Source organism: Dermacentor silvarum, chromosome 5 (genome assembly GCF_013339745.2).
Source record: "Dermacentor silvarum isolate Dsil-2018 chromosome 5, BIME_Dsil_1.4, whole genome shotgun sequence".
Lineage (NCBI taxonomy): Eukaryota > Metazoa > Arthropoda > Arachnida > Ixodida > Ixodidae > Dermacentor > Dermacentor silvarum.
The window spans coordinates 172,715,230-172,787,318 of NC_051158.1; the positions used below are offsets into that span (position 1 = coordinate 172,715,230).

Here is a 72,089-nt window from a genome sequence, read left to right on the forward strand (position 1 = left end):
CTTCCTGGCAGAGTTTTGTTTGCTGCTTTTAAATGCAGGAGCCTTTACATCAAAACTTTAGTAGTGTTGGTTGAAACATTTGTTAACTGGTCGATGTACCATGTCATTTGCTTTCAGGTTGCTGAACACAGCTGTGCTGTCATGGAGACACCATGCACACTAAAGAGGAAACTAGACTGTTGTTCAGCATCTGCAGCCACTGTGAGAAAAAGGCTGAAACTCAGCCAGCAACGAGAGCGTCGTCTCAAAGATCAAGTCCAAACATTCAGCGAGATTATCAACGACCTCAGGAAAAAACATCTTGTTTCTGAGGATGCTTCAGCTATGCTTGAAAAGTGCTTTTCAGGTGTTCCCGTATAGGTCATGAAGCGTCTGCTCAAGAAAACGCCAGCTGAACCCAGTGAGTCTGAGAAGTTGAGCAGAGAGAAGTATTCCCCAATATTGCGCATGTTTGCAATGACACTACAATTCTACTCCAGCAAAGCCTACAACTACGTTAGAGCACAGCTGGACTGGAGAGGCGCACGAGGCGCGCGTGCTTTCCTTCTTACGGCTTTCGCTATCGCTTTGGGCACAATGGGAGCGCGTCTCCGTGGGTAACGTCACTGCTCGCCGCGTGAGGGCGCAGCGACCCTGCTGTAGTTGTAGTTCTGGGAGCTTCTTGCTACTGCCGTCCTGACATTCTCTTTTTATGTCGTGTGTTGCATCGTTCGACAGAGTGGATGCTGCTAGCCAGATACGTCGTGATTTGAGTACCTTTGACTCATAGCTTTTGCATTCTAAGGGATATGTCTTGCAATGAGAAGCAGTGAATCAGTTGCTGTGGACCGGCCAGCGAGACCATGGTGTACTGTTGCGTACCGCACTGTAAGTCGCAGTCAAGTAGGACTAAAGGCGTTTCCTTTCATCAATTCCCGAGTGATGCAGAACTGGTCGCTAAGTGCCTGAAAAACACTTCAAGGGAAAATTTGGTTGTCAACGACAAGACGGCATCAGCTGTCGTTTGTAGCCGGCATTTCCTCTCCACTGACTACGTGCCTGGGTACCAAATCAGGAAACTTATTCTACCTGGTGTTGTGCCAACAGTGTTCGATGAGTACCCAAGTTACCTTGTGCTGAGTGCCAAGAAGCCTCGTAAGGAGCCCGCATCTAGATGTTCTGTCCCTGCTCCAAAACCAAGTAAGCGAAAAGCGGAGCCAGAAGGTGCGGTCGACCTTCCTGAATCACAGGACGACTTCGCTCACAAGAAACATAGTGTCTGCACTCAAACGGCAAATAAAGACGCCCAGCGAGTAAGTGCGTATGTTTCGCTTATTGGCAGGCTTTGTAAACACGCTGCGTACCACCATTTGAAGTGTAGCAAACTCCAACAGCAGCTTGACACTGCAAGGAAAGCAAACGCTTTCTATCGGGAGAATAAGAGGCATGCTTCTGTCAAAGAAGTTGTTGCTGATTCTGCAAAGGGTGAAAAGAAGGCCATCTTTCTCTTCATTAACTAGACAGTGTGGGGATGCGCGACTCTCACGCATCTCCTGTGGTCCGGTTTCACCACGTGGCTAAGTGCTGGCGGTGGTTGCGGCGCGTTGCGAGAGATGGCGCGAGTGTCGCAATGCTAACGCCACCGAACGGCGGGGTGACTTGGGAGAAAAAGGTCGAAGGCGCTCTCCCTTAGGGTTGGAATCGGTGAGCGACGCGGACTTCCTGCGCGTGCGCCGATCCACGCTTCGCGAAACATCTCGCGTGGCTTGGAGCGGGGCACCGGTATGGACGAACACGGATCGTTCGAGCGCGCCACCGTTCGCGTGACCGTACACGTGAACGACTAGGCGATGGTATCATGGCAGGGGGTGAACATATTTGCTCACTATCCGGTCGCGGTGAGTCGGACTTCCTTGATTTGTCATGCGCCCATGTGAATGTTCTATTGGTTGTAATTCGGCTAGTGTGCATTCGTGTATGAAAGGTGCAATAAATGCCCTTTTGATTGTTTGCACTACTGTGTTGTCATTCCTTTGTCCCAAGAGCCCGAGTGAGACCCCACAACAGTTATTGGCAGAAGCGACCGTGTTACCCAGAGGAGATAATCAGAGAGTGTGTCGTGTGGCGCTTTCTTTCGCCTAAGGGGTACGATCACGCTCGGACATCCCTGCTACTGACACTGCCAGCAAAGTGTACGCTGCAGCGGTACATGGGAGCAAGCCCAACAACGACAGGGATGAGTCCTGCGATGAGAGAAAGACTGGTTTTTGAAGCTTCCTTACTCAGCTCTAAGCAGCATATGGCAACGCTAATCATTGACGAGGCTAGCATCAAGCCGAAGTGTATATACGATAGGAAATCGGACGCAGTCTTTGGCTTGAGAGACAAGCCTAGCAGTGACACACCAGGTGGCTCGAAGGAAACCCTTGCAAACAGGGTCCTGTGTTTTGTGCTTCACGGCATCGCTAGCTTCCACAGAATTCCCTGCTCATACTATTTCACTAAGCAACTTAGCGGGAGAGACCTGTTTGCATGGACTAAGGAAGTGATCAACGCTGTTGAGTCGTGCGGATTTTTGATTGTGCGCATTGTGACGAACAATTATTCCACCAATACTACAATGTTTAAGCTGACGGGAAATGGCTGCCTATCGACTGTAGTGGAGCATCCACATGATACCAATCGGGTGATCTTCCTAAGCTTTGACCCATGCCACGTACTAAAAACGTTCGGAGTCAATTTCTTAAACGAGAGCTGACAGAAGGCGTAGGGGACATCTCTGGCATATTTGTCCAAAATCTGCACGAGCACCAGAAGGACATGACAGTCAAACTGGCAAGAAACCTAACCAAGAAACATGTCTACCCTACAAACCTGGAGAAGATGAAGGTCCTTCGGGCAGTGCAAACATTCTCTCCACAAGTAATTGCAGCTATTGAGCACCTCCAAGAAAACACAGGCAGTGACTCTACCCTCTACGTGTTCAGCAAAGCAAGTTCAACCATTCACTTTATGAAGACAATCAAACGATGGTTCGGTATCCATGATACCACGTATGCCGGCAGCGGCCAAAAGAGCCCGATATCAAATACAGACGACCCTCGGCTGCTGTGGCTTGTAAACGAGTTGAACAGCTACATAGAAGGCATCCAGGAAAACTAGAAAGCACGAGGAAAGGATGGTTTCACTTGTGAGACATTTGAAGCCGTGCGCTTTACGACGAAGTCTACAGTCGAAACTGCCCGTTTTCTTCTGCGGAATGGTGTCAACTGCGTCCTTACACGGAAGCTGAACAGTGACCCTATTGAGGCCATCTTTGGAAGAATAAGATTCATGTGCGGAGGAAATGACATACTAGACGCAAGGGCAGTGACGACTGCGCTTGATCACATTATCAAGTCTGAGGCCTCAATTGGCAAGAAGCTCACAATACCTTGTGTTGATGCCGAAGAGCTGGCTGCAGCGCTACCACAGTCTCTGACTGAGGAGTTGAATGACCTTGCTGAATATCCAGACATCCCATTGCCCTCTGTCACGTACTCTGGTTCGGTTTATGTCGCTGGATACATCGCCAAGCTAATAAGTGACTTTGGGTGTGACGCTTGTTCAATTCACCTCGGAACGCACGAGAGAAGTGATCCTCTGTACACAATTCTACAAAGCCAAGATTTTAGCAGGCTGCACTATCCAAAAGCAGAGTTTGTGGCACTGTTGGACAAAATTGTGTGCTTTTTTGAGAAAGCTGTCGTGCACCTTCCACGCACAAATGTGCTGGAAGTACTACGAATCCTCATTCAGCCACATCTTGAAAACTCGCCACTGCTACGTTGTCCAGAAGGCGTCGACAACAGCCACGCGATAAGGTCTGCTGGCTTGATTTCCGAGAAGTTTGTCAGAATACTTCTGATCAACTACACCCAGAAGATAACTGACAAGAACGAGAATTCAATAACTTATGCGCACAAGCCGTCCAGGAAACACTTCAGGCTTTGAATTTGTGTCCCAGGTGGGAGTTATTTCAGCAAGAAGTGATGTGTTCGACATGAAAGTTTTCAAATAATGTGGTATTAGTGAAGGAAATGCTCAGTTTGTTTTTAGTTTCAACATCAATAAATACTTGTTTTCACCGAATATGCAGCACCATCCCTTAATTGTTTTTAATGCCAGTGGTGCTCAAACAAAATACCAGCACTTCGGCTTCAGAGCTATGACGCAAATCCAAGCCTGGCGTTTCGTTCTGTGCAAACACTGCATGTTGCGCGGAAATTTATTTGCCGACTCAGACCCATTACTAGGCAAGACAAAACTGCGCGGTGGTTGTATAGGAATAAGGGTGAGCAAATTTTTATCAGTGCATGGCACTTACAAATAATGCGAGCTTGCACGGCCGAGAGGGGAGCGAGCGCACGCTCGCCTTCAGTTCGCGCCGACGGCGGCGGCGGCAGCAGTATTGTCGCAGTGACCACGGGTGCGCGGCATGAGGGGGAAACAGCCGCAATGAGAAGGCCGTAAGAAGGAAAGCGCACGCGCCTCTCCAATCCGGCCGTGGTTAGAGAAACTTTTGGTTGCTCGTTGCCTCATCCATCAACATTAACGAAGTGGTACAGTGCCCTAAATGGGGAGCCTGGTTTTACAGGTGAAGCTATGAATGCTATTGAAGCAAAGGCTAAGGACCATATTGAACTCTTCTTTAGTGCTGTGCGTTCCAAAGGTGGGTTCAACAACAACCCCACGGCATCACAGTTTGTGGCAGCTTATAAGCGCCTGGTTGTACATAATCAAGTGAAGGGTGGTCGAGGGAATTGCACATGCCTTGATGACACTCGAATTTTATATATGAGCAGTCACATCGGTGCTCCAGATGAACTTGATGTCACAACAGCAAAAACAAATGGTACCAATGATTCCCTGGAAATTGTCGACTTTTTCGAAGAAAGTGAGCTGGAATGTCTTCCACTCCTATCTATTTATGTGGCCAATATTGCTGGCTATATTGCTGGCTTTGTGTGTCGAATGGTGCAGCGAAGAATAACTTGCTCTGCATGCCAGCTGGCAACAGTTTCATAAACGTGCTCAATAGCACTTTTGAACAGAAAGAACAATGGTGGTCTCATGAAGCCGTCGTTCTCCACTTCTTACATGTGTCAGCTCACAGAGAAGGTAATTCGACAAGAAGAAAAGCTACTTGGGGGAAAGCTCCCTAAAAATGGACACTTTGCTGAAGTCCTTACAGTGAAAGTAATGAGGCATCTTTCAGGACAGCTTGAGAAACTGTATCCAGAACTTCAGGAACACATGCTCGAGTCAGCAGCAGACTGAATCCACTTTGTGCGTCTTGTCAAGTGCGTTATTGGGTGCTATGTAAAGGTAAGGATGCACCACATGGCAAGGAAAGCGACTGAGAAACTATCTGGTCCCAACATTCGAAAATGGCTGACCAAGCTCATTCGTTTTAAGAACCAGTAGTCATCAGCATTGCTAAAGCGTGTGCACAAAGAAAGCTGCCAGCATTCTTTTTCTGTATAATAAACAAGATGTTTTGTGCATTAGCCTATATCCTTTGTACGATTCCCTTGCAGTGTTAATGGAGTTACCGCATGATGTGAAATAAATCCATGAATTTTCTTCATACTTGTTATTCACCACTCCGTGTTTGCTATATATATATATATATATATATATATATATATATATATGTGTGTGTGTGCAGTGGTAGGAAACCTGCGCCAATTGCGCCAACCTGCGATAACTCATTATTACTGCTCTATACTGCTCCAAAACGGTCTTTTTTGCCTAATTTGCGCCATTGCTGCGCCACAATGTGGTTTCGGAACCCCAACTAATGTTTCGCGGACAGCTCATGAGCGGAAGTACGTCATGGCCGCCATCTTGTACACAGAGCTGCCGTATTTGTTAATGGCGCCACTAGCGCCACAACCGTTGTGACAGCCGACACAATCCAATTCCTTATCAGATGCACGGAGCATGGCACGGAGTGATCAGTGGCAACGCCAGTGATGCCGTAACTGGCTACGTAACCCGTAGCCAATGCCTGCTTTACTAGATGCCTGCCACGTGGTCCGATAAACCCGGTTCCGTGCCCTCTCCCCTTTTTCATCTCCACGAAAAGGCAACAAGCGCCCCTTGCGGTGCACGCCTGCAACCTAGATCACGTGTTGCGGCCTCTGAGATTACTACAGCATCTCTTACCGTCTCGGAGGCGGCAGGCGCTATGAACGCGCCGGCGGAAGTATTTGGCCGCCGCCACCAGAAGTTGAAAAGGCAACAAGCGCCGCCTCACGGAACTTATGCAGAACTAAGGGAACCGCTGCCCCAATGGGAAAGCGAGCGATGCGGCGGGCATCTAGTAAAGGAGGCACTGCCGTAGCACGTGCAGTTAGCAATTCCTCGGGTGTACTCCGCGGCCGTTCCTTGCGGTGGCCGCATTCTGCGCCCAGACAGCTGCCGATGCGTCATGGTGCTCTCGAAAGGTAAGCAAGGTCTATTTGTTTTCTTGCTTGAAATTGTATTCGTTGCACTGCAAGACTAACTTGTGGAAAATTTTCGGTAGTGCTTATTATCAGGCTTTATAAACGCGCACACTGCCATTTGATAAAGGACGATTGTTCGTGCTCTTTATCACCTATGTTGCTGGTAATGCGTGTACCTTGGGTAAAACTAGTGAAGAAGCTAGTGCAGACGGCCGAGCCTTTTTAGGTATTCTTTGTTTTAAGCACGATAACGATAAATACTTGGTTGCGACGAATTTCTGAAGTGGATCCGGCGACCACGTTTCTGCCGCTGGGCTGCCGGTGTGGCTGGCGCCTCAATGTGCCACAATCAGAGACCGGCAGATGATGACAAATGAGCGCACAACATATATTCATGAAAATGTAGTTCAGGGGCTCATTTTGGGCAAGACATACGTTTAAACAAATACAGCATTGTGTATCGCAGCTCATATAATGACAATGCACTGCAATGGTGGTCGCTTGGCGCACTGTCAGAGCGAGTGTCCTGACCACAAGGTATTGCTCAGTTACTTCGTCAATTGCGCCTTATTTATGGGGACGCTGTTCTAATAATTACTGCATAATCGTTGTTTGGAAGTCTGTTTTGGTGTACAAGTTCAGATATTTAAAATTTTCTTTCACTGGGTGTGAACATAAACTGATGTTAGATTAAGCAGCCAAGTAACAAATGAAGTAATTTGTCTCCTGTTTCATCCAGGCCGTCGCAGCAAATTCAATCAAGATACACTAAGCCAAGAAGATAACAATGGTGACCGCACTGGGCTCTGGTGCAGGCCAGGTGACAAAGAAGATGCTGTTTGCATTGTGTGCAGCACAACCATACACTGCTTGCATCAAGGAGCAGCTGCTGTCAAACAACATTCTCAGAATAAGAAGCACATCGAGCTTTGCAAAGCTTTACGTGGTCCTGATGGCACATTGAAGCGACCGCCGACTGTGCAGGCTGTTCTGGACTTTACTGGAGCAAGAAACATCATGTCCCATGCTGACACAGTGACTGCCAGTGAAGCACGTTTTGCTTTGGCTGTAACATTGCGTCAACTGCCATACAGATGGGCGGACACAGCGACCCCATTATACCACGCTATGTTTCCAGACTCAAAGATTGCCCAAGATTTTCTATGCAGTCGAAAGAAAACATCCTACATTGTTTCAGATGGCCTTGGCCCTTACTTTGAAGGCCTTGTGTCAAAAGCACTGAATCAGTCTGCTGTTTTTTACAGTATAGTTGTGGATGAAACACCCCTGCCAGAGCTGCGTTGTCAGCAGCTTGACGTTCTTGTGCGTTATTTTTCTGATGTCCACAAGCAAGTCATCGTGGAACATTTGCGCTCGTTTCGCTTAGGCAGTGCTACTTCAAATATAATTTTTAAGTGTGTTAACAAGGCACTTGTGAACATTCCTCGTGCGGGCTTTCTTTCTTTCTTCAGTGACGGTCCTAACGTAATGAAGTCACTGAAGAAAAAACTTGCGGACGACAATCTTTCCCTCATTGATGTGGGAGAATGCTGGCTGCATAAGGTGCACAATGCCTTTTCGCATGCGCTAGATTCTTTGGCTGCTGAAGTAGAGAGTGCAGTAGTTGACACCTACTATTTCTTTAAGCACTCATCGGTGCAGAGCAGTTACTTGAAAGAACAACAGAACATTCTTGGACTGCCTGAAGCTGTGTTTTTGCGTCACATCAGCAGTCGCTGGCTGTCACTAATGCCAGCTCTGGAGAGACTGCTTGAACAGTTGCTTGCCCTGAAGAGTGTACTGGCTGCCGAAGCACCAGTGCGCAGTGGCGGGAGCATCAAGGAGCGCTTGAGGATGACCATTAATAACAAGGAATTTTGCACAAAGGCAGAAAAGTGAGCCACTCATTCACATTCTTTATTCAGAGTGTGCGACGCTTGTAAAGAAAGTCTTGGGAAGGTTCCTGAGGTTGAATGTCTTTCAAAACATGTCCGGGCATCAACTGGCCATGCTCGACGTAGAATCTTCTGAGAACTGGAAGGCAAACGTTGAGCTTGGCGCAGACACTGAGGCAGCCATGGTGTCATGGAGTGCAAGCGAAAAAGCAGCTTTCAGACTTGGGGCACGAACATTCTACATGAAATTTGCCAGGTACCTTCTGAAGCAGCTTCCTCTGAAGAACTCTGTTCTCATGCACCTCTCGTGCTTGGAGCCTAGTGCTTCTGTTTCTGAATCCTCAAGAGAGTCATTTAGGGAGCTTGCTAAATATGCACCGCAAGTTATCTCCTCAAGTGACGTGTCATCTCTCTTGGATGAAGTGACAGAATTCTGCTTGGAGCCATTGCCTGCGACAGTAGATGGGCAGCTGGATAGTTACTGGCAAAATATGTTCGAGCGAAAGAGTGCAGAAAATCAAGCAAAATACCCCTTGTTGACAAAGCTTGTGAAGGCTCTACTCAGCATACCACATGGAAATGCAGATTTTGAGCGTGGCTTCAGCCAAAACAACAGAGTGCTCCATGATAGGTCCAGTCTCTCTCTTGAAAGTATTAATGGCATCCGTCGCACACTGTCATTTGCACAACGATATGATGGCGACCCTTGCAAGTTTGAAATTGGAAGAGACATAAAAGCTGTGAGAAATGCTTCGAAGTGATACTCTGAAAGCATTGCACAGGAAAAGCAGGCTCTTAAACAGCTCCGAACTGATGCTGAACAATCAACACCAAATGAATCTGAAGCAGATGCACAAAATGAAGCTGTGGAAGCACAGCGCATGTTGAAAAATGCAGAAATACTAATTGAGCGTGGAATGAAACAGAAAAATTTTGGTGACATCCAAAGCGGACAAGCTCTGCTGATGAAAGCAAGAGAGAAAATGGCAGCTAGTATGAAACAGCTAGAGTCTATGAATAAGGCTAAGAAAAAACGAGCATAATTCAAATACATTCCTTTTTATTTTGTACTTGTCAGTCTTTGTTAGTGCATTATATTTCTGTTCGGGCTGTGCTGGTGTGAAAATCACAGTACCTAGTGATGTATTTTGTGCTCTGATATATGTATGTGTAATATTTATTTGTGTGTTTGTGACTATGAACAGTTTTCATGCTGCATCCAGCCTGCTGGTGCAATATCCTTCACTTTTGTCGTCTTTTCTCTACATAATCCTACTTGTATATTTTTGTGCTTTCTTTTGTGAACTTGCTGCCTGTGTAGAAATTATGTCAATTGATAGAATATTAAAGTACATTTTCTTCCCCTGCCTGTTTCGTAAAATGCTTGCACATTTTTTATGTTATGTGCAAACTTGCTGTACCCACCCTGTTACGGCCAAGATGGCCAACAGTATTTGAAAAAAAAAAAAGAAGCAGATTTTGCCTGCTCCAAAAGCTGCTCCAAAATGCTGGAGGGCATTCCCACCACTGATATGTGTTAACGGAAGGACGTCAGTGAAGAGTTATAACACCATCCACTGTAAACTGGCTATACCAGTCACGAGCCTACATAAACTACATCAGAAAACTGCAAAGCGGAATTAAGAGCACATATCCAATATAGAAAATCGGCGCATAAACAGCCAAGCACTTTCGATCACGTTCAAGCCCGATCGGGAATAATTTTCTAGAATGTGGTTGGCAGTTTTCCGCAAGCCCAATCGCGATCGATCCTGAGACGTCTCTACTGCGATCGAAAGTGCCTAATGCGATGCCATGTTTCACATTTCCAATACAACTGCTCTACAGAACAGGAATCCCTCAGCGATCGCGTCGCTATTGTAAATGATGGACACTCGAACGCTGGTGATCAAGATTATTGTTATAAGTAAATAAAGTTAGGAGAATACACATTCACACTGTCAAAAAGGCATGTTCCCGACGGAAAGAAAAACAATAATTTATATGGCGCGGAAAAGAACGGAAAAAAAAGCCATTCTAACACATCTTTAACCCCTTATAACGCGCACTGGTAAAGGCAGCAGACACCTCCTTCCGGGACAAGCCGCCGGGCCTCTCCTTAGTTCCGGTGACTTCACTTGCGCCCGCTGCGGTGAGCGGCGATGCGGCATCCAGCAAATTATAGTGGAGATCAGTGTGCTAACCGAGTCATTAGCAGTCTGAGCCGACCACTTGGGTACGGCATAATGGACGTAAACCGGGACGTGTACAAGCCTGGCTCCCACCCTTTTGCAAAGGATGGCATTCACTACAGTGGTGCCATGGGCAGGAGGGTAGGCAGTAGGATAAGGCACCAAGCTACGGCTTTTTTGGGGGGACCCAGAGCCCTGAGGCCACCAGTGTAGACGAAGACGGACCCGGAGAGGCCCCAAGATTCAAGAAATGTCGTGTCTGTAGGAGAAGAAATAGACGTAGGCACTAGTGGCAAGGTTATTCGGACATAGGGTATATTAACATGCAAGGTGGCAGGAATAGGCTGAAGTGGGAGGAGATAGACGAGCAACTAAGGCAGGAAAAGCTGATGGTATACGGGTTTGTGGAGACACATCTTAGGGACATGGAGCAACCACCCTGTAATCCTGACTACGCATGGGAATATTGCAATAGAAAAGGGGGCGGAATTGGGGCATTCATTCATGAATGTATAAATTGGCAAAGGGTCAAACAGGAATGCAAGGAGCATTTATGGCTAAAAGGGAAAGTGGCAGGAGAACAGACACTCCTTGGCTTTGTATACCTGTGGACAGCAGCAAATGCCAAAGAGGAAAACAAAAAAATGCTGGAATGCATATCAAGTGACATTAATGAGCTAGGAGAAGGGTGCGAAATTATTATACTAGGCGATATGAACGCACACATAGAAGACATAGATGGGTACACAGACTCAACAGGCAACATGATGCTGGGTATGTGTGAAATGCATGACGTAGCTGTATGCAACAGTACTGAGAAGTGTGAAGGGCACATAACATGGGAGGTAGAGAGCCTGCAGTCGACGAGAGATGGAGAATGGATTAAACAGTCATTGCCAGGGCTGATGTACGCGGATGACATTGTACTTATGGCTGACAACAAGGAAGACCTGAAGGGGTTAATGGACATCTGTGGTAAAGAGGGAGATAGCTTAGGTTTGAAGTTCAGTAAAGAAAAATCGGCAGTCATAATTTTTAATGATAATCAGGGCAGCGAGCATAGAATACAGGAGATAACGCTGGAGGTAGTGGATAAGTACAAATATCTTAGAGTGTGGATAAACAATGGGGCTGAGTACCTAACGGAACATGAAAAATATGTAACGACAAAAGGTAGCAGGAGTGCAGCTGTGATGAAAAATAGGGCACTGTGGAATTACAATATGTACGAAGTGGTGAGAGGGATTTGGAAAGGGGGTGGTGGTCCCTAGCTTTACTTTCGGCAATGCGGTCCTGTGCATGAGATCAGAGGTTCGAGCAAGGTTGGAAGTTAAGCAGCGAGGGGTAGGTAGACTGGCTCTGGGAGCACACGGAAATACACCAAATCAGGGGGTACAGGGTGACATGGGATGGACGTCATTCGAGGGCAGGGAAGCCAGCAGCAAGATAAATTTGAGGAGCGATTGAGAGAAATGGCAGAAAAGCGGTGGACAAGGAGAGTTTTCAGTTATTTGTACATGAGGAATGTTGACACAAAATGGAGGAAGCGGACCAGAAAATTGTCAATCAAATACTTGGACTGCAGGAGGGGTGCAAACCAGGAAACAGCGGTTAAGAAACAGGTTAAAGAAACAGCGAGGGGTCTGTGGATAACAAGGATGCAGACGAAATCAGCACTGGGAACATACAGAACTTTCAAGCAAGAAATTGCCAAAGAAAATATCTATGATAATTCTAGGGGAAGCTCTTTGTTGTTTGAAGCCAGGACGGGAGTATTGCGGACTAAGATGTACCGAGTCAAGTACCAAGGTATAGAAACGTTGTGCTGTGCATGTGGAGAGGAAGAGGAAACGGCTGAACACCTCATACTTTTCTGTAAAGGGCTTAACCCTACCCTTCATTTTTTCAAAGCATTTGGGTTTAGGAACAGTGGAGGCAAAATAGACTTTAAGTGGGTAGAAATAACCAAACGGAGGTTATCTGATTGGTGGCTATACAATCAAGGCAGAGATTAAATTTCACCCTCCACAAAGTACAAAATATGTTAATAGTCACGGCTAGGTGGCGTGTGCCACCGCCCGATTCAAAGGGTTAAGCCTCATCCATCCATCCATCGTGGAACCCGCCGTGCGGCCGCGCTCGCACGTTGGCAGTCTCGCCTTCCCATCTCCACGTTTGTATTGTGGTGTGTTTTGTGAGCGAGTTTGTTATTCCAAGTGCCATTTTTGTTTGTTTGTTGCGCTTTGTTTGGCAGGGCAACCTTCGCCGTGCTGATAACTCCCTGGAACTGACTAACTGAGCTACATTTTAAAAAAAAGTCCGTACTACGAGACTACATTCACGTCATTGATGGAAAGGAAGTGCAGATACTGCGTGTTTCACCTGATGCAGTACCGACCATTCTGCCAAATGTTCCAAAGTACCTGTCGAAGACTCGAAGGTGTTTTGTAACTGTAAATTTGCTTTCTTTTCACAAGTTAGCGAGGAGTATGGATGGAGCAAATGCAAGTCCTGATGTAGTGAGTACTCTTAGCAGTGTTGATAACCAAAAAATGTACTATCGACCAAAAAAATTTACATACCACGGGATCTCAGAAAACGCTAAATATCCGAGCAGCCTTTAAAAGTAGCCAGTGAAAGCGTACATTACAATGTTGTTCGCATATACCAGTAGAGGCTGGAAATGGGAATACCAGGCTGTGTTGTGAAGCTGCGGAGATATTCAGCTTTTTGTCAGATCCCTTGGCCCGTAAACTTTTTTGGTCGATAGTACATATAGTACATATAAAACCTAAAAGAATTGAGGAGATGCTTTCGGCAGATAGGCTGGATGAACCCGAAACATCTCTTGAGAAAACTTTTATAAAAGTAGCTGTCAGCATTTCTCTTTTGTTATTGAAAAGAGTGATTCGAGATTAATATATTATGTTGCCGGTCAGGTGGCTCGAAAATGTGCACTGCAGCTCAAATGCACATTGTGCGGAATTGGCCAAAGCGGCTGCTGAGCGTCGTCCTTCTAGCTTCACAGAGCATTGTGACTGGGGAGGGCTGTTGTACCTGTCCAGAGCACTGCACAACTTCATCTGTTGTCTAGAGAGTATATTTCTTAGCTTAAGGAAATTGCACACGAATAGTGTTTGTGATGTTCTGGCACAGGTGAAAACAAACTTTCTGCCTCAAAAGTATGTCGGCTGCACTGCGTGTGAAAATTGTTTCCTTTTATATATAGTTGTTGCTGATTCTGCAAAGGGTGAAAAGAAGGCCATCTTTTTCTTCATTAACTAGACAGTGTGGGGATGCGTGACTCTCACGCGTCTCCTGTAATCCGGCTTCACCGCGTGGCTAAGTGCTGGCGGTGGTCGTAGTGGTTGCGGCGCATTGCGAGAGATGGTGCGAGTGTCGCAATGCTAACGCCACCGAACGGCGGGGTGACTTGGGAGAAAAAGCTCAAAGGCGCTCTCTTTGGGTTGGGATCGGTGAGCGACGCGGACGTCCCGCGCGTGCGCCGATCCACGCTTCGCAAGACGTCTCGCGTGGCTCGGAGCGGGGCACCGGTATGGACGAACACGGATCGTTCGAACGCGCCAGCGTTCCCGTGACTGTACACGTGAACAACTAGAGGATGGTGTTATTGCATGGGGCGAACGTATTCGCTCGCTATCGGGTCGCGGTGAGTCGGACTTACTTGATTTGTCGCGCGCCCATGTGAATGTTCTACTGGTTGTAATTCGGCTAGGGTGCATTAGTGTATGAAAGGTGCAATAAATGCCCTTTTGATTGTTTGCACTACTGTGTTGTCGTTCCTTAGTCCCAAGAGCATGTGTGAGACCCCTTCATCTGGCTGCCCAACGTGAGGCTCTTGGGGCATCGGCCGATAAAGTTTTGCTCGGTTCGAGACAACCTTTGTTTCAACCTAAGCGTAGTCCTAGCGTGGATTTTGATCGCTAGTGCCGGCGGGATGCTTTCTTGAGCGAGGCGACGGTCGCTGTAGCGTGTTTGAACTTTTCAACATGCTAAGCCTTTTCGCGAGTGTTTTGTTGAAGTACACTCGTCGGTACGAGAGCAACGTGGTCTGCATCCTAGGAGAGCGAGGCCTAGTGCCCGCGGAGCATTGGCAAGCCTGAAGCGAGTGAGTACGGAAGCCTCGTGGGTGGTCCGAATTTCTTATGTAAATAGCTTCTTCTATCTCTGACTTCGGAAGTCGCGGCTCAGGGAGCCGGGTGGCCGCGGGCCACGGGTGCCGCTACGGGCTGACTGGTATTGCGGCCTGGAACCGGGCGCTCCGACACCGTCTGGGACGGTAGGCTCCGTCAACTCGGATGTTGTGTGCACCGAGCGGGGTAGGACCACCTCACAGAGCTAACGTCTCCTCGCGGCTGCCTGTTGTGCCCATTTTGGGTGATTTTTTTTTTGGATGCCGGTTGTTGTCAAAGTAGCGACGCATTAGGCCTAAGGCTTTACAAAGCCACCTGTCGCACGTTGAGGGACACAACCTGGTGGACCGTGGTGTTGAGGTATCGCACATTTCTTCCCTCATTAGTTCGCCTCGCACGAATTGAAATTACTCGTTTGACTCAAGAAAGTAAGTTTTTTCACGTGAACTTAGCATCTGAAATGCCGCCCGAAATTTTGCTAGCCGAATTGAATATCGTGCGACATGGGCGATGCGTATGCCGAATTCCTCTCCCTTGCACTACTTAGTGTTTATCGAGTGCGTTGAGTGTACGCAGCGTGAGCGGAGTCACCCCTGGTTTGCTGTCACCTGCACATCGTCTGCGCTGCTGCCTCGCCCTACGAACGAGCCACCCCTGGCAATGGAGATGCCTGTGGCCAGTTCAGCGCAGCGACTTCGGCGGCCACCTATGTCTGGCTTGCAATGCTCGGCGACTGGGAAAAGAGCCGGCAGTCACCAACGGCTACTGCGGCTCTCGTCAGCAGGGCGCGTCGGCGCGAGCAACACTTGCTCTTGCCGACTTCTGCGTCGTCGTTTCCGGTGTCCTCGGCTGGAGTCGTGCCATTGAATCTGTAGAGGTGGTGCCGTGACCAACGGACGCCAGCGGTGAACCCCAGAGACATGTCGGCTCGCATGTTGTGGATAACGTGTCGACATTTCATCGGCGCGGCCACTATCACATGTACTAACTTTTGTTTGCGACGTGCGCGTTGATAGACCGTGTGACATATTTTGCCGGAGTATGTGTAGTGATTTAAGGTTGGGGGGATGTGGGGATGCGCGACTCTCACGCGTCTCCTGTAATCTGGCTTCACCGCGTGGCTAAGTTCTGGCGGTGGTCGTAGTAGTTGCGGCGCATTGCGAGAGATGGCGCGAGTGTCGCGATGCTAACGCCACCGAACGGCGGGGTGACATGGGAGAAAAAGGTCAAAGGCGCTCTCTTTGGCTTGGGATCGGCGACCAACACGCACGAACGCTTCGCGTGTGCGCCGGCCCGCTTCGCAGGACTGTCTCGCGAGGCTAAGAGCAGGACACCGGTATGGACGAACACGGATCGTTCGAACGCGCCCCGGTTCACGTGACCGCACACGTGAACGACTAGGCGATGGTGACACAGCATGGGGCGAACATATTCGCTCGCTGTCGGGTCGCGGTGAGTCGGACTTCCTTGATTTGTCGCGCGCCCATCTGAATGTTCTATTGGTAGTGATTCAGCTAGCATGTTATTAGAGTATGAAAGGTGCAATAAATGCCCTTTTGATTGTTTGCACTACTGTGTTGTAGTTCCTTTGTCCCAAGAGCATGTGTGAGACCCCACAAACTCCACGAGCGTCGTCCATAAAGAGCTGCAGCCTTGCTGGAAAACCGTGTACAGCTCCTGAATGAGAGCATCGGTATGTACACTGAAGAAATGACTCGATTGTTCCGGCACGCCGATCGCGCTATGCCGGAAGACAACAAAGTTCGTTTGCTCATGCGGGGATTTAAGCAGGAGCTATTAGCCGGACTGGTGCAAAATCCACCATCGACAGTCCAAGACTTGAGGCTATGACAATCGAGAAAGCACTGGACATGCGCAACCGGCAATTCAACCGCCATTCGAAGCCACAGTACGCCGAAGTCCAAGGACTCTCCGACAACATACGAGACACCATCAGGGCGATATTACTCGAAGAGCTGCAGAAGTTGCTACCGTCATCACAGCCTCAAGTTGCTTCCATCGCCGATATCCTGCGGGAGGAAATCAAGCAATTGCTAGGACTTCCCGAATCGCCGCAACCCCTGCCGGAAGCGAAGACCTACGCCACCGCCGCCCGTCGTCAAGGCCTCCTTCAACGCTCGCGCCAGGGCCTCGTAATGCCGCAGTTCCGTCGTAAACTGCCGCCGCCGCCAGCACGCCCGCCCGTCGCCCAACGCAGCTACCAGAGAAAGACGGACATGTGGCGTGCCCCCGACCACCGCCCGCTCTGCTATCACTGTGGGGAAGCGGACCATGTCTACCGCCGATGTCCATACTGCGAGATGGGCCTACGAGGGTTCGCCGCCAATGCGCCACGTCCACAGCTTGGCAAGCGACCATGTGATATCGCCGACTACCTCACTGGAGCCCAGTGGCAACCACGACGACCCTCAGGCTCGCCGCCACCAGGCCGCTACATCTCACCGCATCGCCGGCTGTACGCCGGCCCAACCCAGGGCTGATCTCCCAGCCCTTACCCGGGAGACTAAAGGCAGCAACCGATGGAGGTGCGGTTGCCGTACGACGCAATGCCGAAGATCCTCCGCTGCCGACGAAGATTCGCGAATCATCACTACGAGGTATCAGCACACCGCCTGGCAAGAGCCTTGACGACAACACTTCACCGGCGAAAGACGACCTTCCAACGCGACGTAGAAGCAGCAGAGTAAGCCGACGCAGCCGTGATCAGACGCCACGACTTAGCCGTAATGCCAGACGACAATCCGCCGAGCTAAACATGCTAATTGATGGTCATAACGTCACCGCTCTTGTCTACACTGTAGCCGACTATTCCATCTTTAGTGGCCAGTTCGCCGCCAAGTTGAAGAAGGTGAAGACGGCCTGGCAAGGCCCTGATATCCGGACAGTGGGAGGCCACCTAATAACGCCGGCTGGAGTCTGCACAGCGCGAGTCACGGTAAACAACCGCACTTACCCAGCGAGCTTCGTAATCCTGCAGCAATGCTCCAGGGATGTCATCCTAGGCATGGACATTCTAAACCAACACGGTGCAGTCATCGACTTAAGGTCCAAGTCGATACACTTTCAACGCACAATGCGATACCACTGGATACAAACAACAGTTGCCATGCCTTGAATCTGCTAGAAGAACAAGTCACCGTTCTGCCTCACTCGAGCGTAATGATTTCCGTCGGTAATGAAGTGCCTGCAGACATGGAGGGCGTCATCGAGGGCACTCATCACTTACCGCTCGACTGTGAAATTTGCGTCGCTAGGGGCATAGCTGAGCTACGTGAAGGGAAAGCAAGAGTGATGCTCACGAGCTTCAGCCACGAATACAAGCACATTAACAAAGGCACCATGATCGCCTACATCGACGAAATAGTACAAGCCAGCAGTGCTTTCACTTTCAAGGATTCTAGCGCAGCTGAAACGACGACTGTAGTACCTAAACAAACTTTCGACATCAATCAGAACCTTCCCAGGCATAAAAAAGAACAGCTAAAAGCTCTGCTCCTGCAATACAAAGACTGCTTCTCGTCGTCGTCGTCAAAAGTTCGACAAACCCCTGTCGCCAAGCACCGCATCATAACCGACGAATATGTCCGCCCACTCCGTCAGAGCCCGTACCGAGTTTCGTCGCGCGAATGCGAGGCCATAAAGCAAGAAGTCGACGAAATGCTACGCGACGACATCATCCAGCCATCCAAGAGTCCATGGGCGTCCCTTGCGGTGTTAGTGAAGAAGGATGAAACCCTACGTTTCTGCCTCGATTATTGTCGCCGCAACGATATCACAAAGAAGGACGTATACCCCCTCCCACGGATTGACGACGCCTTGGATCGACTCTACAACGCAAAGTATTTTTCGTCGATTGACCTCAAAACCGGCTACCTGGAAATCAAAGTCGACGAGAGGGACCGGGAGAAGACTGCCTTTATAACACCAGACGGACTGTTCGAGCTCAAGGTCATGCCGTTTAGTCTTTGCTCGGCACCTGCGACTTTCCAACACATCATGGATACAGTACTGGCCGGCTTGAAGTGGCAGACTTGCCTCGTCTATTTGGACAGCATCGTTGTGTTTGCCTCAAGCTTTGAGGAAAACCTCCGGTGCCTTGAAACAGTTCTTCAAGCAATCAAGACCTCCGGACTCACGTTGAAGCCAGAAAAGTGCCCCTTCGCATACGAGGAGCTCTTGTTTTTGGGCCACGTCATTAGCAAGTCTGGACTGTGCCCTGACCCACAGAAAACAGCGGCCATCACTGACTTTCCTCCGCCCACCGACAAGAAAGCAGTGCGTAGATTTCTTGGACTGCACACCTATTACAGGCGCTTCGTCAAATACTTTTCACGGATCGCCGAGCCACTGACGTACCTCACGAAGGCCGACGTCGAGTTCAAGTGGGAGACGCCGCAAATCGAAGCATTTAAAGAACTGAAGCGACGCCTGCAATCGCCGCCAATACTTGCGCATTTCGATGAAAACGCCGATACCGAAGTCCACACCGACGCAAGCAGCGTAGGACTTGGTGCCGGACTAGAAAGCGAGGGACTAGAAAGGGTGTAAGTTACGCTAGCCGGTCGCTATCGAAGACGGAAGCAAATTATTCCACAACAGAAAAGGAGTGCCTCGCCATCATCTGGCTACATCAAAGTTTCGCCCCTACCTCTATGGCAGGCCCTTCAATGTTGTGAGCAACCACCACGCCTTGTGTTGGCAAGCTAACTTGAAAGATCCTTCAGGTCGCCTCGCACGATGGAGTCTGAAACTTCAAGCTATCGATATCACCGTTATTTACAAGTCTGGGCGAAAGCACTCTGATGCCGACTGCTTGTCTCGCGCCCTTGTCGAACCGCCGCCACAGGACGACCAGGATGACGACACTTTCTTGGGACCCATCAGTGCCGACGAATTCGCCAAACAGCGAGCCGACCCGGAACTAAGGAGCCTTGTAGACTACCTGGAAGGCAAGACCGTCATTGTGCCGAAGGTGTTCAGGCGAGGATTGGCATCGTTTTTCTTGCAAAACGACATTCCCCTAAAGAAGAACTTCTCGCCTCTCTGAGCCAACTATCTCCTCCTGGTACCCTCAGCATTGCGTCCAGAGGTTCTCCAAGCTCTCCATGGCGACCCAACGGCTGGACACCTAGGTTTTTCCCGCACGCTCGCGGGGATACAAGAAAAAATACTACTGGCCTCTCCTCTCTGCCGACGTCGCCCATTATGTAAGGACATGCCGAGACTGTCAGCGACGCAAAATACCGCCGACAAGGCCAGCTGGACTTCTACAGCCAATCAAACCACCTCGCCGACTGTTCCAGCAGATCGGGATGGCAGGGTTCGTACAGGTTTCCAAGGCAAAAATTCAAGGATATTCCAGGACTTTCCAGGACCTGTCACAGGTTTTTCAAGGACTCAAAGCGGCAACCAAAGTATGATTTCTTTACTCTAGCATTTCTAAAAATGACTAGTTTTATTGCAATTACAATAAATAACTGTATATCGCAATTATAATAAAAATGTCTAGCCTTGATAACTTCTCAAGATCACAACACAAAATGAACGCTTACAACAGCGGCTGAGATTTCTCCAGTACAGGCTGGGTAAAGTTCACCAAAAATATTCAGAACATGCAGCATAGGGTTATTGCACTAAAATAAAAAGTCTAGCAAAGAGAGATGCTATAGAGGGTCCAGTGTTTTTGCTCGGCAACGGCGCTCGTGCTTGAAAGCCGTGTCTCGTTTGACTGTTGCCGCTCTGAACTCTAATAAACCCTTTACAATTAGTGAAGGTGCTAGGAGCTCTAATGAACCCTGTACAAAAGAAATAACTGTATATCCCAATGATGTTAATAATGTCTAGCCTCGATCACATTGCAAGTTCACAACAATACCAAAAAAAAACACACATACACAATGAATGCTCCCAACAGCTACTCTGACTTCTATTAACTGGGCAAGTTTATCAAACATTTTCAAACCATTCAGTGTAGTCTTGCTACACATCCATTATATTATAACAAATAGATGTTTATCCCAATTTTGTAAAACATGTCTTGATCATTTCTTTTAAGTCCGCATTATAAAAGTTAACACAACGCTCAGGCTCAGGCTTCTGCAGTATTACCTGGGTTGGCTCATCAAATATTTCCAAAACATTCAGCATACCGTGTTTTCCGGTGTATAAGAGGCAGTTTTTTTTTCTGAATTTTTCGTCGGTGCGTCTTATAGAACGGTGCGACCTATGTATGTTTTTTCCGGAGAAACTGCCGTCAAAATCGGATCCGATATTATGGCCACGCGAAGCACGCTGGTTGACTTAATTGATACGTGTTCTGTGCGCACTATGGAGGTGCCGGGTTCTCGTGATCAAGTTCCCGAGCGCCGTGCGAGAACGATGGAGCAGTAACGCAAACGGCGGTAGGCCAACCACGAGTCGATCTATCCCGAAGTCGTCACATCTGTAGATAAGATACGACGCGCGCTGCTGCGCAAACTACGCAGTTGCTACCAGAGTACAGGCAGCCCCCCCCCTCCCTCCCAGGCTGCCTTCCCGCTTTCCTCCCTTCTGCGCGATTCGGCTCACCGTCACCCGTTTTCACTCGCACATACAACACATGGCGCGCGGGGACGATGTTATCGCCCTTGGACTTTATACGGAACATTGCAGCAACCACGACGGCAGTAATGCGCCTGGAGTGGAAATATATGGCACCCATACGCTTGCGTGTGACCCGCGTTCACGGAGCGAAACATCACAATCTTTTTCAAATCGATTACCGAAAGAACAGGTGCGTCTTATACACCGATGCGACTTATATACTCTTAAAAAACAGCCGTTTTGAGGGTGGTGCGTCTTATACAAAGGTGCGAATTATAGACCGGAAAGTACGGTAATGTTATTGCACTTATATTATCATAAATAATATTATAACAAACCTCCATCCAAAGGCACTGAGCATCAGTGGTTAAGTTGCTCCACTATGGCTCTCTTTAGCTTCATCTCGCGCGCAAGAGTGGAAGTGGGACAAGGCCGACCAATGGGCGAGGAGTGAAACGAACGATAGGGTGAGAAAAGCAGCGTAAACACTGCCAGCCGAGCAAGCACGGAAGCGCGGCACGGGTCTCTGGCTCCGTTCGCGGTTTGACGCAGCGAAGCCTTTTTTTTCCTCGCAGTTCTGCAAAACGGAACCATGTGTGCACGCGCCGGCGTATTGTTTCTGAAATGTGGAGTTTTTCAGATCGACGTCGATCTACCACAGAAAGGAGGTCGCAATGTCAAGTGCATTGCTCACGAAATTCAAGGATTTTCAAGGAAGGAAAAAAATTCCAGGACTTTCAAGGGCCTTGAAAACGCACTTTTCAATTTCAAGGGTTTTCAAGGATTTCAAGGACCTGTACGCACCCTGGGATGGACTTCCTGGGGCCTTTTCCGACGTCCGGGAATAAATTAATTGTTGTAGCTATGGACTACCTCACCTGCTACGCCGAAGCAAAAGCCTTGCCCAAAGGCAGTGCCACCGAGGTAGCCTGATTCTTCGTAGAGAACATCCTCTTGCGGCACGGAGCCCTAGAAGTCCTCATCACCGACATAGGTACGGCCTTTACGGCAGCACTAACTCAAGCCATCCTGCGATACAGCCAGACAAGCCATCGCCGGACCACCGCCTACCACCTGCAGATGAATGGCCTCACTGAGCGGCTGAACAAGACCCTCGCTGACATGCTGGCAATGTATGTCGACGTCGAACATAAGACGTGGGATGCCATCCTTCCATACGTGACCTTCGCATACAACACGGCCGTGCAAGAAACGACGCATATGGTGCCATTCAACCTGGTCTACGGAAGAAACCCGGCAAAAACGCTTGATGCCATGCTACCGGATGCCACCGATGAAGAAAATCTCGACGTTGCCACCTACTTGCAGCGTGCCGAAGAAGGTCGACAGCTCGCCCACCTGCGCATCAAGAACCAGCAGAGGACCGACAGCCGACACTACAATCTTCGACGACGCTATGTCAAGTACCAGCCCGGCGACCGTGTTTGGGTCTTGACTCCGATACGCCGATGAGGACTTAGCGGGAAACTGTTACGTCGCTATTTCGGACCCTATAAGATCATCTGACATATTGGCGCACTGGACTATGAGGTCGTGCCAGATGGTATTTTGCAGTCACAGCGGCGTCACGCACGACCTGAAGTCATCCACGTGGTGCGTCTTAAGCCTTTCTACGCCCGCTGACAAACTTAGGTACTTTGTTACTTTGTTATTGTTGTTTTGTTTTTGTCTCTAATACGCGTGGCTTTGTTTTCTCTTTCATATTTGTAGTATCAGCACGATGCTTTTTCAGTGGAGGGCATTGACACGTGTACATGTTTATCTTTCACCGGTGACCGCTTTTCACTGACTAACAAATGTTATACGTTATCGCTAGGCACAGGACGCGCCTGCATGTTTCCGAAGTTTCTCGAACGTTATCGATGCTTCTATCCATTGTCTGTTGTAACCGACGCTTACGTAATCTGATATAGTATGACCGACGCTAATGGTCTAGAACTTTCTGGAACAGGGAATAATCTGGAACCTTCGATGACTCATGCATAAAAGCCAATGCGTTTCGCCGCTGATCAGATTTTCGACGATCGCCAACCGTGTTCGCTGCTATCGTTGTGCTTCGAGTGTAACTTGCTTTTGTGGGAACAGGTTCGCCCGATAAAGAATCAGTTTCGTCATTCACAGTTTTACGACTGCTTGCTTAATCGTCACTACTACGTGACACTATTTCCATACTACCCGGATGCATCCGAATACCGCCCAGCCTCAGAACTCGCTCAATGTGCGAAGAGTGCCACCAACTCGCACGCTCATTTACATCCGCAACACAAGGTCTTCAAAAAGAGCGCCTTGACCCGGCTAAACCTGCCCCTACCTTCCCTGTTGGCTCGTTCGTGTGGCTTTCAATTCCATGCCCGACTCCTGGTCTCTCCCGCAAATTTGCAACGAAATATCACGGTCCCTACCGGATTGTTCAATGCACGTTGCCGGTGAACTACTTCGTCGAGCCTGTGACACCTCCCACCGACAGACGCTGCTGCGGGCATGAAATGGTCCACGTGAGCCGCTTAAAGCCCTACTACGACCCTCTTGTGCAAGCACAAGACGGTCGGGTGTCCTTGAGTCGCCAGGATTGCATTGCATTGTCTTGAGTCGCCTCTTTGCCACCGGGGCCAATGTAGTGTGGAAGAGAGTCCCGAATTATTGAGAGGACGACGAAGTCCGGCAGCCCGGAGAGCACGAGACAGCGACCGACACTTTTGAGCCAAGGCTGTTGCGTAGCCCTAGCTGTTTTGTAAATAAACCCTTTTATATTTACAAAATATTTAAAAATATGTGCCTAACGAATCGGGGTGGTAAACAGAATTTTATTTCGTTAGATAAGCATTTTATGAAGAGTAATGTCATATCTTAACCGCATGGTGTGGAAGGTATAGTTGTTGGGAAATTATTAGCCATGAAGGTATTGAGTTCTCTTTTCTCTTCACAATAATGTTGCCATTTCAGACACCTCAGGTGAACGCAGCAGCCACATGGACTGTGCACCATCTTCGAGCGAAACTTCGGCATCAGTGTGCCGTGCTGGAGAACCAGGTGAGCAAGGTTGCATGCATACTGGCGTACGTCTTTCACAAACGGTGATAACTGAAAGCCAATTGGACTGCTTCCTATGATACCTGCTGTCTCCGGCGAAGCTGCTGCCAAGGGGTACATCCACAGCCAGTTGTCCCAGTTGCTGCAACTCTTCCAAGAAGGTGAGTGTTATTTCGAATATGTTGGAACAGCCGAATAGGTATGGCACAGAAATATGCTACGATTCCTTGACTGTGCGCTGTGCAGATTCAGATGGTGCCAGTTCTACGGCGAACCAAGCTCGTTCCCACGCCAGTGGCTTGATGATGGTTCAGTGTTAAGTGTTAATTCAGCTTGTGAAGCTCAGTTATTTGTTGGGTTTCTGGCTTCACTTTTAGAACTGTGGTGTCACTGTATTTTGTTCTCTCTATCCTGTGGTCGCCACTGACCACACGTATGCACAACCAAGCTCTCAAGCAAGCACTTTATCTCTGAAACCTGACATGGCAGGAGAGGTCACAGCACTGTCAGCGAGCGCTGATCTGTTGCCAGGAGCTCCGCTCAGCACTTCGCCTCTTTCTTATGAAGTTTAGTGATCTTGAACCACTGTAAGGACTGTGTGGCGGAGACAACCACCGCAAGTCCGAGAGATGGCGCCACCGGACAGAGCAACATCATCATCACCAATACGGAGCTGAGAGATGGCGCCACTGGAGAGAGCGACATCATCATCACCGATACGCTTCCTTCCTGACAAGTGGGGGCTCGTCTTTGATTAGAAATGGATAGCGTGAATGTTCCGGAGGAAGTAGTGCAGTACCTCGTCAACTAGACAGACGGCTCGCCCATCCAGCGAAAACAGGTCGCCTCCCTGCTGCGGCACAAGTGATGACCGCCACCGTGACTACCGCGCTGGTAGGGGTGCCTGTGGGTGTGTGGCAGCCGGCTGCCGTGACTTGCACGCCATACATGACAACAGAGCCGCCGATGTTCTCGGGATTCAATGACCTACAGTTGCCGGAGGTGTTCCTCGAACGTTTAGAGAACTTTTGCCTCGTGTCTGGTATTGACTCTGCCAAAAGGTTCAGTAACGTGGTGCCGGCCGCCTTGGAGGGCAGTGCTAAACTGTGGTGGCACTTTGTCGGTGTTTTCACCACGTGCGAAGAGTTTACGCAAGCGTTCCGTGCGGAGTTCGCTTCAATCGATTCGAAGCGCCGCCTGCAGGAAAAGCTCCAACAATGCACCCAGCACCCTGAGGATAACCTGAAGGAGTTCATCTACGTGATACCGGCGTACTATACCGTCCTATCTTCGTGATCAAATTTATCCCGCCCACACCGTCCCTACGCTGACGCAGCCAATCGCCCACACCTCGCAACTGGCCGCTCGTTGGCAGCGGCCCAACACACGACAAGTCCACTGCCAGCGCTGTGGAGGGATCAGCCATGTTGCCCGCCAATGCGCCACGGGTAGGAAAAATGCGCCGCCCAGGTGTTTTCAGTGCCATCAACTGGGGCACGTGCGGGCCGAATGCCCAGAGAATCAGTACTCGGGAAACATGCATTGGTAGATGCTATGCCGGTGGGCATGTACAACAGCGCGCTCCAGGTTGCGGCCACTGCTGGCAGAAAGGAACCCCTTCTTGACATCCGCATCAGAGCAATGACATTCCAGGCGCTCGTGGACACGGGGTCCAGCGTCAGCCTTCTGGGACAATAAGCGACAGCGGCCGCTGAAGCCACAGGAGCCAGTCACATAAGAGAGGTATGCACGCTCCACCTGGCCACGGGCTGGTCCCCTCAATCTATTTCCTCGCGCCAATGCAAGATCCGCAGGGCAGCAGGCTCCTGCCGGCAGCATTTCCTGTGTGTGCCTGACCTCTGTAAAGAAATTGTACTCGGGAAGGACTTCCTGATGATGACTGGAATATCGCTCCATATTGCACTGGGAGGTTGGACAATTGGGACTGAACCGCAGTGCATGGTACCCTTTGTCAAATGAGAGCAGCAGGTTAAAGGGGAGCTAGGCAGCGAAGAATCATATGACCTGCAAGCAATCTTTGCCGAGCAACCTGAGCCTATGGTCAGCTCTGAAGTCCCAACCGCCAGTGACTCTGCTAGCTTTGCGGCTCAGGTGAATGTAGATCCCCGTCTGGCGCAGGTGCTTGAGACTTTCAGCCCAATTATTACAACTAACCCCAGGCGCCAACATTTGCTGAACATCGAATTGACACTGGGGACAGCCTACCTGTACGTTGCAAGCTTCGCCCTGTCAATGCTAAAAAACAGACCATTATGGATAACTGCATCCGTGACCTCCTAGAGCAAGAGCCCATACACCCGAGTACCAGTCAGTGGACCAGTGCTCCTGTTTTAATTGCAAAAAAGTCTGGTGGCTTCCGCCTCGCCATTGATTATCGGCCACTGAATAGCCAAACAAGGGTGCCTGTTTACGCCATGCCCAGGACTGACTGGCTCTTGGCACAGCTGGGTTAGGCACAATGGTTTTCAAGTTTTGATCTGTAAGAAGGCTTTTTCCAAATCCCAGTGTGCGAATAGGATATCCCCAAAACCACATTTATCAGCCACCAGGATACCTCCGAATTCACTAGGATGCCCTTTTGAGTGGCAGACGGGCCAGCAATCTTTCAAACATTGATGGACAGAGTTTTGGATTGTACAAATCATATATTTGCAACGTCATTCCTCCACGATGTCCTGGTGTATTCAGAACTCTCTGGACAACCACGTGGAACACATCCGATAAGTGCTTGAGCGCATCAGAGCCGCAGGCCTCACTATTAACCCAGACAAGATCTAACTCTGCCACCATTCGCTCAAGTTCCTTGGACATATTTCTCCTGGGCAGTGTAGACCTGACAAAGGCAAAGTGCTTGCTGTGTTGCACTACCCTCGACCAGCAATAGTAAAACAACTGCAAGCTTTCCTTGGCCTGGCGGGGTATTATCGAAGCTTTATACCTCAATTTTCTCTCACAGCCCACCCCCTCACCAGTCTTTTGAAGAAAGATGCACCCTGGCAGTGGACCAACCAGCAAGAGTGCGCATTCCAGAGTCTGAAGCAGTCCCTGTCCCATCATGGCATGGTGAACCTCCCTGACCTCAACCAGCCCTTTGTGGTGGAAACAAATGCCAGTGATATCGGAATAGCTGCTGTGCTACTCCAGGCAAGCCCTGAGGAACTCAGACCCGTGTCATTTATAAGCAGGTTCCTTACCGAGGCAGAAAAACAGTACACTGTTCAGGAATGGGAGTGCCTAGCCAGTGGTCTGGGCAGTCGATAAATTCAGGCCTTACCTCGAATTCATGAAACTTGAAATCCATTGTGACCATTCTTCTCTCATTGATGTTTCAGACAAATCAAGCCTCACCAAGAGTTGTAGCGCCCACCAACGCCGCAGCGTGGAGCTCTATGGTCGGCGCTGCAAAGAGAAAAAATAAAGATGCGCAGCACATGCTCGAGGCACAAGCTCAGCATGCGCAGTGTCGTTCTAGAAGCTAGCTACGCTGGTCGTCGCAGCCGCCACTCGGCTTGCCACCTCTGCCCTTCTGTAAAAGTAGGGACGACGGCACGGCTCCTCAGCCGCCGTCACGTCCTCCTACAGTGGTGACCGGGGAGAACGCGCCTTGCACCGAGCGACACGCTGCCATGGCCACCTGGCCGGAGCCGCAGTTCGACCCACCACTGCCGCCGTTCTTGACCACCTACGTCGGTGCATGGTTCGTCCAGTTCATGACTCTGGAGATGAACCACATATGGATCGAGGAGTTCACGAACGTGGTACTCCTCGACGTCCTGCCGTTTGCTCTCCAGCTCCACCTCGGTGTTCAATCGCCTGGCCCGCGCCCGTACGACGAACTGCGGCAGTCTGTCCTCAACTTCTACGGCGCAGCCTACTGCCCTCTTTCAGAGGTTGACGGCACGGTGCGCGACTCTGTGCCAACGCCTTCCCGGCCAGCACCAGACGCGTCTCTTTCAACGCCCGTAAGCCATCATCAGGCGAGCCTTCCTCCTTCGACTTGCCCCGACACAGTCTCGTCGACCACTCAATGCGCTACCGCACACTCCCCGGCCTCCGGCTCTCTCCAGGGGTCTCTTGCGTGTGAGTACACGCATAATGGTGTCACCAAGGGTATCGACATGACCATGATACCGGCCACGTCATCGCCTTGCTCGCCTCAATGATGACATGCGACAGTGGTGCCATCGCCGACCCTACGCCGGCTCCTGTGCCGCACGCTATCAGGTCTGGTGACAATGACGTCGCTCCTGCCATTCTGGCCCCCGACCAACGCTTCACCTGATTTGTCTATGCTGCCGGCTGAGCGAGCCTCCGAGTTAACGCACGAGCCATGCCCCGTGCCGAATCCACTGCCTCCGACCTTATCGAACTGTCGCTACACCGCGGCATCTACAAGCCAGCGAGAGCGACGTAGCAGCAGCAGCGACCTTCTTCCCTGCCCTGCGCTCCCCGTCCTCTACTTCGGCCAACTTGCCGTTGGGCCCTTTTGGCGACCACCCTGCCAAGTCAGACATTGGAGGCTGTCAACAATCGTCGCTCGACAAGGATAGGGCAGAAAGACTGACACCATCATCTTGCGACGCGAGCCGTGATGCTGTCTTGCGCCCACCATCTCATCCAGTCCTTCACGTCGCGCCCGCATTGGAGCTCGCCTGTCAACATGATTCGGCTGCTCCTGCTCCAGCTGTCCCACATTTTCCCCAACCCGCACTGGTGCAGTCATCGAGCGTCGTCCGACGACGCCTTCCTGGCTGTCTTGAGCACCACTCGTGCCCAAGGCCGTTGACTGTGGTACGACCGAGACTCCGGCCCGCCCGTTCTGGACCCTCTTCTTGTGACTCGGGCGGTGTCGCGTGCAGAGGTTTGCAGCTTGCGACCTCTACAATGGGTCGGGCAAGACCTGACAAGCGCATGCACAAGCTACATCCACCAGCGCTCACGCATCTGCAAGCGCGTGACGATCGAACTTGCGGCTTGTCTTGCCCACCAATGACTGCGCCAAGTTCCCGTTCGTTCCGCCTGGCCTGTGTGAACTGCGGCAAAGGCATCTGCTTTCACCCTCTCTGTGCTGGTGTACTGTGCACCGCTTGTCCGCAGCGCCACTCGCAGCCTCGTCCACCGGAGGGTTTGCCACTCCCCTTCGCCTCCAACGGACTCACTAGTTAGACTCACCCTGGATCCTTTTGAACCTCGCTCCTGTCATTTGCTCTATCGCCGTTCCGTCTGTGTGGGGGGCCCTGTAGCGCCCACCAATGCCGCAGCGCAGAGCGCTATGGTCGGTGTTGGTGGGCACTACAGACCCTGCCTGTGTTCGGCGCGTTGAACGTCACGACAGATAGCTGGGCGACAAATGCGAGCGCTAAGCTACTTTTACCACGTGACGTCTCCCACAGTGTATACTATCTGCCAGCACAATAAACAGGGGTTCTTTCCTTTCGTCACCTAAAGCGCAGCTCGTCGACTGTTTATTCCAACACGCATACGCATTGCACTCATATGCAGTGTCACCACATGGTGTCAGAAGTGGGTGTTGGTCAACTATCTTTTGCTGAGGCCGTGGGCGGCAGCATTTCCAGAAAATTGCAAACAAGCCCACAACGATAATCACGGGGCTCCAGCAGCCACCACCGCTGGACTTTGACAAAACGTCAGTGGCCGGCGTAGATCAACCACTTCGATGACTACTGCTTCGCCACAGCTCTCAACGAACGTTCAGGAGAGGCCCAGGTACGCACGCTACTTTACACAATGGGACGCCAAGCCCGCAAAGTCTTTGCTACATTTGGGCTGACCAATGAAGAAGCAAAAAGTTATGATGTCGTGAAGCAGAAGTTCGACAGTCATTTCGTCAAAGAGCGGAACATTGTGTATGAAAGTGCCTGCTTTCACAGACGCCAGCAACAGCCAGAAGAATCGGTGGATCAGTTCGCAACCACACTTCACGTGCTGGCAGACCGCTGCGACTTCGGGGATATGAAGAAGAGACTCGTCCATGACAGGTTTGTCGTCTGTCTCCAGGACGCGCAACTATCTGAGGCCTTGCAGATGGATCCGCAGCTGACACTGGCTACAGCGCTGGCCAAGGCTCGCCTCAAGGAAACCGTGCGACAGCAGCAGCAGAGCCTTCGACCGGAAGGTGTTCATATCGGGAGCCCACCAGAACTTCAGGGCCAAGGCGCCATTGTGGACGCCGTGGGTCACCAGAAACGCCCGCAGCACAATGGGGGACGGTGCACCTACTGCATCAGCGACGTGCACCCGAGGTCCACGAGCCCAGCCAAAGCTTCCAAGTGCCACTACTGTGGTAACGAAGGACATTTTGCGAAAGCCTGCCTCAAGAAAGTTGGGTCAGCGCAATGAAAGGTACGCGTCTCGGCTGTCGAACATGGTACCAGAGAAACTTTCATTGGCGCGATTCACGCGGCCGGGAAAGCGCGCTATGTGCATGTTCTGATAAACTCTGTGCCTATCCTTGCTAAAGCTGATTCGGGTACAGAAGTGTCGGTTCTACCTTCTACATTTCCAGGATTGCCCACCCACCTGGATAACGCAGACGAGGTACTACAGGGGGCTGGCAGCAACAAGATCAATGTTCTAGGCAAATTTGTCACAGAGATTGCGTGGAAAGGAAAGAACCCCTGTTTATTGTGGTGGCAGATAATATACACACTGGGAGATGTCACGTGGTAAAAGTAGCTTGGCGCACGCAGTTGTCGCCCAGCTAGCTATCGTGTCGTGGCTAGGCATGGAATCCCCGAGTGCGTGGCACGGTGTAAAAAATACCGTATTTTCGAGCATATAACCCGCCCTTGCATATAACCCGCACCCCTAACTTTGAACTCCACGAAAAAGAAAAAATAACCTCGCGTATAACCCGCACGCTTATCCGAAAAAATGAGGACTAGGAAGTTACAACTATGCGCAGCCATCATTTTGTTCTCAAAACAAATTTATTTCAAAACGACTGCTGCAACGTTGTCAGCGCTGTTGTCCGATTCATTGCTGCCATCCGAGGCTTCGTCGCCGCTCTCGAAGACGTAATCGTCTTCGGAACCATCTCGCAGCAGCTCTGTTGCCGATTTCTTCAACAGCAGCTAAGATCTTAAGTTTCTCTTTCACAGTCAACGACTGCCTCCGAGACACATTCATGATGCCTAAGGCTGGCCAACTGTGCAAACTGGGCGTGCGAAAAGCATGCAAAAAGCACAGAACACCCATACCGAAAAGCATTTTTCTTCCTCTATGCCGGAAAGCGTCTAACCAGACTATGAAAGTGGATCAGGCAATAACCTGTGTTGGCCTCTTATTGGCTTAACACACGTCAATGTCGATAGGCATGCGGACAATGCGGACTCTGCATGGCAGGCCGCGCGTTGCCATGAAGCCGACCCCCACCCCCTCCCTTTGCGAATATTCGCAGAACCCGCACCCCCACTTTTTAAGCCCTTTTTTTTTTTAATTTTTGGTGCGGGTTATATGTGAGAAAATACGGTACTTTAGGTGAGAGAATGACGTGGAGGGAGCGCTTTGTGGGGAGAGGCAGAATGAGTTCTCGTTCCGCCGCGCACTGAACTCAGGACCACAGGTATCGCCCGTATCACGCCACGTGCAGCGAAGGTCGCGCATCGCACGCTAGTTTCTTTTGTCGGCTTGTCGTTGTTGTTGTTTTTTGTGCGGTTTTTCGAAACTGTGTTCATGGCCAGGTGTCTGTGCGCGGAGGAAGAATGGGCAAGTGCTTTGTGCCGTTTTGCAATATTGGCTACAAATCTTGCAAGGAAATGTACGTGCTTTTCACGCCGCCAGCTAACGAAGAAAGGCTTCAGGCATGGAGGCAGGCGATACCATGAAAAGACCGCGTGCTGCAAAGAACGGATCATGTGTGCGAGAGACACTTTGCTCCCCATTTTATCCTAAAGACTTGGTCCGCAGAGATATTAACGGTCATGTTTTAATGTCGGGGAAAAGGAGAGCCGGGCTTGCCAAAGACGCTCTGCCGTCTATTTTCGATGGTGCGCCGGGCTACTTGTCAAAAAAGATTAAGAACCCTCGAAAAAATATGGCAGATGTGTGGCGAGCTGTCCTGCACATCTGTGCGCAGAAAACTTTGTGAAGAGTCCCAACCTCATTCGCTTGCAGAAAGTGCATTACCACAGCAAAGGGCTGCTGAAGCAAACAATGACGTTGGCGACGCTACTGAAGCCCAAGCTGGGTATTCTAATAAGTCAGCATTTGATGAACTCTTCACCTCGGCTTCAAGCATGTGCCTTCCATCTTCATCGTCGGCAGTCTATCGAATTGATACGGACGGGCTTAGGGATGTTTTGTTTGCCGATGCTTCTGTGCTTCACGCTAGCTGTGATGGACCCGATGTGCCGTTTAACCGAAAGTCTGTGCATGTCAAAAGCGACATGACTGTGCAAGTGTTTATTTTTGGTAAGCCTGTTGCATCTGGTGATGTAGGCATCAGTTCGCTTGCTACATCTGTGTGCGAAGTTGAAGATACAGTACGAGCAGTGGCCAATTTAGATGTTTGCTCTGGAGGGCCAAATTTGAAAGATTTTCCTAATGTCACACCTCAATGCGCTTACATCAACTGTCAAAGGAAATGGAGACACAACAAATGCTCACTGGTATTACCTGGTAGTGCCATTTGTCGGTCATGCAGAGCATTGGCTGACACTTTGAGGATACATAATGACCGACAGATTGCAAGAGCTCGACAGAAGCAACCACTTAAGTGCATCAGGCTTTCTGTGATGCCTTCTGCAAAAGAGAAGCTTGACGCCCTGCGGAAAGCGAAAGCCGCATTGCAGCAGTCACGTGCACGACTGATGAAGCGCAACCAACTGCTAGCAAAAGAACTTCAGAACAGCAGAAAAGAAATAATGAAGCTGTAGCATGAAGAAGTCAGAGATAAGCTTCAAAGGCTTGATATTCCCCCAATGCAGCTTGTTCTCCTGGAAGAATGTATCTCCGCTGCTAGAGCAACAAGTGCAAAGAGCAGAAGGTACTCCGACTAGTGGCTGCTGCTGTGCCTCTTGATGCATATTAGAAGCCCCGCTTCTGACCCCTTTCTGCGAAACAACGAGGTGTTACCTTTGCCATGTATTTCCACGATAAGGAAATACATTAGCATGGTGGGCCTGAAATGTGGCTTTGACGATGAGTTTTTCACAGCTCTCAAGGTTAAAATCTCCAGCAAGGCGGCCTTTCAGCACAGAGGAATGCTCATCCATGATGAAATTCAAGTCAGGAAACAAATGTCTGTAAACTCAAAAACGATGACTTATGCTGGTCTCGTTGATCATGGCGAGGTCACAAAAATGAGTTGGCTGATCACGGACTGGTTTTTGCATTCTCACCATTTGGTAAGAATTACTTGCAGCCAATAGCAGTGTTCGCTTCAAAAGGTCCGGCGAAAGGGACACTTTTAGCCCAGTTACTGCTTCAATGCATTGTGCGCTTAGAGCAGGCTGACGTTATCATTGATGGTGTTGTTTGCGACGGTGCATCCACTACTAATAGGGCGAAGTGGAAGACGTTAGGAGTCAGCGGTGCTAAAGGGCGTGTGGTTAATTCCTTTGAACATCCATCAGATCCATCAAGAAGAGTGTATGCGATAGCAGACGTGCCTCACCTTCTCAAGTGTATTCGAAATCGCTTGCATAACAAGAAAATCCTCCAGAGGAAGGGCAAGCTTATAAAATGGTCATGCTATGATGCCCTGTTTGTAGCAGACACGAAAAATGCTGGAGAGCTTCGACTGTGTCCAAAGCTCTCTTACAATCATGTTAACCCCTCAAACATGCTCCGCATGGGAGTTAAGCTGGCCACCCAAATTTTCAGCAGGACTGTCGCAAAGGGATTGCAGTTTTACACATGTCGAGGAGCACCGCGGCTGTATGATGTCGAGCCTACTGTGGAATGTACACTTCTGCTAAATGATCTATTTGATACCCTCAACCGACGCTTTCCGGCTGAGGGACTGACACCAGGATGCAAGGATTTCGACGTCTTTATCAAGGCATCTGAATGGCTTGATGACTGGGAGGAAGAAGTGCTGTGGGGTGACATACACAAGGACGTCTTTCTAACGCAGCCTACAGCTTATGCATTGCGGGTTACACTGAAGTCGGTAAGGGAATTGTCATGGTACCTTCTGGAGCACTGTGGCTTTAAGTATGTACTCACAGCAAAAATGAACCAGGACCCATTAGATTGCTTCTTCGGTATCATCAGACAAGCAGGCGGACACAATGAGCATCCTACTTTCCCAACTTTTTTACAACTTTACCGCATGCTGTCACTCTATTCCCTGCTCAAACCACCACGCTTCGGAAACTGTGTAGCGCCAGAAAAGGGGCAGTCTGCCTTTATTACTCTTGTCGACTTTAGGGAGATATTTAAGTCCTCAGCCGCACAGCGCACGGACAAACTCGAAGAGCTGAAAGAGAAGCTGGATGGCTTAGTAAGCATCGGAACGTGGGAGTGTGACGAGGTATCCGAACATGATTGTTCAAATGCCACTGTTGTTGAGTGCATCATCTATTATGTGACAGGATTTGTAGCGAGGAAGTTGAGCAAAGAAGCATCCTGTGCTTCTTGCAAGCAAGCTCTTGCAGGTAAAACGGGCATTGATAAAGCTCCCGAAGCAGACTTGGTGAACTGCAAGATGAGAGGTCATTTGACACACCCCCACATGCATCTCTATCTCCTCTTCAAGGCAGCTGAGGAACATTTCTCAAAGTTTGCAAGTGAGAGGGACGTTTATGACAAAACAACAGGTGCTGTTCTGGAACAATTTGATTTTACATTTCCTTGTGCTCTCCATAGAGAAAATATGCTAGCCAAGCTGCTGCAATACTACATATTTGTTCGTATGCGCCAGTATTGTCGACAGCTCCAGAATAATGAAACGAAGAAAAGCCAGGATTTGCGAAAAATGTCTAAGCTTGCGTGAAACTTTTTGACCCAACGAGCGCATGTCTTGTATTTTTGTCTTGTATTATTTATAATGTATAACTATGCTTTCTGTGAATCACTCTTTGTGTTCAAAAATGTCAGTGCCGTTTTGAATATTTTGTCATGTCAATAAATTTTCATGCGGTCACGCAGTAACCATGCTGCCACTCGTGCTTTATTTTATTATCTTGTGACAAGTTATCATGCAACGACGAATCACGCACCGTCCGCATGAGCTTGGATGCTAGTTCGCATACCCTTCTTCACAGCAATAGAAAAAAAAATATGTGAGATTTATTTTCTTTTTTCAGAAGCAAGGACCCGTAAGACCGAGATACTCCTGAAACCAGTACCTGCGCACTGTTGGTCAATTCAAGTTTAGGCATTCAATGCCATAAAGTTTCAAATGTGGACATCAGATGCCGCCCACTGCGGGTTTCTGAATTAATTTCGAGCGCTAGGGGTTTCTTAGATGTGTAAGAAATCAAAAGAAACAGGCTTTTCTTGCATTCCGCTCTTTTCGGAATGTAGTCGCCGCAGCCACGAAGGCGTGACAGTACTCTCGAGCGGTTGGCTTCAGCGGATGAATGAATTCACTGAACATGATAAGAGAGCGAGAAGTCTTGCACTAAATATTTCAGACACCGTTGCATTCGAGATATTAGCTATGTGCACGCTTATGAACGAGAAGAGCTGCAAGAGTAGCAAGCGGGCTCCCGGCCGCGAGGCTGCTGGCGACGTTGATCCCGGCTCACCGGGTCCGAAGTTGGTAGCACCATCTCCCGGGCTGCTTGCGAAGCAGAACATAGTCGCGGAGCGGGTAGCCGCGGCTTCTGCTCACCTAAAGTATTTCTTACACCGTGGTGCGTGGTGACCGACAACGGTCCTCAGTTCGTGGCTACTGAGTTTGAACAGTTTGCTGTGTCATACGGGTTTCGCCATGTCACCATGAGTCCGAGGCACCCGCAGGGCAACGGGGAAGTAGAGCAAATGGTTCAGACGGTTAAGCACCTCCTTCTAAAGTCTAAAGACCCTTACCTGGCATTGTTGCCTTACAAGTCGACGCCCGGCATTCTTGGGGTCAGTCCTGCGGAAATACTTATGGCTGGCGACTGAGAACAAGAGTCCTAATGCTACCACATCATCAAAATCCGGGAAAAAGCAGCCCGAAAGAAGTCGTGGCCAGCGACCAGAAGGTCAGGCGGCGGAAATGCTGCTACTCCAACTGACGTCATCGTGCCAGACGGCTTCCCAAGCTAGAAGCAGGTGACCTGGTCTGGGTGACAGACATGCAATCCAAGGCCACAGTCCTCGCACCAGCACCGAAACCGCAGTCATATGTAGTGCGAACAAACAACGGCGTTAACCTCCGCCGAAACAGGAGAATGCTTAACCGTCTCCCAGAAGAAAGGACGCACATGGAAACTACAGAAACTTACGAATTTCCAGAAAACAGAGAGCAGCTGAGCGTGGCACAATTGGCTCATAGCCCAGATGGCTCGACTGCAACAGATTCAGCGGTGCCTCCGACTTGCACTGTGGCCAATAGTGACCCCACTAGCACTGTAACGCGGTATGGTAGAGTGGTGAAGAAACCCAAGCCACTGGGCTTTGATGAGTAGTGGTTTGGTGTTTTGTTTCTTCTAGTACTACGTATATTCTCTACCATGTATCTGCGAATGTTCCTGTGTGATGAAAAAACCCATAAGATTGGGCTTTGATGAAAGGTTTGGTGTTTTTTTTTTCTAGTACTACAACATATATTCTCTACCATGTATGTGCGAATGTTCCTGTGCTTGAAAAAGAGGGATGTGCTGTTATCGCCTGCCTGTGTTCGGCGTGTGACGTCATGACAGATAGCTGGGCGACAACTGCATACGCCAAGCTACTTTTACCATGTGACGTCTCCCAGAGTGTATACTATCTGCCAGCACAACAAACAGGGGTTCTTTCCTTTCGTCACCTAGAGCGCAGCTCGTTGACTGTTTAATCCGACACGCATACACGTTGCACTCGTATGCAGTGTCACCACAGGGACGACGGCACGGCTCCTCAGCCGCCGTCACGTCCTCCTACAGAGTCAAGCGGTTGTACTTGTTCGAGACATGGTAAGCACGCTTCCTTCCTGACAACACTTTCACAATATTGCACCCTTTTGGTGCTGCAAGATTCCATGGAACTACGACTAAACCAGATGCAGCAACTTATCGCTCTTCTGTCGATTCTCTACCCTTCAGGATCTGTCACCAGCCTCATCCAACGAAAGGCAGCCTCTTCAGAAACTTCGAGCCAAGCTCAGGTGGCTCAGTGACCGCAACAAGAGGCTACAAGGACTGCTGCTTCAACGCCATTGCATGAAGACCACTGCCGAACTGGTAGAGAGCCTGCGTGAGTATTTACCTCCAGCTGTTGCTGCTTTTGTCGAAGCCCAGCTAAAGATGCGTAATGGCAGCTGGTTTGGCCGTCGATGGTGCAGCCAAAATAAAACCTTTGCTTTAGGTTTATACTTCCACAGTCCAAAAGGTTAGATATTGTAGGACACTCCAAAGACTTCCATCTGTTAGGTCTCTGCAGCTGTGGCTTGCACACCGACCACTGAGGGTTGGGTTTTACCTTGAAGATTTTGATTTGATCAGCAAACGAGCAGCGCCTTTTCCAAGGCAAGACAGGGCTTGCACTATAATTTTTGATGAGATGCATGTCAGAAAGGAGCTGTCATATAACCCAGTGTCCGACAGAGTTGAAGGCTTTGAAGAGTATGGTGCAGTACAAGGTCCAAATCTCGCAAACAAGGCCCTTGTGTTCATGTCTAAAGGAATATGCACACCGTGCAAGCAGCCTCTTGGTTATTTCATTGCAGATAAGGCAGAACCTGCAACTGCTCTGCATGACCTTTTCAAATGCCACAAAATGTTGGTTGGAGCTGGATTGCAGCCTGTGGCTGTGGTTTGTGATCAGGGGAACCAAAATGTTTCTTTGTTTTCAAACCTTGTAACCCCTGAAAAGCCGTACTTAAATGTCAATGGTGAACCGCGTTTCTTTATTTTTGATCCACCACATTTGCTCAAATGTTTACGTAATATGTTGTTCAAATACAACTTCAGGGTAGGCAGTGACACAATTAAAAGCTCGTGCATACGACAGGCTTATGATAGGGATCGAGAAATGCAAATTCGGTCCATTCCTAAGTTGAGTGCCCGGCGCTTTAATTTGACTTTTGCTTCCAAGATTTCGGTGAAACTTGCAGTACATGTATTCAGCAATCATTGCGCCGCTGCATTGTGCACGCAGGTAACATTCCAGCAATTGCCAGCAGAGGCTATCCACGCAGCCAGATTTATTGAGAGGATCGACAGGCTCTTTGATAGTCTAAATATTTCACAGAAGTAGGGAAAGTCTCCATATGCATCTGCAATGTGTGCAGGATCTGTGCATAAAGAGTTTTTGGAGGAGTGCATTGCAGTTTTCGAGAATATCAAAATTCCAGGCTGTGCACGGCAGCCTCTTTGCATCCATGGCTTCTGCCAAACTATGAGGGCTTTGCTGCTGTTATGGAACCACCTGGCGTCTAGCTATGGTTTGGCATACCTCCTTACCAGACACCATAACCAGGATGCGCTTGAAAACACCTTTGCAATAGTTAGGTCAAAATCTGGAACGAACTGCAACTCGTCTTGCTGGCAGTTTCAGGCGGCATTTAGACATCTTTTAGTTAGTAACCTTTTCAAACTCTTGGAAAGCAGCAACTGTGCTGAAGACATGTCTAGTGTTCTGGCCACTCTCCCAGCTTGTTTTTCTAAATTTGCTCCTTCTCTCTGTACACCTACACCTTTGCCAGCTGCAGCAGTTCTGCCTTATGATTCTCCATCTTTAATGGAAGAGGACAACATTGTCTATTTTGCAGTCTGGCTTGCCTTTAAGTTTATGAATGGCCACAGGTGTGCTACAGGGTTGTGTAAGTGTGAGTTGAGGCAAGAGAATGCAGCCTTTACCGATCAAAGCCAAGTTTTCTTGTACTTGAGTGTGAAAAAATCTGGAGAAGGTGACTTTGGGATCCTGTCAGTTCCTGCACCCTCCTTTGTAGCATTCATCAATGCTTGCGAGCAGCTTTTTATCGCATCTGCCTCCGATATTATGGGAAAAGAACATGTAGGGCATGATCTGTGCTTGTTACTTCGTGCCAACGTAGAAAAATTGCTAACTGTGTGTGGTGATGATGTTTATGATGGTTTGTTTGCCCTGTTCATCAGGGTGAGGCTGCATTGGCTTGCGCGCAGAAAAAATCTTGAACTCCACAGTGAAACCACTAAACGGAAAGCTACAAAGCAAGCATTGAGGCTACGCAGTTAAAAAAGGATGCAATTCCCCAGCTACTGGCTGAATGTTTTGTGAAGTTGCAAGCTATTTTCCAGTGTGTGCAACAGATCTGTTTGGGCTGGTTTAAGGGCTGGAAATGTTTTTTCTGGTTCACAGCCTGGCTATATATTCTAATTTTTTTTTCCTTGTGGATTTTGCTTTACTAGGATGTGACATGGTTGCTCACAGGGGCAATGGTTTAACAATGCAGCATCTTTCATCCTTCATTCCACTATTACGGTACTTTAAAGCAATGTACAACCTTTTCAAGTGTCCCCTATGTACTTGTGCACTATTGTCGTATAAAACTCCATTCCTATAAATCGAATGCCTCCCAAAGGAGACCCTCCTGGCAATGAATTCAACTGGTTTCCGTGATGTTGGGGTCAATCTTTCCACCTTCCTGCCCCCTGCAGTTTCGTGCTGACAGGTATAACTAAATGAACCGTGTCTTCATAACTACCACTCAGCACCATTGGCTACAAAGCCACCTTTAAACAGGCTTGCTGCATCTCCTTTGAGTTTTTAGCAGGATCTTTTGCAGCACAACGAGACGACAGAAAAAGAATGCAGAAAAGCGCTTAAGCTTTATCTGGCTATATTGTAACATACAGTACGGTGATATATGCTTTACTGCCATGTGAATGTCCTTGCATTTCACTGTAGGGTGTACTTCATGTATGCTTTAGTTTGATTAGAATTGGTTCAACATACTCTGGTTATCGACCAGAAGCAGGTGTGGAGGTTGTACGTGTCGTGTCATGGGAACTCTTGACACTTTCCAGAGAGGGCACCACATACCTGTTGGGACCCCCACCGCTAGGAAGGCTGGGACGGCTACAAGAGGACTCAGGGACAAAGACAACATGCCGTAACAATAAACGGGTCATTCATCCGTACTCGTAAAACCTGACGTCTCTCAATCTTCCTCCAACCCCTCGACAACGTGACATGGTGGCAGCGGTAAACAAGAAGTCGCCTAGCACCCGGTGAGAGCCACGAAACGACCAACATGCCAGACGGAAGGGAAAACGACGCTCAACAAGCAGCAGCAGCGGGCCGTCAAAATGGCACCAGCTTTTTCAACCCGTTCGCCGTCGAACTACCAGAGAAGTTGGATTTCCGAGACCCAAATGACTGGAAACGTTGGGTCGCAAGATGGGAACGCTATCGCATTGTGTCGGGACTTCACCTTCATGATGTAGAAACACAGGTGAACACGTTCGTGTAGGCGATGGGGAAGGAAGTCGAAGACGTATTGGTGTCACTAAGCCTAACAGACGCCGACCTCGCGGACTACGCAACAGTGAAAAACAAGTTCGAGGGACACTTCATACCGTGCACAAACGTCATTTTCGAGAGGGCCAAGTTCAATTGCCGTAAGCAGGAAGCAAACGAGTCGGTCGAATCGTTTATCACAGACCTGAACAACCTCGCTGAAACGTGTGAATACGGTTCACTGAAAGACGACCTCATTCGTGACCGGTTGGTTGTAGGACTTTTGGACCTCGGTCTAAGTGAAAAGCTGTAACTAGACTCGAAACTCACATTTAAGTCTGCAGGGAAAATTGCACGGAACTCCGAATTCGTCAAAAAGCAACAGAACGAGCTACGCGACGGAACGGAACGCGGTGCTGCAGTCGAGGAGCTGCGACGGTCAAAAGAACGCCGCAACCATGGAGGCGCGCAACGGAAACCAGCCAAACCTCCAGTGCTGCACTTCGAGGGACGAAATTTGTGCAAGTGGTGCGGCAGCACACAGCAGCATTCCAAGAAGCAGTGTCCAGCCTTCGGAAAGCAGTGCAACAACTGTGGGAAAATTGGTCACTATGCAACATTATGCTTGTCGGGACGCCAGCAACTGACAGGGCAAACGGCATTTGGATCAAAAACCAAGAAATTAGGGACAGCAAACACGGAGGAAGTGTTTCTTGGTGAGGTCAGCGAGACAGACACCCTTGAACCTTGGTTTATCATTGCACTTGTGAACAGTCGTCCTGTTTGCTTCAAAGTCGACACAGGAGCAGACGTGAGTGTAATCCCTACTTCGCAGCATGACAGCAGCCGCATGCAGACTGAAAACTCCTGACAAAAGACTTTTCGGACCGGGCAGAACACCCATCGAAACAAAGGAAATGTTCAGTGCAACAATCGCATGGCAAGGCAAGTCTGTTCAGCAACAGGTTTTTGTAGTTGAAGGCTTACAAACAGCTCTATTGGGACGACCAGCCATACGTGCTCTCGACATACTGTCACAGCTGGAGGCAGTTGAGGCCAACAAACAAACCGAAGCAAGAAGCATGGTGTCCCCCGAGGCAAGACCAGAGTTCTGCCAACTCTTCACAGGACTTGGTGAAATGAAAACTGTCTACAAGGTGACACTCAAAGCAAATGCTACGCCTTATGCAGTGACAATGCCTCGACGAGTAGCTGTTTCACTCCAGCCTAAAGTCGAACAAGAACTACAGAGAATGAAGGATCTTGGAGTGATCCAGCAGGTTTACCATGCGACACCATGGTGTGCACCTATGGTCATTGCATCGAAACAGAATGGAGAGATCAGAATCTGCATTGACTACACTGAATTGAACCGCCAGCTGATCCGGGAAAGGATCATCATGCCTACAGTTGAAGAAAACTTGGCGAAGCTGGCCAATGCAAAAGTTTTCAGCAAGCTCGATGCAAATTCTGGCTACTGGCAGACACCTCTCGCACCAGAGTCCCAGGACTTGTCCACATTTATCACGCCGTTTGGGAGATTTCAGTTCCTGCGATTACCTTTTGGCATTGCGACAGCGCCAGAGTTCTTTCAGCGAGAAATGCTTCGCATTCTTGAGGGACTCCCTGGAATAGCATGCCAGCAGGATGACGTCGTCGCTTTTGGGAAGAACCAGGTGGAGCACAATGCAAATCTCACAGCAGTGCTTCAGAGGCTCAAGGACGCAGGAATGGCCCTAAATCCACGCAAGTGTGAATTCACCAAAAGAAGAATCAAGTTTCTCGGGCACATATTGAATGAAGTGGGTATCGCTGCTGACTAGGAGAAAACTGAAGCCATCAGAAAGATGCCACCGCCAGAGAACACCACTGAGCTCAGGTCGTTCCTGGGCATGGTCAACAAGCTGGCAAAATTTCTCCCAGGACTGGCCGAGAAGACGAAACCTTTGCGAGACCTGCTGCTGGATGAAGCAGTATGGGTTTGGCACCAGACTCAACAAGAAGCCTTCGATCGGGTAAAGGATGACCTAACGACAACACCAGTGTTGTGCTACTACGATCCACAAAGGCCTCTGACTACATCAGCTGGTGCCTCTTCCTATGGCTTGGGAGCTGTTCTGCTCCAAACAAATGACGGCAAGCGGCAGCTAGTGGCATATGCTTCCAGGGCAATGACAGCGACAAAACAAAAGTATGCTCAGGTGGAGAAGGAGGCACTTGCCATAACATGGGCGTGTGAACGTTTCAGGATGTATGTGCTCGGTCTGCAGTTCAGCATAGAGACTGATCACAAACCCTTGATGCCTTTGTTCTCAACAAAACGCATTAACAAAATGACACCACGACTGCAGCGATTTCGCATGCGTGTGCTTGAGTATGAATTCACGATTTCACACATACCAGGAAATGACATGCACACAGCTGATGTCTTGTCGCGCAAACCGCTGCAGTGCTCCGGCAAACACCTTGCATCCGTCATAGAAGAGTATGAACTTCTGACCATTGAGCAGCTGCCAACATCAACTGAGATGTTGAACAGGACCAAGGTCGAGCTGCAAAAAGATGCAACGACATCACTGGTCATGCACTACTGCACTACCAAATGGCCCAAAACAGAAATGCTGGCACCTGAGGTGCGCAAGTATGCAAGTGTGGCCGATGAACTGTCTGTCGTACAGGGACTCCTACTTCGGGGCACAAGGATAGTCTTTCCCCCTTCATTACGCAAAGAAGTTCTGCAGCGACAACACACAGGACACCAAGGTGTTGCGAGATGCCGAGCAAGAGCACGGGAGTCTTCGTGGTGGCTAGCAATTAGCCATGACGTTGAAACGCATGTGAGGAGATGCCCAACCTGCACAATGCAACGTCCTGTGGCAAACGAAGAGTTGCTTCAGACACTGCTCCCAGAACGCCCGTGGCAAGTGGTAGGCAAAGACGTGTTCCACCACGAAGGGAGGAACTACATAGTAGCTGTTGACTATGTAGAGCTTTGTGGGACACAAACCAAACATTTTGTGCAGTTCCTTAGTAATTTGTTCGCTCGCTATGGCATTCCGGACATTTTGAGGTCCAACAATGGCCCGCAGTACAGCTCACTCTAGTTCCTGCAATTTATGAGCAGTTGGGGTGTAAGACATGTGACCTCCAGCCCACATTAGGCGCAAAGCAATGGCGAAGCTGAGAGAGCTGTCCAGACTGCCAAGAACATCATCCGTAAATCCACGAATGTTGCGGAAGGCCTTCTTGCCCAGAGAGCTACACCTGGACCCGAGGGTTATTCGCCAGCTGAGCTTCTCATGGGCCGCAAGCTCAAAACAAACGTCCCTACTCTGCCTGAAACACTTGAGCCCAAGTGGGAATACCAGCATCAGTTCCGGCAAAACAATGCGGTCATTCGTGAGCGAGAAGCCAAACACTACAACAGGAGGCGTAAAACAAGCGACAGGCCACAGCTAAAGCCAGGTACAGTTGTCCAGATCAGAGAAGGGAGCCAACAACAAGGAACCATCGTTGGACAGTCAAATGCACCGAGATCTTATGTTGTGCAAATGGCCAAAGGAAGCGTTCGTCGCACAAAAGCACATCTGCAAGAGGTGCCAGAAGTTGCACCACCGAACCAAGCAGGAACGGGCTGTTCAGAAGAAGCCAACTACACCACCCGCAGTGACCGAGCCATTAGACCACCGCAACGCCTGAACCTATGAGCAAGCTGAGGGCTTCTCTTTTCAAAAGGGGAAGGTGTCGTGTCATGGGAACTCTTGACGCTTTCCAGAGAGGGCGCCACATACCTGTTGTGAACCCCACCGCTAGGAAGGCTGGGACGGCTACAAGGGGACTCGGGGGAGAAAGACAACATGGCGTAACAATAAACGTGTCATTCGTCCGTACTCGTAAAACCTGACGTCTCTCAATCTTCCTCCAACCCCTCGACAACACGACAGTACGCAGGCTCACTGTATGGTGTAATGTTAATGTGTTGAGCAGGTTTGTTGATGCTAAAACTGGCTTTAACATTGTCTTGCAGGTGTAAACATAGCTGCTATATTCTTTCAGATGAAGAAATGAAATGTGATGAGTAATCCCAGTGCCCTATGCTCCATGTGTATCTTGATGCACCTACTTATTTCATGTCATTTTTGCCTCAATTGAAGCTGTCGTAGCATTGTTTTCAGTACATTTAAGTTTCCTACCTTACAACGTTTGTGGCACTTCAGGGCTTTTCCCTATCTGCACTACGACCATTGGGATGATTAGCCAGCTTAAACAGTGATACTGTTTGTGCTGCCTGTGACATGCAATTTCTGGTGTACTCTATCACAGTATTTGTTTGGTTGCTGTAAATAACCATGAAAATGAAAACTATACTTGCCGTACACTCTATCGCGAACTGCACTTGAGCCAGTGCTTTGTGGACCGTACCTTGCTCTACACAGAGACAAAGTACTTGCATGAGTATTCGCTACAAATTATGCATGCTTAGCCAGTGTCTGGAAGTGTTGCTGCCTTCCTATGCTGCCTTCTTTGCCAGTCACTTTCATTGGGTGCATAAGTGCACATAAACACATAAACAAGGACATAACTAGCAGGAACTTGAGCACATTTGACTGGCAAAGGTTGGCGCGCGCTGAAAGGCAGCAACCTTCAATACGAGCTGGAAAATGCGGATTCTATAAAAAACCTGGTTTAAAATTTGCACCAAAGCATACGTAAGCGTGACGTCATTGAACATCACGCATACGTAAGCATGCCCCCCTGCATCCAGGGGCACTGAGGTGCCCATGAGCGACCATTTTTTGGACCAACGGGCGTCTATGAAACCTTCGCTACCAGTGTAAATCTACCTTGGTCAGTCATCGTTCACCACCAGCACGCTGCCGGTGGTTCCGCGGAGAGAGGGTGCCTCGATTCCCCTTCGTTCACGAGGTCGGCGTGGATCGTGACAATATATATATATATATTGACACGTGTACTTGTTTATCTTTCACCAGTGACTGCTTTTCACCGGCTAACAAATGTTAAATTTTATCGCTCGGTACATGATGCACCTGCATGTATCGGAAGTTTCTCGAATGTTATCGATGCTTCTATCCGTTGTCTGTTGTCACCGGCGCTTAAGTAATCTAATTGTATGAGCAATACGAATTGTCTAGTACTTTCTGGAAGACACGTGGGCACCAGGGATTGTTCTGGGACCTTCGATGACTTATGTATAAAGGCCAACGCGTTTCGTCGCTGATAATATTTCGAGGATTGCCGACTGTGTTCGCCGCTATCATTGTGCTTTGAGTGTAGCTTGCTTTTATAGGCACAGGTTCGCCCAATGAAGAATCAGTTTCGTGATACACAATTTTCCGACTGTTTTCTTCACCATCACTACTACGTGACAATATATGTATAAATTCAGTATTTCAATTCTTTGAGCAAGCATAATAATCATAAAGAAGTTGTCATTTCATCTTAGCAGGATATTTGCACCATACTGCCCCTCAGCACATAATCCTGTGCACAACACGTATGTTGCCATTTATAATAACAAAGTAAATTGTTTGTAAACTTAGCAAAATAAGCCACCATAATCACGCTTAGGTAGCTTCGCAACATTACAATTTGTGTGTTGAGATACATATGCTGCTGCTGGTGACATGTATATAGGTGCTTTAAACAATTCTTTGTGTATTTGGAATGCAGAGTTTACGTGGAAAATAAGCAAGGGTTTAGACTTATCGAAACTCTGTCGTTTCCGGCCTAAGGAAGGGGATTCGTTTTTAATATAACAAAATCTACGTCAACCTCTAGCTGCCTAGCACATAAGACAAGCACGGGCCCTCAGCTTATATGAAGTACAGTGTAGACCGCTTATAACGTAAGTCGCGGGAGTTGTAAAAATCCGCGCTATAAGTGGTACCGCGTTATAATGAAAGCATGCTTTTTTTCAGCTTTTGCTTATGCCAAACCGGCAACCCACCTTTCAAACACAATTTATTACATATTTCACCCACACAATGCAACACAATCGCAACACAGCACAGGAACCAAGTTCCCCTAACAAGTGCGGCATTAGCGGAAGAACGCTGTTATTTTCGTCTGGAGACTGGTTTCCATGCGCACGCCCACCGCTCCCACTCCTGAAAAAAAAAAAGAAAAAAAAAAAGAGTGCGCCACCGTTCTCCCCCGCACTCCGCACACCCTGCTTGGACGCTGCTCTCTAGTTCACTCTAGATGCTGCTATGGTGATGAAAACACGTGCCCTCCTTCCTCCAAAATCTCCCACCCTTCTCCTCCTTTTTGTTTCGCTTTTCGCTGCTGGTCAACACGCGCGCCCATGCTCCCACTCCTAAAAAAAATTACGAAAAAAATGCTGTATGCTGCTGTCTGCCGTACGTATGCTCCATGTGCGAGTGAAAGCGCGCTAGGGACGTGTGCTTTCACGGAGAGCGAACGTACGGCGGATAGCAAACGTGACGACTCTCGTCGTGCAGAAGGCCGTGGAAGGATGGGAGGGAGGGAAGACTTGCTTAATTTCCTGACTCACTATGAAGCAGCAGCAACAGCCTAAATGTCTGGATGTGGCAAGGGCGGCAAGGAAAGGAACCACCCCAGTGCTTAGGGTTCCCCAACCTCGGTGGGTAAGCCAGCGTTTCCTTATTTCCTTGTTTACAGGTTGTGTTGGTATTTCTAGTGTGTGCTAGATAGGCCTAATTTTGTGGGTCTAGATAGCGCGAGCCACGCGGCAGCGCAACCACGATGGCGAGCCAAAAGCAGCTCAAGCCTTTTACGTTCTTCGGGCGTGTCCCGCAAGGCGTAACCCCTGTTGAGTTGACTAAACGTTTGACGCAGAGGTTCACCAAGAGTGAATTAGGTGTAGTGCAGGACTTCACAGGTGGAAAGTACGAAATCTTTCTGAAAACGCGCGCGGCGGTCGAGCGTGTTGCGTCCCAAATCGGCAGGGCGCCTTCTTTCGTTGTTTCCATCGAGGCAGCCGCTTTCATCAGCACCGCCCAGCCGGCGACAATGCCCGACACCGAACGAGACGGGCAGACAAGCGCCCCAACTCGGCAGTGCGCATCCCTTTGGGTGCTTCCCCCGATGCGACCCCCTACATCAGCGGCCGCCTACCTGGCGGCGCGGCCCGACACCGGCAGTGACGCGAGGACAAAGAGGCTCACGTAGAAGCGACCGACCACCACCGCCACCCCTCGTTCGAAGCGGGGATTAGCACAAAGGCCATTCTCCCGACCCTGGCAAGAGGACTGTCGGAGGGCAAGGAACTAAGTCACCGACTTTCGTGGAAGGAGTGTGAACCCCCTGTTTCCGGATTGCCTCATCCTTGCTTCGGAGGTTGACATCAGAGGCGGAGTTCGATAAACGATACCACTCCTCTGATTGGCCGCACCAAGGTCATCCAATTCCCTGGTGTAGGGAACTAGGGAAGACGAACTGCTTAAGAGAGGCCTCTCCAGTGCGACTGGGAGAGCTCTGACTAGAATCTGAGTACTTGTTTCAATATGTAAATAAACGTTTCTCTTTCGCTCCTACTCTCGGACGTACTCATCCACATGCCTGGCGTATTCCTGACTTCAACTCAACCCCGAGGCGCAACAACTGGTGGCAGCGGTGGGATTAATCTCCGACCCGTAACAACTGGATGGCGAGCGGTGGGATCAACACAGCGCATCAGGACCACATGGTATAGGGTGAGTGCCTGGCTTTGTGCTTGAGATACATCGGGTCTTTTAGCCCAGAAATTGCTAAATTCCGATATAGCGTTTACAACTGCCCAGATAGTAAATTGTGGTTGTCGCGTTGCGTATCTCAGCATAAAGTGCCTTCAGCATGGATCTGAACAAGCTACATAAGCCAGACCTCATACGCATGTGCAAAGAATTGGGGGTGGACATTAGCCAAATAAGCAGGAAGCCTCATATTATTCAGGCCATTCAGGCCATCGGCGCAAATGAGGATGAGCTAGAAGAGTGTTGGGAACTCATTGAGAGTAGGAAGCGTGAAGAAAATGAAGAAAAAGCGCAAAGAAAAGCAGAGGAAGAGCGACAGCTGGAAATGAAGCGTATTGATCTTGAGATCCGCAAATTGGTCGGCAGTAACTCTGAAAGCCAGAAAATGCCACACAGCACGGTCAATTCCTTCTCTTTTATGATAAAGGATTTAATGCAATGCTATAAGGTTGGCGAGGACATTGGACTTTTTCTTGTCAACTTCGAGAGGATGTGTGAGAAAATGGGCTATTCTGGTGCTTCCTGGCCTCAGCTTTTGTTGACACTGCTGCCATGCGAGGCGGCCGACATTGTTGCACGGTTGAATGTAGAAATCGCTAATGACTACAAGAAAGTCAAAAAGGCGCTGTTAGAGAGATTCCGCTTGTCCGCTGAAGCCTTTAGGCAGCAATTTCGGGGTGCATCGGTAGCGGCAGGCGAGCCCTACACGGAGTATGGCTATAAGCTAAAAGCAAATTTAGTTGAATGGCTGAAGAGTGCTGAAGCGTTCGGTAACCACGACGGTGTCGTGGAGTTAATAGGGCTAGAGCAGTTCTATAAAGGTCTGTCTGATCCCATGAAATTTTGGATCAAGGATAGAACCCCAATGACCATTCAAGCAGCTGCCAAATTGGCAGAGGAATATGCCCCGCGCAGGCTTAACGAGCGCAAACGGCCAAAGGTGAAAGGGGCAGCCGCACCCTCTTCCCTTGCGAAGGGCTCGTGGGGTGCAAACAAAAGTGGCCCCGCCGGAGAGGGTGCGCGAGAACCGAGGATTAAGGGAGACGGCCCACCCGTCAGTGGACCAGTACTGGATAATGAGTCAAAGGCAGGCGCGCACAACAGTGAGGAGAAAAGGGAATTCGAGGCGACGCGACCTGTGATATGCAACTATTGCCAGCGGCCGGGACACATAGCAGCTTATTGTAAACACCGCAGGAATGTATTCTCGTACGTGAGCGACACTGAGGAAAACGATAAACTTCTGGCACCGTACATGCACGACTTGGCAATAAATGGTAAGCAGTGCAAAGTACTCCGAGATTGCGCAGCAACCCTTGACGTAATTCATCCGTCCCTCGTAAGCGCAGATGATTACACTGGAGAATGCGCGTGGATTAGGCAGGTGGTCGAGGCTCAGAGTGTCTGCTTGCCAGTGGTCAAGGTAATAATCGTCGAAGGTCCCTTTGGTAGGCTAGAGACCGAAGCAGCGGTGTCCAAGAACCTTCCCGTTCATTACCCGTATTTGTTTTCGAACAAATCGTACCAACTCCTAAAAGACGGGGGCTTGAGCTTTTGCGAAGGTACAGTCTTGGCTCTCACGCGATCAAAGGCGCGCGAAATGGCAGCTAAGTTGGTGCACAGGGAAGATAAGGAAACAAATGTAGTAGCTGATGGTGAAGACGGTTGTTCAGGAGAAGGCGGTTCAGACGATAAAGACGGAGAAGCACCCAGTCTCAGCGCGATAAAAGAAACGACAGATGAAGGAGTATTGCCGCCAAGCTCGCTGGCGTTTCAGAAACTACGCAGCATCTGCGCTACCACTATGCTCGAAGAAAAGATGGCAGATCAAAGTATCAGGCGGTTGGACGCGTGTCAGAAGGAGGGTGTAGCGCAAAAGAACGTAAAGTTTTTTAAAAAGCAGGGAATTTTGTTTCACACCTATCAAGACAAGCGCCAGAGATATTTCGAACAGCTAGTGGTGTCGACTAAATACAGGGCAGACATCCTCAATATGGCCCATGATAATTCATGGTCGGGGCACTTGGGCATAAAGAAAACTAAAGCCAGGCTGTTGCAGGAATTTTACTGGCCAGGATGTTTCCGCGACGCAGAAAACTTTGTTAAGTCATGCGACGTATGCCAGCGCGTGGGGCAACCTAATGACAAGTGGAAGGCACCGCTGAAGCTGGTTCCTATAATATCCGAGCCATTTCGGCGTGTTGTCATTGATACAGTGGGACCGCTGCCTACAACTTCCTCGGGGCACAAGTACGTGCTCACAATGATTTGTGCCGCGACTAAATTCCCCGAGGCCATTCCTCTGAGAGAACTCAGCTCATCGGAAATAGTTGATGGACTTCTGAGCGTTTTTTCTCGCGTGGGTTTTCCGGCGGAACTCCAAAGCGACCAGGGTAGTGTCTTTACAAGCGCTTTGACTACAACTTTTCTGGAGCGATGTGGAATAAAGATAATTCATAGTTCCATCCACCATCCCCAGACCAACAGTGTAGAACGTTGGCACTCAGCGCTAAAACGAGTGCTAAGAACTCTGTGTCAGGAATACTCTCGCGACTGGGAACGCTGTCTCCCCGCTGCAATGTTTGCTTTACGCACGGTGCCGCACGAGTCGACCGGGTTTAGCCCGGCTGAACTGGTATATGGCCGCGAACTGCGATCCCCCCTCCGGATGCTTAAGGAGACGTGGACAGGGGGCGAGGAGGAGACGACCGTCGTTGAATACGTTCTCCGACTGCTCAAAAGAATGAGCGTAGCACGCGAAATGGCGGACGCCTGCATGAGCGCCGCACAGCTGAGGGCAAAAGCATACTATGATCGAACAGCCAAAAGGCGTTTTTTTCAAGTGAACGATCGTGTGATGCTGCTGCGGCCTTCAAAAGCAAACAAGCTTGATGTGCAGTGGGAGGGCCCGGCCGAGGTTGTCCAAAAGCTCTCGGACACTAACTATGCAGTCAAGAAGATATTAGGGCGCAGAAAGGAAGTGAAGGTATATCACGTGAACTTGATGAAGCCGTACCTGGAGAGACAAGCAGTTGTATGCCTCTCACTTAACGGTTACGATGAAATGCCGATTGAGTTCCCCGTTTTTGGAGAACTAGATAGATCAGAAGCCACCAGTGCAGATATGCGAAAAATGATCAAAGACGTGAATCTGACTGGTGACCAAGTTCGAGACTTGAGGAACCTGATCCAAGAGTTCAGAGATCTCTTTTCCGATAAACCTGGGCGAACCGATGAGATAGTCCATGATATTGAGCTGACCTCCGAAGAGCCATTTAAAGCGAAAGCGTATCGAGTACTATCTCCAAAACAGAAAGAAATGATGCGAAAGGAGATTCAAAAGATGTTGGACCTCGGAGTAATTGAGGCAGGCGACAGTGATTATGCGTCTCCCTTGATAATGGTAGAAGTTCCTGGAAAGGAGCCGTGACCGTGCATAGACTATCGGCGGTTGAACTCAGTAACGAGAGATCAGCTCTACCCGATCCCCAACATTGAAGAAAGGATAGAAACCGTCAGCAGAGCGCGATACATTTCTACTCTTGACCTCATTCGCGGGTACTGGCAAGTACCCTTGACGACGCGCGCAAGCCGCTATGCTGCCTTTGTAAGTCCTTTTGGTTCGTTCCGTCTGCTAATGCTTAGCTTCGGACTGAAAAATGCCCCGTTTTGTTTTCTAAGCTTATGGACAGGGTGCTGCATGGCCTAAACGACTTCGCGCTGCCGTACCTCGACGACATTGCTGTTTTTTCGGACTCCTGGGAAGAGCACCTGGAGCATCTAAGGAAAGTGTTTGAGTGTCTAAGGAGCGCGGGGTTGACGGTGAAAGCCGAGAAGTGTGAACTGGGAGGAGCTCAAGTGAGCTACTTGAGACATGTGGTAGGGCAAGGATGCCGCATGCCGTCCGAAGTCAAGGTAGAGGCCGTTGCATCATACCCGCGACCAAAAACGAAAACCGACGTACGGGCATTCTTGGGGCTCACGGGCTACTACCATCACTACATAAAAAACTATTCCGAGTTAGCTAGCCCGCTCACTGACGCACTCCGAAAAAACGAGCCCACCACGTTGGTGTGGGACGAGAAGAAGCAGGAATCATTCCAAAATTTGAAGTCGGCGCTCGTCAGTCGTCCCATTTTACAGGCTCCCGATTATAATAGGACATTCATTGTGCAATGCAATGCAAGCGATCGCGGCATGGGAGCAGTACTCTGTCAACATGACGAGGCCGGGGCGCAACAACCCATCGTGTACATTAGCCGCAAACTAAGCGTTCAAGAAGAGGCGTATAGTGCCTCCGAGAAGGTGTGTGCATGCCTAGTTTGGGCAGCACAAAAACTGGCATGCTACCTCGCTGGATCTAAGTTCACCTTTCAGACGGACCACTGTCCACTCAAATGGTTGCAGAACATGTCGCCCAAAAACGGCCGATTACTCAGGTGGAGTCTCGCGCTTCAGCAATACACCTTTGATGTAGTATATCGAAAGGGCAAACATAATGGCAACGCGGATGGCTTGTGCAGGCCATCGGAGTAATGGTACCTAAGAGAACTCGGCTCTAGAAGCCGTGAGGGATGAAAGGCTTTATTATTATCTATAAATTTTTGGGTTTCTGTGAATGTTTGGAAAAGTGTTTGAATGGCTACTTTGATGCTTTAATTTGTTTCATAAGGCAGGTGCGTATATTGGTTTGCTAGACCCGATGGCTCTCGGTGCGAGCATGGCACTTTCCTGTGCCCTGTAGTTTTGTGTGTGCTTCGGTGTTCGCAGGAAGAATGCCACAGTGAAGCGAATGCAGGGATTCCAAGCTGCAGGGGGCCAACAACATTCACATTGGGATGATCCCTGGGATTGCATCTGAACATTGACGCTTCGGGCAACCTGACAGCTGGTCACCCTCAGGTCGGATCTTCCGGCGGCGGAGGAGTCTGTTGCGTCCCAAATCGGCAGGGCGCCTTCTTTCGTTGTTTCCATCGAGGCAGCCGCTTTCATCAGCACCGCCCAGCCGGCGACAATGCCCGACACCGAACGAGACGGGCAGACAAGCGCCCCAACTCGGCAGTGCGCATCCCTTTGGGTGCTTCCCCCGATGCGACCCCCTACATCAGCGGCCGCCTACCTGGCGGCGCGGCCCGACACCGGCAGTGACGCGAGGACAAAGAGGCTCACGTAGAAGCGATCGACCACCACCGCCACCCCTCGTTCAAAGTGGGGATTAGCGCGAAGGCCATTCTCCCGACTCTGGAAAGAGGACCGTCGGAGGGCAAGGAACTAAGTCACCGACTTTCGTGGAAGGAGTGTGAACCCCCTGTTTCCGGATTGCCTCATCCTTGCTTCGGAGGTTGAAATCAGAGGCGGAGTTCGATAAACAATACGACTCCTCTGATTCGCCGCACCAAGGTCATCCAATTCCCTGGTGTAGGGAACTAGAGAAGACGAACTGCTTAAAAGAGGCCTCTCCAGTGCGACTGGGAGAGCTCTGACTAGAATCTGAGTACTTGTTTCAATATGTAAATAAACGTTTCTCTTTCGCTCCTACTCTCGGACGTACTCGTCCCCATGCCTGGTGTATTCCTGACTTTAACTCAACCCCGAGGCGCAACAAGCGGTTCTTAACCATTCCTGTCGTCGTAATTCCGGAGACTGCCGTGCAGTTTGAGTATCGAGGAACCTGAGCGAAGGCTTTCAGTGTTTTCGGATATTCTGCCGAACACCAGGACATTGAATTGACAAAGGCGATGGAGAAATATGGCAGGAATCTCAGCATGACACGAGAGAGTGTACCTGAGTTTCCCTCAGTAACCACCGGCATCCATCGCTTGAAAATTGAAATGAAATCTGCGGTACCCAATTTCTTGGAAATCACTGACACCACTGTTCAATGCGAGTTCGAAGGTGTAGTGCGAGTGTGTAGGCGCTGCGGTCACGAAGGCCATTTTGGCGCCTCCTGTGACACTCCGCAGTGCGAGAGATGCGGGGCATACGGCCACAAGGTCTGCAATGATCCATGCCTGAAATGCTGAGAAGACCACGCGGTCATCAAATGCGAAAAACGCACGTTTGCCGCGGTGGCAAGTCAGGGGCTTGACTGCAAACCAGAAAACATTGTCGTGGCCGACTACTGGGAGCAGGCACGCCCAGTGTTCTCCCAACTTTCGGGGACGGTGGCAAACAGCTCCCAAGATAAGAAGCCCAAGGAAAGCCCGCGTCCGCCAACAAAGCAAACCTCTAACGATGGCAAGCAGCCAACTCCTGTCAGTACCGAGCAGAAAACACAAGAGGGTGACCAAGAGCAGGTCATAGCCATTACCCCAAGTGTCAGTGCAAACGACGCTGGGGAGACCCCGAACGTGGCTGTCAAACGAAAGAGGAAACCAAAAAAGAGAAACTCTACCACCAGCTCCACCAAGGAAGGTACAGAGTCAGACGATGAAAGCTCCAAGGGCTCGAGTGATAAGTCACACTACAAACGGCAAATCCTCGCACGCAGCTCGGATGAGAGCAACTCAGATAGTGAAGCAGAGAGTAAATCAATGAAGTTACAAAGATCCCTATGCCAATTTGGCCACTTGAGCAATTGTGATTGTTCCCAGCTTTCAGACAACACATACTCGTCGTCTAGCGAGAGTGTGTCCTTGGCCGTTGCCTCTCCATAAGGGGAAGGCTGCTCCCTTAACCTCTTTATTTTAGGCGCACCTTCCCCCGTCCTTCCAAGATGGCTCTCACTTAAAATAGCTTCTCTCAACTGTCGGGATTTGACGAGAGTAGCTAAGCAAGAGGAAGTAACAAAATTGGCACGCCAGATAGGAATATATATCCTGGCACTTCAAGAAACTTATATCCACCACATCAATCAGATGAGGCAATTCGATGTAAGTTTTGACACTAAATCTTACTGGAACTTTAGAAGAAAGGGTTCAGCTGGTGTCGCAATTGTTTTTCTCTGCGACTTGAATTTAAAAGTACTACGCTATGAACGGGACAATGCAGGTCACACTTTAAGCATTGATTTAGGTAACGGCATCGGAATAATTAACGTTTATGCCCCTTGTAAACGCGGTCAAAGAGAACTTTTTCAATCATTAGAGCATTATCTTGTAGGACCAGCTAAGGTCATTCTCCTGGGCAATCTTTATTGTGTCTTAGAAATGAACAACACGCGCTCCAAACGCTGTACACCCAGGTGTATGGGGCATGATTACAACGGTGCGCAAGCACTGCGCTCTTTGGTAGACAAAATAGGACTTGTAGATGCGTGGAAATCCTTACAGCCCAGGCAATCAGGAATGATGTGGACAGGTCGCGGCCTCCAAAGCCGCATCAATCCTTTATATGCTTCAAACACCCTGGTAACGTTACTTCAGTCCGCGTGGGTATTTTCCACTGCGTTAAGCGATCACACCTTTTTAGTCTTCCACTTCATTGACTACGATCTGGCGCCACGAGCAAAGGGATGCTGGCGCCTTAACATAAAGTTACTTGAAGACCTGCGCGTAGTCGACGAGATCAGTAATGAGATAAAAACCTTTCTCAAGTCTGTGCCGACTGCTACAGCATGAGAGTCATTCAAAGCAGCTGTCAAGGTATGCTTCCAAACGTGGGGCACAAAGCTAGCCAGACAGGAATGCAAGGAAAGTCTCTGACGCCATTTTAATACTCAGTGCACCGCTACCGGAAGGCCCAAGCATAGCAGGTGCTCTGTGCGAGCTAAGAAAAGAGCTCCACAGCCTGCTCAACAAAAGATGGGACCAACTGAATCCTACAGCGTGCGCAGAAAGATGGGAGAGAGAATAGTAGTGCTCGAGACATCTCCTATGCCGTCGGCTAGCTATGAAGGGTTCCGCCCTGTGCGCAATCACAGACCCAGCCACGGGGATAACAACAACAAAGCCCGAAGAGGTAATGGAAGCTGCCAGGCTCTTCTATGAGCAACTATACCAAAGAACCCAAGGCACTCCCCATAGCTTCCCTCTGAAGAGCCCAGAAATTAGCCCCATAGTTGCAGACACGTCCTTTCAAGCTGAAGAACTTTTTGTTGCCCTTAAGGCTATGAAACAAAACAAAAGCCCAGGTACAGATGGCCGCCCACTGGCTTTTCACTTTTACTTTTAATTATGGCCCCTTCTGGCCAAATTTTTCACGGCACTAGTCAACGCATCCCTAGATGAAGGGGCGCTACCAGTTTCGTAAAGAGAAGGATTAATTTCGCTGTTATGTAAAGACAAAACAAAAGCATCCCACCTTCGAGCATGGCGTCCCATTACACTCTTAAACAGCGATTATAAGATTATCGCGAAAAGCCTTTCGCTTCGTCTGACACCTGCACTGACAGACATAGTCGGGACCTACCAGGCATGCTGTATTCCTGGTAGATCAGCTGAATTGCATGGTTTAGGACTTAAGGACCTATTAACATGGGCTGCGTAGAGAGATCTACCAGGGTACGTATGCTCGCTAGATCAAGAGAAAGCCTTCGATAAAGTAAGCCATAAATATCTTTTCCAGGTTCTAGAACAGGCAGGAATTAGCAAAGATTTCAGCAAACAAATTCAGTGCTTGTACAATGGCCCAACATCCGCGGTCATTGTACAAGGAAGAATGTCGGCAAGCTTCCAAATAGAAAGAGGTGTGCATCAAGGTTGCCCACTCAGTCCGCTACTATATATACTAGCCATTGAGTCACTATTACAGAACATTTTCTCTGAAAATGGCATTATACATTTCCCCTTCCTGTTGGTCCGCCATGCACTCCGATATTCGCATACGCGGACGATATCACGGTAGTCGTACCAGATAGTAATTCAGTTACTAGTTTACTTAACACAGTTTATTTGTATTGCCAAGCAAGCGGAGCAAGCCTCAACCGCACCAAAAGCGCAATAATGAGCCTGCTTCCCGACCTAGGATCGTCAGGATGTTTGCATGGTCTGCCTCGCAAAAAATAAATACAGTATAGACCACTTATAACGTAACCACTTATAGTGCAGGACCGGATATAGTACGGTCTTTTCAGACTCCCGTTAATTTTCCCATAGCACTCCATGTATACGCATACCGCTTACAGTGCAGCCGCGTGAGACGAAATACTGGTTATAACGCGGGTTCCGCGGGAAAATCTCACCGACAAGGGTGGTAACGAGCACGCTTCTCAACGAGGTGCACCCACCGATGGGAGAGGAGATCAACGAGGGCAATGCGGAGGAGGAGTATGAGACGTGGAGCATGAATCCAAGGGCGATAAAATCGTCGCCACATGCCGTATATGCAAGTGAAAGCGCGCGAGGGACGCGGGCCTTCACGGAGAGCAAACGCGACTTCCATCAAAGAGATAATCTAGTAACGTTGACTTCCATCGCGCGAAAGGCCGTGGGGGTATGGGAGGGAGGGAGGGGGGCCGACTATGTGCTGCGGCACCAAATGCATATCTTGCAACCGGGCGCAAGGGGAACTGGCGACGCAATCTCCCACGCGGAAGGAGCAAAGCGGGAAGGCAGCACAAGAGGGAGGAAGGGAGGGAGGGGGCGGCTTCTACTTTCCCAAGAAATGCGTTCGCGCCTGTGCCAGCTGTTGGTGTTGTCACGCACACCGTATCTTGAAAGCGATCTCCACACGGCACTGACCTTTGTATGCGCTGTGCTTATGCCGCTCAGTTTCCGTTGAAGCGATAGACCGCATGAACCTTCGGTCGCTGCTCCTGCCACGTTTGCTCAAGCCTGCGTTCTTACAGTGCTTGTCTGCGGTCGTCAAGTGCAATCTATTCATGTTTGCTTGTGTGCGCTGACACCATGCTCGTTAATTCAGTTAGTAAGCGGATGTGGCCAAGTTTATGCAGGCGATAAAACTACTATCCTTACTTATACTCTACTAGTAAATTTGCTTCACCTTTCGGGGGAAACTGCGACTTTTCGTTTTGCTTTTCGCCACTGGTCTCCATGCGCACGTGCGCGCTCCCACCCCTCTGCGTTTGCGCACCCGGCAACCGTGCGGGCCGTGCTCAACACCTCCTAGAAAAGGCCGTGCTCCAATTTCAAAGAGAAACCGGAAGTTGAGCTTTAATGGTAGATTATCCTTTCACAATCACAGTCATGCCATTCTTACGGCGAACAGATGTTTAATAAGGGAGAAAATAGCGAAAAACTGAAGGAAAGGTGCTGAAGCCCCTTCGAATTTCCCGCACTACATGTTCGTGACGTCGGAGATCACAAACGCAGGCCGGACGCGATTAGTCGAGAGCGATTTATCGCTGTTAATAAAACGCAAAATGAAATACACCTTAAACGTACATAAACAGCATTTTCCAACTTTTTAAGCTGTTTCAAGCGAGGAAGTAAAAGTTTAGCACAAAATTAAATAAATAAAAAAAATGGCATGGCGCTACATCCGATCGTGATACTTTCGTAGTTTCGTTTAGCTCCATGCATCATCGCGTGCGCCTGTTCCGCTCTACAGTGTTTGGTTGCATGTTGCGTGGCTTGAAAAACGTTGACTTCGTGGGAAACAGCCGGAAATGCTTCGTGTGTGTAGCGTTGAGGGCTGTATAAACGGCCCAAGGCGCTTGCTCAGGGGCAGTGGCCGTGTTGACTCGATTGTGTCCTTTCATGTGGTGCCGTGCAATGAGCCCCGGCTCCCCGGCGTTTGCAATGGCTCAGTGCTCTGCTAATAGTGCAATAACTCTTAAATAACAATGTAAGTCCCTTAGTCTGCCTTTTTTTTGTTGTTGTACTATTCATGTGTGGATTATGACTTGTGACCGAATATATTTTATTACTTAAAGAGGTAAATATTTGACCTGAAACATTTAGAAAGGGCTTGAAACAGTGTGCTTGTTTATATTACGGTGGAAATGCCATAAAACTGCTGTATGATAGGGATGTACATTGTGGTGCACTAAATAAACTTCTCTTTAGGACCCACATGATACAAGCAAGCTTCTTCCGAGACCATGGATTGAACCTAGAGCCGAAAGAATTGTACGCAAGCCACAGACAGTTCACCTTGTGCTTGGATGTTCCATCATTGAGCATGCACTAATTCTATGCTTGACTATCTATTTCATACTAGACATCTCGTATCCGGACGCATCTGCACAGACCTTAGGGTTGCTGCAAACCATACTAGTAAAGAGTGAGACATTTCAGCAATGCTTTATATCACATAAGCTGAAAGATTTCTTGAAGTAGCTGAAAAGTGTCGGGATATGTGGGGATTGCCGACGGCCCTCTGCCTTGACACACCGAGCCCCGCGGTTGTCGCATGCCTGCGCATCAACCGCGGTGCGGTACAAGCTCGAGGAAACAAAAGACGACAACCACGTGTACACTCGGAAAGCATTTGTTACGACTGCAACTAACACTTCGAGCAGGCCAGCTGGTTATAGTTGACATCGCTGAGGGTTCCCTCGAAGAGAATAATACACTAGGTAAAGAAGGGCTTCCGACTTACCAACTGGGGAATACGGGGGGGGGGGGGGGGGGGGCCGCGGCGTTTGCCGCGGCAAGAACGCGGTTGACTAACCACGTGCGGGAATACGGGAGCGACGGCGGAGCCTTCCGCCGTCGCCGCTTGCTGGCGACCAAAGAGCCCCGGGCGATATCAGCGGGATCTCACGTGACCCACCCGGTGGCGCTGATAGCGCTTGCGATTCCCGCTCGCCGCCCGCGGAAGGAAAGTTTCTCCTCTCCCAACTCTCCCTGGCACGCATGCGCTTGACGCGACGTTCGCTGCGCGTTCGGCGGTTATGGGACCCGAGGATTCCCACATCCCTCCGCCCTTAAATATTGCACTACGGCGGAGAAATCGCTGAATGACGGCATTGACAAAGTATCCGGGCAGATGCGATGGTAAACTCCGGCAGGAAATGTCCGAATCCACGCTGATAGGTAGCACAGTCCTGTGTGGCGGCCGCCACAGTGGTTGACGATGACGGGGGCTGAAGATGGCTTGCCCTCAAGATGCGCGCCGCAGTGTCCACCCGGGAACAGCGGGTCAGGACTTTCTCGAAGAGGCGCGCGCGCCGGCACGATGAACCTCGCACCGTCGTGGGAGTATGATGGTAGGCCTCCCTCCTCGTGGCTGTCATGTGCTGCTGCATCGGGCCGCGAACAAGGAGGGGCCGAGACAGCAGGCAGGGACGTGGACCATGGCAGCAATAGCAAGTCGAGGCGGCTTCACTCGTTCTGCAAAGTCGCTCAAATGCACTCCACAAACACTTAGAATTAAGGCAGTAGAGGCCGCCGCAGCGTCGGCCATCTGACACGATGCTGAACCACCCGTCTACCGCATAGCTTTATGCGGTAACGAGAAAAAAAACAAGAATCCAGTTCGTTTGAATGAAGTTATTCGCTTCGACCGAATTTTTCCGGTCCGATACAGCGCGAACGTGGGCGATGCTCGCATGAACAAAGCGCTGTCTGGTCCCCCGAGATTTCGGTTATTCCGCCCGCAAAATATTGAGTTCATCTGAACAAAATAAGCTTTCTATTTCGAACGAGGTTTCTCCGCTCGGGCGAGTAAGCGAATCCGGTTGCACCCGCTAAATGTCACGACATGGTCGTCTTCGAACATGCGACCGGCAGCTCCGCAGAGCCTTAGGCCTAATCGCGTCCATGACGGATACCAATGCCACAAAAGACCCATAAAGGGTTCCAATGAGCCGCCGCGAGGAGATGCAGGTCTAGCTAAGTGGTCCCCGCTCGCTGCTCAACACGCAGCTTCCGAGCAGACTTCTGGGACTGCGCCCCGCTGACGTCCTAGCCAGCGTTTCCGGCGCCCAGCTCCCAGAGCTAAAGATACAGAAAGGAGGCTATTTACATATGTACAGGGAAAATCGACCACCGCGTCGGCTGCTGCACTCACTCGCTTCGGGCGTACTCTTAGGAGAAAACTCGCTGCAAATCTCAGCGTCTACACGAGTTCGGTGACACTAGTGCAGCGTTAACTCGCACTCAAGAAAGCACATGCCCAATCTAGCTAGCAATCGCGCCTTCGGTTGAGGCCTAACGCTGGTCCGGACAAAGCCTTCAGGCTTCCGCGCATCCGAACCGATCGTCGTCCCGTTTTCCAAGAGCTTGCCCCACGTTGGGCGCCAAAATGTCGGGATATGTGGGGATTGCCGACGGCCCTCTGCCTCGACACACCGAGCCCCGCGGTTGTCGCATGCCTGCGCATCAACCGCGGTCCGGTACAAGCTCGAGGAAACAAAAGACGACAACCACGTGTACACTCGGAAAGCATTTGTTACGACTGCAACTAACACTTCGAGCAGGCCAGCTGGCTATAGTTGACATCGCTGAGGGTTCCCTCGAAGAGAATAATACACTAGGTAAAGAAGGGCTTCCGACTTACCAACTGGGGAATACGGGGGGGGGGGGGCCGCGGCGTTTGCCGCGGCAAAAACGCGGTTGACTAACCACGTGCGGGAATACGGGAGCGACGGCGGAGCCTTCCGCCGTCGCCGCTTGCTGGAGACCAAAGAGCCCCGGGCGATATCAGCGGGATCTCACGTGGCCCACCCGGTGGCGCTGATAGCGCTTGCGATTCCCGCTCGCCGCCCGCGGAAGGAAAGTTTCCCCTCTCCCAACTCTCCCTGGCACGCATGCGCTTAACGCGACGTTCGTTGCGCGTGCGGCGGTTATGGGACCCGAGGATTCCCACAAAAGCTACCTCACAAAAACAAGCCAGAAGGCTAACCAGGCTGAAAACGGAATATGAGCAAGCTGACTGCTTCAGAAAAGCTCTCTTTATTTTTTTCTGTTGCTTGGGTGATATGAGCAGCCAGTGTATGCTGCTCATATGTACTGACACTTGACAACTGGGCAAATGTGCACAACTGAAAATTGGTCGAACTCAATACTGTATGCCAATAATGTGATATCGCATTAGTGACGTCGTGCGGTGACGTGCCGGCAAAGCAGTGAAGCATGCGCCTTTATCGTATCGGCCACCTTGAGTGCAGATAAGGCTGCCACTTCATTTAGTTAAAGAAAGCACTCTCAAAATAAACTGTTGTTTTCTTACTGGTGTATGTACCGTCCAGGCATCAGTTATTACAGTGGCGACCAGGCACGGTTTCCCCCGTAAAAGCCGGTGCAATCAACGAAATAGCATGCAGCGGCCGCATTGCAGTTTGATGTTAATGGTGGTGCTACATGGGAAGAATACATCAAGCACATCGAATTGTCCTGTGCCGTCAACAAGTTGACCATGGACATGGACAAGAGGGCTGTGTGGCTTAGCTGTTGCGGACCGGAAATGTACTCTCTGATAGCGACGCTCGTCAAGCCTCTGCGACTGCCGTATGTCAACTACAAGTTATGATTGACACTGCGAAGAAACACATCCAGCCAAGACCATCCGTACTCTATTCGAGGTATGTGTTCTTGAAACGGGACCAGGAAAGCGGGGAATCAGTTGCTGACTATGCCGCTGTTTTGCGCAGATTAGCCGGAAACTGGGTTCAGTGAGGACAAGTTCCCGCTTGATGAAATGCTCCTTGACCGGTTGGTTTTCGGAATTGCTGACGGGGTGGTGTAGTAACGGCTGTAGTTCAAAGCCGCATACGAGCTCGCAGTCACGGCAGAAACTATGGCTAAGTAGCAGAAAACAATAAGTGCAACCCGACACGAAACAGAAGTCCAGTTTGAGCAGTGCTGTTTTCGATGTTTTGGCAACCACAGGGCAATGCGGCCAAAACAAATTTAAGGTTTTGCCTTTCAGCTTTTGCTCTGCCCCTGCTATGTTCCAACACCTCATGGATAATGTGCTTTTGGGTCTGAAGTAGAAAACCTGCTTAGTGTAGCTCGAAGACGTCATCGTGTTCTCCGCAACGTTTGAAGAACACCTCGAACGGCTTTAAGCGTTTCTGCAGTCCATACGATCTGCCAGCCTCACCCTGAAGCCGGAGAAGTGCCACTTTGGCTTTGCCGAACTACTGTTTCTTGGTCACGTCGTCAGCCACGCTGGTGTCCGCCCGGATCATAGAGGCATAGAGGCACAGGATAGGCGGCGATAGGCGTAGAGGCGCTTCCTCAGCCTCTACGCCTATTACCGGCGGTTTATTGCAGACTTTGCTCGCATTACGTCACCGTTAACTCGCCTCACGAGAGACGACGCTGCTTTGGTATGGGGCGACGAAGAGCAAGGTGCATTTAACGTATTGCGGCAACATCTCCAGACACCTCCAGTGCTTGCCCACTTTGATGAGACCGCTTCTACATTGCTCCACACTGATGCCAGCAATGTTGGCTTGGGAGCTGTTCTTGAGCAGCGGCAGAAGGACACGGAAGGAGTCGTTGCCTATGCAAGCAGAACGCTCTCACGCAAATTATTCCACAATTGAGAAAGAATGCCTCTCCGTGGTATGGGCGTTTATGAAATTTCGCCCATACTTGTATGGCCGCCCTTTCATAATTCTCAGTGACCACCATTCACTGTGTTGGTTGACGAACCTTAAAGATCCTTCTGGACAATTGGAGCGTTGGAGCCTAAGGCTGCAAGAGTTTGACATAACAGTCATGTACAAGTCGGGGAAGCGACATACGGGTGCTCACTGCCTGTCTCGATCCCCGATAGAGTTGGCTTCTTCACGAGAAGACGATGAAACCACATTTCTTTGTGTTCTGGACACATCTGCCATCGTTCAACAACAACGGGATGACCCTGAGTTGCTTGTATGAATCAATTACTTAAAGAAAAGATCTGCGTAAGCACCTAGAGTTTTTGCAAGAGGATTGTCATCGTTTTGTTTACGGGCCAAAGTCCTTTACAAAAGAAACTTTTCTTCGACCGTGTCCCCCTATCTGCTCGTCATTCCTGCAGTTCTTCGTACGGAAGTACTTCAAACCTGTCACAACAAGGTGACTTCTGGTCACTTTGGCTACAACCAAACATTGTTCAGAGTGCGGCAAAGCTACTGCTGGCCGAGACTTACCACCGTCGTGAAACATCACGTTCGCACTTGTCTCGACTTCCAGAGGCGCAAGTCGCCTCCGACGAAACCAGCCGGCCTCCTACAACCTGTCCAGGTTCCTCGAACACCATTTGATCAAACCTGTATGGATATTTTGGGCCCACTTCCTATTTCTACTGTAGGGAATCGCTTTGTTCTCGTCGCAACCGACCATCTGATGCGGTACGCTGAAACAAAGGCCATCCAGAGAGGCACTGCAGCCGAGGTGGCGCACTTTTTCATTGAGAATGTTGTGTTATGACACGGTGCACCACGCGTCGTAATAACCAACCGAGAAACCTCATTCACGGCTGCACTTTTAGATCACGTCTTGCTGCTAAGTGGAACGGCTCATCGGAAGTCAACCGCCTACCATCCACAAACCAACGGATTGACGGAGTGCCTCAACAAAACAATTGAAGACATGCTTTCAATGTACGTGGATGTCGAACATAAAAATTGGGATCACATCCTCCCTTATATCATGTTTGCGTACAACACGGCGAAACAAGAGACGACACGCATGACTCCGTCCAGCCTTGTTCACGGACGGGATGTACGAACGATGTTGGATGCAATGCTTCCACACGAATTTGACGACACTGACACGGACGCCAATTTCTTTACGCAATGCGCCGAAGAGGCTCGGCAGCTCGCGCACTTGCGGATCTGCCAGCAACAAGACTATGATGCAGGCCACTATGATGCTCACTGTAGAACCGTAACCTATGAAGTCTGTGACAGAGTGTGGGTTTGGACACCCATATAAAAACGAGGCTTCTCTGAGAAGCTGTTAAGGCGATACTTTGGCCCATATCGAATATTGCGGCGACTCAGTGATGTCACCTACGAGGTCACCCGATAGTCCCAACTGTACGCGGCACCTCCCGCACCGTCCTGAACTTGTGCATGTTGTATGCATGCAGCCATATGTGAGCGAATGAATATGCGAGAGACCCTTACTTCCGCAAGTGACATTTCTGGTCTAGCATTAGGGCGATGCTCTTTTAGGGAGGGACAAATGACGCGTGTACTCTATGCAGAGGACAACGACGATGTGGGCATTAACGGACTTCGTCTGTGGGTCAGTGGGATTTTTCGAGGACAAAGAAGACATGTCTCTGTTCTGTTTGAACAGGTTGTCCTGCTGTTCTTTAAGAACGTCTCCCCGTCTTCTGTACCGCGACAATATAATAAGAACATTGCTTTATAAAACAGTTGTCACTTTATTGCCATGAAGCTCAGATATGTTATTGTGGAACAAAATTACAAGTACCACTTTGTAAGGCAGCAGCACAGTTGTCTCGTCGCCTTTATTCGGCCGAGCCACGCGCTGAACGAAGACGACGCGCACAGTGATGATGATTATGTACAGGTGAAGAAGATGAAGGATTAATATTTTGCTCACAGTAATATTACTGAAAATGTACGCAAAATTGCATGCAGCTTGTTCCAAATACAGTTAAACCTCGATATAATGAATTCAGTAAAATCGCAATTTGCTTCGTTATATCGAAATTTCATTGTACTGAAATTCGTCCTTTTATGCAAATAAGTACAGTCACCGATCGATTTTTCTTACACGGAAAGGGGCCGCAATATTTTCCAGATTATCGGGCAATAAAAAAAAAAGCTAATTTCAATGAGAAACATGTTGAATTTGGGAGTCTGCGATGAATGATACGGTTTCATGCCATGTCAACGATATCTTCACATCGGCGGTACGAATTATGCTAAGCCAGCCATGCTTGCGCGTCCACTCTGCCCTCATGGCTGATAGTGTCGCCCGCACTGGGAGAGAGAGAGAGAGAGAGAGAATAAACTTTAATTCAAAGAGCACGCGAGCGTAGGTAGCTCCTCTGCTCTGCAGTGGGTGGTCCCCTCAGTCCAGTAGTACAGTGGCCTTAGCTGCCCTTCTCGCTCGATTGACCAGGTTGAGCTGGTCCGTCGAGTCGGAGCTGGACAGCGCTGCCTCCCATTGCCGTGTGGTGGGGTGTATTATGGGTGTGAGCTGTGGTGTGTTTGCGCAAGCCCATACCATGTGGTAAAGCATTGCACATTGATCACAGTGTGGACATTTATAGGAATAGAGCGCAGGGTGTATGGCGTGGTAAAGACTCAAATGTGGATATGTGTTTGGAGTTTTCGCCATATTACTGCTTCCTCTCGCGTCAGAGCATTATGCGGTGGGGGTAGTGTTCTTCGTGAAAGGCGATAGTGTTGTAGGATGTGAGTGTAGGTCAATGGTATGGGCTCTGGTTGGAACCGCTCGGCTCGGTCATCTCGCGGCTCCCGGTGTGCATGCGCTCGGGCGTAGGCGTGTGCCTGCTGATTGCCGCTTAAGGACTCATGCCCCGGAGTCCACACGATTTGTATGTATGGTGGCAGCTGGTGCACTCCATTGAGAATGTGATATGCAGCCCTGGAAATTTTGGCCCTGGAATAATTTCTGCATGCCGTCTGAGAGTCCGTCAGAACTATGACGCAATCCCAGTGCGGTCTCGTCGTGATGGCTAACGCTATCGCTAGTTCCTCTGCCTCTGTAGCGCTCACTCTGGAAACTGACGACGCATTTATTTTGGTCCCATGATTGGGACGACGTTATCAAGAAAAGCGCCAGCAGCGAGGAGGGAATGCTTCGTCTGTCTCTCGCTTCAACGGGTCACCGAAACTCGAGATTATGCAACCAATACTAAACGCACAGGAAGACAGCTTACATAATGCCACGCTATCTCGGCACGCCCACTCTTTGCACACGCTGCAGATTACCTCTAAAGCAGGGTGCGCGGCTGCATATACGTTCAGCCACGTTTACAGCCATGCACAGCCACGGCCTAGACGCGCACCAGAAATCGGGGCACGCGCCAACTTACCCCCCCCCCCCCCTCACGCGTGCGCTTGACCGCGTTACTGCGAGCTCGCTCCCCTCCCTCTCTTCCCCTATGCTTACGTGGAAAGGTGTCACTCGCAAAGCCACTATCTGTCTGGTCTCACCCTCGCAAGCTATCACTCGCACCTAAAGCATACAGTGCGCAGGGTGCGATAGGTACTTATTGCACTTGGACTTTTTTTACGAAACACGAGGTTGCTTCACGTAGGCAGTTGTTGTTTCACGGCGTGCGATTTGAGAGGTGTGTTTGGAAGCAGCCGCTTGTATTTCAATCATTTGATCATATGTGTCCACGCAACTTTCCATTTATTGCCTCGGTATTCCTTTGCAGCGGGAGTGAAATTTCGTTCTATTGAAATCGCATATAAGGACACTTCATTATATTGAGGTTATAAAAACGTGGTGTCTTACAGACAAGAGGTTATGGAAAGTTAAATACTTCGTTATATCGAGGTTCAACTGTAGTATGTGGAACAGTGCTACGTATAAATCAGATATAATTAACTGCAGTTATGATCCAGCTAGTAAATATGTGGAACGCAACATATACATAATATTTTTCACAAAAAATTTCCTCTTAGTAGCTACAACTTATCTGGAACCAGATTAAGGGTTATTTGCTTCTGGAAGCTGATTTCCACGTGTAAGTTTTGGAAAAGAATGCTGGAAATTACGAAAACATGACATTGCATTTATGTACCACAGATTTTCGTAGCATTATGGGAAAATGAATGCAGGTGTAAAGGAGACTGGACTTGCTAGTTATCAAAAACATGTCTTTTTTTATCTTTGCCTCAGCAAAATATTTTTTTTCTGCTGGTATACTTTAGTATGGCTGCAGGTTTAAATAGAGAATAAGTATTGCAATAACATTGGTATTATTCCTGCTGCCTCTTTTTTCCTGTCGACAAAGGTTACAATATTCACAGTCAGTAAAATAGTAAACAATACAAGAAATTTAGAGTAAATTAAAAAAAAATTATATATCTATGAGCCTTTTCGAAAAAAGTAACAAATTACAAAATCAGTGGCAAAGTCTGTGTCAGTGGCGAAACGATAAAGACCATGTATATTTCTTCGTAAACGAGATGACGTGAATAATAGAGGTTGAATAACCCTCCATCGGAATCAGTGGTTTAATCTTATGATAAGCCAAAAACGTCGAACAACAGAAAGCTGGACAGAACCAAGGCAATATTGTTTGCCATTGCTTGGAGATGCTCAGATAATTTTTTCATTTTGCTTATTACATAATTAGTCTTAATTAATTAAGCAAGGGCTAAACTAGTCAGAGTAAGAGCTAAACTAGACTATGCTTCATTAATTTGGGATACCTCTACACCACAACTAACACTTACTTGAAGCCATTCAGAACCGGTCTGCACGTTTCCTTGCATGCAATTATTCCCGCAGTGCCAGTATATCCGCCACCAAAACTAGCCTTCATCTGCCAGACCTATCATCAAGAAGGAAACTAGCCTGATTATCACTCTTTCATAAAATTTACTACATACCAATCTAGAATTAAAAAATGACCTTTTTATATCACCCCCTTACATTTCTTTGCGAATCATCTACAACGTCAAAATACAAGTACCAAGCTGCCATACAAACCCTTTCTTCAATTCATTTCTGCCCAAGACAGCATCAGAATGGAACCACCTCCCCACCTCAGTCGCCAACAATCCGGATCATTCATGTTTTCAGACTGCTGTATCTAACATTGTACACATAATGTGTAACCACTCCTCTGTGTAACACCATCAGGCATTGAGAGTATCTGAAATAAATTAATTAATCAACTTCTCAATTATTATAATTAGATGAAAAGAGGCAATGAAAAACTCCCGATACAGAGTTTTCTTGCTCAATACGTGCTACATAAAAGTTTTTCCGCGTGTGAAAGAAACCTGGCGAATACGCGCAAAGTGCCTCGAGCGGCCAGTCGCACAGCAATTTTGTGTGTAATCAGCCGTGTCATCATCACAGTTGGACTGAAGCGGGGTGCACGCTGCCATGCACCCAGTTTGGTTGCGCTTCCATGCTTTAGTATTTCACGTGTGCCCTCTTTTTACTGTGACCCGGTTCGAAGCGTTCACTGAAACAGTATAGTGATTAAAAAAAACTATCATTATATCAGGAAGCAGTTTCAGGGGTGGGACTGCCTGAAGTCATTTTGGAGCAATTTTTATAGCAGGTCAACTTGTCTTTTGGAGCAGTTTGAAGCAAACAGAATTGCATTTCGGATCAGCCTGGAGAAGGTTAAATTTCATTTCGAACCAATTTGGAGCAGGTCAATCTGAATTTTGTTGGATAATAGAATATGGCAGCACACTTTGAAACCACAATGAAACACAGAATGAACCAACACGAAGCCTGGAGTAGAAGCGCACTTTTAGCTATTGCGTACTAGAATATGGAACAGTGGCTCAAGCGGTAGCACGCCGCATGCTTTCCTGTAAAGCCTGAAACATCGGTTGCACTACGATCGAACTACATATTCCTGTGGCAATGCTCACGATGATAGCAGAAAATGTTCTCAAATCATGCGGTCCCATCCATGCTGTAACGTAATTTCTGCGTCACCACATGTCACCGCAGACCCAGACAACCACACTCAACCCTGAGCTGGCATAACAGACAACTATTCCAATCTGTTTTTATTGCAATAGCAATTATATGGACACTCAAGGCACATTTCTGCCGTCACCGTGCTGTTCCATATAAAGTCCAGAGGCGCTAACACCGTCGCCGTGCGCCATAGCTGTATGTGTGAGTGAAAGCGTGCAAGGGTGAGCCGACGATGGCGGCTCAATCTCGCGCGCACTAGGGAGGAAAGTGGGAGGCAAGGCACAGCACCCACCCGCTGTGCCTATCATCGTGCGCAAGACACCGGGGGGGAGTGGAGGGAGGCAGAGGGGCGTTCTACTCTGGCTACTGCTGCGTATGGCGCAGCCAGGCCAGGCTCTATCTTGAAAGAGATCTGCGATGGGGACACAGTGCGTTTCCGAGTGGGCAAATAAGCAGGAGTTCTACTTAGGCAAAAGAATGAAGAAGCGGTTCAAGCGCTCCTGAACCTTCGCAGAGAATCAAAATGGCTGCCCGCCAAATTTAGCGAACGCTTTTACCTCACGGCAGTTCTTCCGCCAGACTTGGCTGTGGCCTGTGGTGATTTCATCAGAGATGTCACCACCGTAATAACGCGGTACATGGAGGCTCCCTATATCTAGTTTTCTCGCAGTGCCCTTAACCTACTTTTCGTTGTTTTGTACCTCAGCTAGGGAGCGTTGCACCGCTCGGCCCACTGAACCTGCATTCTAGTACACTATTAAATACAGCCACTCTGGCCGTTCCGACAGCAGCAACAACTGCCAGGAGTGGCCGCGCACGCGCCAGCCACTTGCCGGAAGTGCCGAAAATTACAGTGTCATAAGCGCGAACATTACGAGAAACTGTGGGAGGTGCCATCGCGCAGTATGCTGAATGTGAACGGCTGCACCCTTTTTTTTTTGGAGAACGAATCCACTTGCTGTTCGTGGCCATTGACAAAGCACACAGGCCAAAGCCGTTCTGACGCCGGGTGGTGAAATTTTGGTCAATTTTCTGTGTTTGTCGCAGTTTCGTGCAGGAATTTGCGTGTGTACCAAAATGGCACAATTGAGAAAATCGTAAATGCACTAAAATGTGGTTGTTATACCCAATAGATTGTTATATCTGGGAGCGTTATAAGTGAGTTCAACTGAAATATGATCAAGCGCAGGCTGAGCAGAGGGGAGGGAAGAGGCAGGTGAGCTCTATCTAGCCCAGCCTTGGCTTCACATAAGTGTCCGCGCGGCTGAACGCATATGCGGGTGACACGCCCCGACTTTGGAGGCAATCTGCGGAGGGCTCAAAGGTCAAGTGTGAGTCAAGATGGCTAGTGCCTTGATGCATGGCGTTCATGCGCGCCTACGGTTGAAGGCTGTGTGAAGTTTCAGAGACATGGAGAAGCAGGAGGCAGCACTCACTGCCTGTTCTCTACAATGATCATTACAGCACTGCGACAGAGAGTGTTTGTGGTCATCCAGTGAGATCTGTTCATGTTTGCCTTGGTATATGCGATACCACGCTCGTTAATTTAATTAGAAAGCAAGTGTTTACTGATATTTATAAAACCAACAAAACTACAAATCCTACTTTGTGTAGTCTAATATTTTGCTCTCACTATCAGCACTTCGCCTATCTGGCAAAACTGTAACGTTGCTATCCGCAATGTTTTCAGGTGAAACAGATTCTGATTCCATGTTAGGTCTACAAGTACAAACATGCTGGCGGCACGGTTCCTGCAACTGTCCACCAGCCACAGTGCTTAGGCTGCTAGGGTTAATCCACACTGCTTCATCGGGAGTAGGCAACCAATGCTGCAGTTTCGTGTCGTGCCAGTCGACATGACAGCACCTTTGTTCATGGCCGCCATGTCTGCAACATTGCACACGTGGTTCAAGGCTGAAACCTCATACGGTATCCAAAATAATGGTTATTGCTGTTATACATTGGCGATAGGGGCAGGCGGTAACGCTTAAGGAATAGTTCAGGTCCGAAAAATCTGACAGCAA

At 49.3% G+C, this 72,089-nt stretch overlaps 1 pseudogene; it reads left to right on the forward strand.

The window, feature by feature from the left end:
• Nucleotides 1-35,212: 35,212 nt before the first annotated feature.
• Nucleotides 35,213-40,441, forward strand: LOC119453915 (uncharacterized; annotated as a pseudogene).
• The last annotated feature ends 31,648 nt before the right edge of the window (nucleotides 40,442-72,089 follow it).